Genomic DNA, 72,089 nt, shown 5'->3' with positions numbered 1-72,089 from the left:
TGCTCACCACCAACAGGGTGCCTTGACAAAGGTTTTGACAGAGCTCAGCATACATTTTGAATAATTGCTACTAGCACAGGAGTTCACCTGGTGCCCAAGTCATGCAGTGGTCTTGGTTTGGGAGACTGCTGAGTCCTTTAGAAAATTCCCCTAACCCTGTCTGATAAAAGCCCAATTTTATTATGTTTTTTTGATCCACCCATCTTCCCTAAAATGGATGTAGAGGAAATGGCTCACAATCATGTGTTATTGCAGCAAGGCACACTGGCTAAAACTGACAGTCTTCATCCCAAAACAAATCTGTTGTCAATGTTTTTAAGTAGAAAGCATTGTTTTGGTTTTGGGAAGGAAGAAAAAGGACCCATCATCTCATAAGTTCTTGGGGAGATGTTCTGCTTTACACAAGGCAGTGCCCTCTAGCTGTGTGAGCAGGAGCTCAGCTCACATTCCATTTTCTGACATCCTTGTCACTCACAACTTCAAAACCCCAAACATCAATGGACATGGTATTAATATCTGATATACAGTTTATATCATGGTATATAAATTGTATTGGGGCACAGTGTAGCTCGACTCCATTCTTTTTTTTAAATTGAAGTATAGTTGATTTACAATATTGTGTTAGCTTCAGGTGTACAGCAAAGTGATTCAGTATATATATATATATATATATATATATATATTATATGTGTGTGTGTGTATATTTCAGATTATTTTCCATTATAGGTTATTACAAGATAATGAATATAGTTTCCTGTGCTGTACAGTAAATCCTTGTTTCTTATCTATTTTATATATAGTAGTGTGTATCTGTTAATCTGATACTCCTAATTTATCCCCTCACTTTCCCCTTTGGTAACCCTAAATTTGTTTTCTATGATGACTTCATTCTTACTGAAGGTGGTGACTTGTTTTCCTAAACTTTCAAGGGTAGAGACTCTGGGTTTTCTTTGTCTACTTAGAATGTTCCATTGCTTAGTATGGTGTGCTCGATAAATATTTGGTGAAGTAATGTTTGTTGAGGGAGAAGAACCTGGCTTTCACTTCTGCAACTGCCCTGAGTGACTTCTAAGGGTCCTTTTCTCTATTCCTCTCTTTGGTTCTCAGTTTATTCACATATAACTCAAGGGGTTTGGCTCCAGGTAGTTAAAGGTCCCTTCATGTATAAACAGTCTCAAAGTCCATATGACTTTTCAGGCCTAGAGTCCAACCCCAAATTAAGACCTGTATTGAATCTTTTGAAAACATCCTACATCAAAAATACTAAAAATACCTAGGAATAAAACTGCCTAAGGAGGTGAAAGACTTGTACTTGGAAAACTACTGAAGATGACACAGATGGAAAGTTATACTGTGTTCTTGGATTGGAAGAATTAATATTGTTAAAATGATCATACTACCCAATGCAGTCTACAGATTCAATACAATCCCTACCAAAATACCAATGGCAGCTTTCAAAGAACTAGAAACAATTTAAAAATTTATATGGAAATATGAAAGACCCCAAATTGCCAAAACAGTCTTGAGAAAGAAGAACAGAGGTGGAGGAATCACACTCCCTGACTTCAGACTATACTACAAAGCTACAGTAATCAAAACACTATGGTACTGGCTCAAAAATAGACACATAGATCAATGGAAGAGAATAGAGAGCCCAGAAATAAATCCACACACTTATGGTCAATTAATCTATGACAAAGGAGGTAAGAATATACAATGGAGGAAAGACAGTCTTCGATAAGTGATGCTGGGAAAACTGGACAGCTACATGTCAAAGAATGAAATTAGAATATTCTTTAACACCACATGCAAAAATAAAGTGGGTTAAAGACCTCAACGTAAGACCGGAAACCATAAAAGTCCCAGAGGAACACATGGGCAGAACACTTTGACATAAAACATAGCAATATTTTCTTGCATCTGCTCCTAAGGCAACAGAAATAAAAGCAAAAATAAACAAATGGGAACTAATTAAACTTAAAAGCTTTTGCACAGCAAAGGAAACCATTACAAAACAAAAAGACAACATAGTGAATGGGAGAAAATATTTGCAAATTATATGACCAATAAGGGGTTAATATCCAAAATATATAAACAACTCATACAACTCAACATCAGAAAAACAGCCATATTAAAAAATGGGCAGGGCTTCCCTGGTGGCGCAGTGGTTGAGAGTCCGCCTGCCGACGCAGGGGACAGGGGTTCGTGTCCCGGTTTGGGAAGATCCCACATGCCACGGAGCGGCTGGGCCCGTGAGCCACGGCCGCTGAGCCTGCGCGTCCAGAGCCTGTGCTCTGCAACGGGAGAGGCCACAACTGTGAGAGGCCTGCGTACCGCAAAAAAAAAAAAAAGAAAAGAAAATGGGCAGAAGACCTGAATAGACATTTTTCCAAAGAGTACATGCAGTTGCCCAATAGGCACATGAAAAAATGTTCAACATTGCTTATTATCAGGGAAATGCAAGTCAAAACCACAATGAGGTATCACCTCACACCTGTCAGAATGGCTATTGTCAAAAAGAGCAACAATAACAAAAAATGTTGGTGAGGATGTGGAGAAAAGAGAACCCTCATACACTGTTGGTGGGAATGTAAATTGGTGCAGCCTCTGTGGAAAACAGTATGGAGGTTTCTAAAAAACTAAAAATAGAACTACCATGTGACCCAGCAATTCCACCCCTTAGTATAAATCTGAAAAAAAAAACAAAAACAATGATTCAAAAAGATAACATGCACCACCATATTCATAGCAACATTATTTACAGTTGCCAAGATATGGAAGCAACCTAAGTGTCCATCAGCAGATGAATGGATAAAGAAGATACGGTGTGTGTGCATATATATATATATATATATATATATACACACACACACACACACACAATGGAATACTACTCAGACATAAAAAGTAATAAAATTTTGCCATTTGCAACAACATGGATGGACTTGGAGGGTATTATCCTAAGTGAAATAGGTCAGACAGAGAAAGACAAATACTGTATGATATCACTTATATGTGGAATCTAAAAAATAAAACAGACTAGTCAATACAACCGAAAAGGAAACAGACTCACAAATATAGAGAACAAACTAGTAGTTACCAGTGGAGAAAGGGAAAGGGGGAGGGGCAATATAGGGGCAGGAGATTAAGAGGTATAAACTGTTAGGTATAAAATAAGCTACAAGTATATATTGTACAACACAGGGAATGTAGCCAATATTTTATAAGGACTCTAAATGGATTATAACCTTTAAAAATTGTGAATCAGTGCATTGTACACCTGTCACTTATATAATATTGTACATCAAATATACTTCAATAAAAAATAAAAGCAGCCTAGCAGAGAACAAATACTATTCCAGCTCACTAAGATCTCCTGGTAATCTATTTAGTAAGTGGATCAAATCCAGCAAAAAGACTGACAGACTGGAGAAGCTTGACTTTTAAAGATACTTCCCAACATTCTTATGTAAAGGTGTGGCTAAGAGATAAGGAATAGAATTCCATCTTTATCCGTAAAGAGAAAAGAGAAGGAATCAGCGACAGACCACCAGAGGAGCTGGAAAACTACCTCCTAACTCACTGGTAAGTAAATCCTCTGGAAACTTATGCTGAAGAGAAAACTGGAACTTTGCTGCTTGAACCTTCTCGGTATTATATGGGGTCTTAGGACAATGATGACTGAGCCAATAGAAATTGGGGTAACTCATATAAAATAGATTTGGGTTTCTTGGGAGATAGGTTCTCATTTAAATGGAATCATGGACTTACACATCGGAATTGTTGAAGCTTTTCCTGGGCAACATCATTGAGGGGAGCAGAGGGGAAAAAGAAACCTCAGCAGAATGGAGTGGTACCTTTGGAGGAAGACATACTTATTGAGGCTCTCTTGAAAGCTGTGTGGGGAATTCCCTGGCGGTCTAGTGGTTAGCACTCCGAGCTTCCACTGCAGGGGACATGGAGTCGATCCCTTGTCAGGGAACTAAGATCCTGCATGCCACGTGGCAGGGCCAAAAAAAAAAAAAGAAAGAAAGAAAGCTGTGTGACTTAGAGTCAATGCATCCATTTGCGGAGCCTCTCATCTGTTAGATGGGTGTTATACAATATCATGGAAATGGGAGTATGTGTGTCTGGAGCACAGCTATATTAGCAGTTTTGTTCATCAACGTCTGTGATTTGTACATTTAAAATATGTGTAAAGTGTGAAGGAGGAGCCTAGTATTGGCTTCTGACTTTTGCAGATTTGGTAGTATTCTTGTATGTGTTAGAAACTTGACCTTGCAAAGATTAGCAAGTACAAAAGTTTGACTTGGTTGGAGTTTTGTGAGGCTTGCCATAGAAGGGTGTGGCCAGTTTGGGAAGGTGGGCAGCTTTTAGAGTTTGGAATTTGGCCTTGGCGAACCATTAAATGCTTGAAGGTGGGGAAGATAATTGATTGGATTATTTAGGTACTGGAGAAGGTTTAAAAAATAGCTGTCCTCAGATGTGGGTTTTCCCCCATAGCCGGCAGCTGCAGGTAGCTGGAGAGCATGGGCTGCTTGGGCTGGTCTTGCTTTCAAGACCCCTACATCCAGTGGCAGCTCAGTGCTTCCACATGGTCATGCTTGAGTCCCTAGTCCGATGTTCTATCCCTGGTCATGTCAAAGCAGCATTCCCTAATTGGACTATGAATTCTGTCCCTCTATTGCTCCACACATTTTACCTCTCCCAAATCAATACTTCTTCTTCCCCTGAGTCATCTCCAGATAATACAAACATGCTGTTATTTTTATCATCTTAAGAAAACTTTCTCTTGACCCTACTTCCAAACTTCCCCTTCCTTATTATTATTATTTTTTGGATGCAAAACGCCTTGAAAGAGTTCCCTGTCTTCAATCTTTAATTCTCTTTTGACTTTCACATTCCATTAAACCTTTTTCCTGAGATGTAACATACATAGGGAAAGTGAACAATCATTCAGCTACTCTTCACCGAAACTGCTTTGATCAAGGTCATTAATGATTTCCCTGTTGCTCTGTCCTATAGGCACATCTCATCCCTTTTGCCTTTGCAGCGTTTGATTCGTGATCGTTGCATCTTTGTTAATGCACTTGCTTTATTTGGCTGCACAAGGATCCCATTTACTTTTTACTTTTCCTCCTGCTTCCTTGGTTTGCTTCTGTGTGTGTGTTGGTGCCTCTTCCACCTCCACCTTTTGCAGAAGGCCCCAGGACCTAGTCCCTAAGCCGAGGGCATTCCCTGAGCATCAACTCTGGTTCACGGCTTTAAAATCCCATTTCTATGCCGATGACTCTCAGATATGTACCTTGAGCCCAGACCCCTCTCCTGGACTCTTAACAGTCTCCACTTGGGTGTCTGAGAAATCTCAAACTCAACATGTCCAAAATCCACAGTGTTTCCTTCCAAACTGTGTTACACACAGCTTCCCCTGTCTCAGCTGGTGGCACCTCCAATCTTTCCAGTTGCTCAGGCCAAAATCACTTGCAGTCATCTTTAGGCTGCTACTCCACACCCTGCAGGAAATCCTGCTGTTTTGAAACATCCAGAGCCTGAGCTGCTCTCCCCTCCTCTCTCCTGAAATACTACAATAGCCTCCTGACAGGTCCTCATGCTTCTCACCCTAGCAGCCCCAGCATTCCTTCTCAGAGGTGAGCCTGACCCCATCACCCCACTGTACCTGCATTGGGGCTCGTTTTCCTGTGCAGTAAGCAGAAATTCATGTTTGCTGCCTGAGCCTGTGCCTCAACTGGGACGTATCCTTCTAAGGGTCACAAAATTACTCTAAAGAGTAGCAATTGATGGAGGTTGAGTAGCTCAAATTAAAAAACAAAAAAATCCATTGTGCTGTTTGGGAGCCTTTAGGACATAGTGGGGGCTCTCGTGGGAGATGGGCTTGTCAGAAAATCCAATCCTATGGAATTGTACAGTTAATTCACATCTCAGAGTCTTGGTTCTGTGTCCCTATCTTGGCGCTCGCTCATCATTTCCTCCACTTAAAACACCCTCTGCCCCTTCCCCATTCTCCAGCTGTGAAGCTCACATGTCACTTTTTAAAGAGATTTCCTCCCATTCCTCCCTCTCACCCCCTCAGTCAGTGAACGGTCTCTCCCCGTGCCTTTGCGCTTCCATAATTTATTCAGTCGATACCTATTGGGTCCCTAAAAAGTTTTCAGGGATAGAGCAGAGAATGAAAGGGGGAGGCCTGCCTTGAAGGGGTTTATGGTCTGGTGTTGAGTGCTGTCCAACACAGTAGCCATGTTTGGCTATTTAAACTTAAAGGTAAATCAAGTTAAATGGAAAAAAAATTAATTCCTTAGTTGTACTGGCCACATTACAAGTGCTTGCACGACACCCATATAGAATAACTCCAGCATCACAGACAGTTCTATTGGATGTCACTGTACAAGAGGGAAGAGAGATGGAACTCATGCGCACACCTACACACACACACACACACACACACACACATACATACATACACACATGTACACAATATATATCACAGGAAACAAGGTAATAAGTGTAGAGAACTGAAACCGTCACTGGTTGGCTACTTTAGATAGAGGGACCTGGGGAATGTCTGAGAAAGTGACACTTAAGCAGGGATCAGAATGAAGGGAAGAAATCCGAAAATGATGGGGTGAAGGAATGGGGATCTAGGCAGAAGCACTGGTCCTAAAGTAAGGATACATTTGAAGGAAACCCATGTGGCTGGAGCCCTGTGGGCAGGGAGAGAGCGGTCGAAGAAATCTGAGATGTTGGCAAGGGCCAGATCACTGGGGCTTTGTAAATCTGGGTAAGGAGTTAGATTTTTTTTTTCCTGAAAGAAACATAGGAGGGTTGTAAGTTGAGGAGTGACAGAGTCTGATTATATATTTATCGTTTACATCATTCTGCTCAGTTTTATTAGTTGCTTACTTACCTGTGTCTCTGCCTGATTGCACAATTCTGGATTTTTTTCATCCTTGGTGTGTTGAATCATGCCCTGTTAGCCTCAGTATATTAATAATAAGTGTGGTAGAATTGAATTAAATTAGAAAATTTTTATCACTGATCTACTGGGCTTTAGCCAAGTCTGAGAGTGTAACAAAAGTAGCCATAAAATGTTTTGTCTCCCAAATAAATAAGGCATGACCTATTTTTGCATGAGGCATTTCAGAATTTTTCCCCCGGACCTTCGGTGGTGATTGAAGTGGGGTCAGTAGTGTCCCCTCCAAGTGTATAAAGGCAGAGAACAAGATGAAAGCAGGTATCCAGAAATATGCTTATTCCTTGGGAGAATGCCTCTTGTTACCTAGTTGAATTCAAGTGCATGGCATCGTAAAGCTAGGAGGCCTATTAAAGACATATGGTCATACCTCTTGGTTTTATGAAAGAGGTGATTTTCAGCAAATAGTTCAGGGGGCAGCCTGTGTGAAGGCCCAGCAACAGGAGGGGGCTTGTATTCAAGTAGGTGGAGGAAGGTCTAAGGCAGGGGCCTCCTCCAACCAAGGCCTTCTTCAGAGACTGAAGCACCCCCAGGCAGGGCTGGTGCAGGGGCAAGCTGGAGAGGGCATGCGCTAAGGTGAAAGTGTGGTACAGGCCGCGTGTTGCCATCTTTTTTTTTTTTTTTTTTGCGGTACGCGGGCCTCTCACTGTTGTGGCCTCTCCCGTTGCGCAGCACAGGCTCCGGACGCGCAGGCTCAGCAGCCATGGCTCACGGGCCCAGCCGCTCCGCGGCATATGGGATCTTCCCGGACCGGGGCACGAACCCGTGTCCCCTGCATCGGCAGGCGGACTCTCAACCACTGAGCCACCAGGGAAGCCCTGACATCTCATTTTATTTCACAAAACACAAAAAGCTGAGTTCTCACGTGAGCTCTCTGGATTTTTAATTTTGGCTATTAATTAAGAAATAAAATTTTAAACACTGTGTACAAAGTACTTCTGCAGGCCAGATATTGTCTTTGGGCCTCCAGTTTACAGCATCAGGCTTTAGGCCTCTTCCGAGTTCAGAGGCTGCTAGACAGCAGGGTTCACATTTCTGGGCAGTACAGGACCCATGACCACAGGATGCCAAGGCCATCGTCAGCTTCTCCAGGAAGCCTGTCATGAGCTGCGAGAAGCCTAGAAATGGAGCACCAGTGCCTCCCTGAGAGGAAATTAGTGAATCTTCAGACCAGAAGGAGAGTTTGAAACACTAGCCAGGCTTATACTTGTTTGTATGGTTTAATGATTAAGAGCAAAAGTCAGAAGCCCTCATCTGGAATCTAGGCTCATTTAACCTCTGGAAGCCTCAGCTTCCTCTTCCATGAATGGGGTTAATAACAGCACCTGCCTAAGGGGTTCTGTGAAGATTAAATTCATGTGGGCGCTTGACACAGAGGCTGCTACACAGTATATTCTCCAAAAACCTTAGCTAGTATCAGCGCATATTTAAGTTTAGTTTAAGTTCTCCCACAGCCCTTTTGCTCATAAAGAACAGTCTCTGAGGGAGATAGAGCAAGTATTTTTAGTGCTATTTTCCAAAGGAAGAAATCAAGGCTTGGAGGAACTCCATAACTCACAGGGATACCCAGCTTTGTAAGTGGCAGAGCTGGGATCTGAACCCAAGTCTAGTCCAGACTCTGCTTCCTGAAACATTCTCCTGATATCACTCAGTAAGATGTGGTCTGCGACATTGCATCCTGTACCATGAATGGTGAGGTATAATGATTTGCATTTTTGCTTAATTCTTGTGTCATCTAAAGAATGTCGCTCCCCACCTGGCTCTACAAGAATTGAGTCAGTAGCCACTACAGTCGCTGACCTTCAACACACCCTGAAAGGAGTTTGGAGCAGAGATCAGGAATGAGGCACTCTATGCTTTGTGGAGACTGGCAGAACAGGCCTTCAGATAGATATCTTTAAGAGAAAATTTTATGAATCCAAAATTTTTTTCATCTTTCCGACCTTAGAAAAGCACTAAAATCATTAACTGAAATAGCTGTCCCTTGTGACTAGCAACCTTCTACCGAGACGTCTGCTTGACTGCATGGCTCCAAAATCACAAACATGCCGACCTCCCCTCCCCACAAGGCCACCTCCTTTGGAGCAGTTCCTCAGAGCTCTCTGAGAGGCTTGTCTCCTGGTCCTCATTAAGTCCCCAAATAAAACAGAAACTCACGGGTACATTGTACATTTTTGTTTCAGTTGACAGTTTTGAGGACCATGAAGGGATGCAGAGCAGACTTCTGTCCTTTGCCTGAGCTTAGGACCCAGAGCCCTTGGTACCAGCAGGACCCATTGCCCTTCTGTCTGTCTGCCTCCTCAACGTCTCCAGATGAATTTGAGTAGGTCTTTCTGTTTCTCAGATCTCCTGATAATCGGTGGATGATCCTGAGTTTTATTTGGTGGTGTATAATAAGTACCTGCCCCTAATTGTCCCCACCCCCACCCAGTTGAAAGATATTGGAGGACTTTGGCTGAAAGAGACTGGAGCAGTCTGGACTGGGTGATTAGGTGGGAAGCTGGCCTAAGGTCTTTCCTAAAATAGGGGCTTCAGAATGTCAGCCTACATCTTTAAAGAATTCTGACTCTAAGGGAACAAGTCCTTCTAGGAGAACCTTGCATTTCTCTCCCTGTGCCTTGAGATGTAAATGTTCTAGCAGCGCTCTCAGGATCCATTATCTTATCTAGACCATCTTCAATTCCTGGAACTGAGAAAAAAGGGGGAAAGGCTTTTTAAAATACCAGCAAGTAAACAACTTATTCCAACTGTTATTTAAAAACTAGTGAGTTTTATATTGTAATAACTGATTTGTGACTAAGTTTTTAAGATGAAGCTACATGTCTGTGTGTGCCTTATAGATATGATAGGTCTCTACCTCTGGAGAGTATTACCAAAACTAATTTGTAAATGAGCTCTATTTAATTGACTTAAAGGAAATTAAGTGCTTATATAAATTCTCAGAAATATATAATAAACTAGCCCAGATGAATTTTAGGTTCATGTGAACTGGGAAATATTCAGTATTAAATTAATATTTGGTATAAAAGTTAGAGCTTGTTGGTTTAATTAATATAGACATGTCTTTAGAGCCATCAACATAAATATAATACTTTCATTGTACCTAGATTTACTAGAATAAGTTCTTATATCTGTCAGCAAGAAAAATAACTTGGTATGATGAAATTTTTTATGTCTATTAAATGTGAGATAAGAACTTTTAGGTAAACTCTTTAGAAATAATTATGTTTTAGGAATGTCTACTTGAAAATAGTCTCTCTAGATATTTGGTAACTTGAAACTTTAGAATTTTGCTAAAATAAGTTAAATGATGGAAATTTATTAAATATTGATGTCCTTCCCAAATAAAATAAGGTAACTGGAACATTAATTACTGAACATAGGCATCATTTTGCAGAGAAATTAAAGATATTTAGGACTATTAATAAACATATTTGGTGGCACATACATTTGGAGACATTTTCTTTAAGAAATCACGTTTCTTAGAAATTATAAGTAGTATTTAAAGTTTGCCAATCTATAGAATGCTAATGTAAAAGACAGTTCATAATTGCTTACTTCTTAGTTTTCACTACAAATTAAGGTTTTTAAAAGTTGAGAATTCTAATTAATATATGTAATTAGACTACTAAGTTAATATGGAAAACATCTTTGTATGCAAGAAAAAAGAAGGTGTAAGAAATAGAAATGTATTTTGTTAAGGAAAAAGAAAACAATTTTGTCCTAATGCTAGTTATTTCTAAATGGGAAAGAAGAGACAAATTAATATGGGTATAGAAAATTTTAGAAGGTTTGAGAGAAAAAATAAGAAACTTTAGAGGGGAATTTTTTTATATGGTCAGAACTAAGATTAGAATAAATTTAGCTGAGCAAATGAATTTCAGTATTAAAGGTAAAATGGTACAAAACCTGATTTTGTTTTTTTCTGTATTGAGGGGAGTGTTTTCTTAGAATATTGATCTGCTTTTTATAACAGATTGTAAATTTTCTTTATGTTTTAAGTAATTTGTAATAACTTTCTGTATTTGCCTTTGAAATCTTTTATTGTCTCTTGATTAAGTGAATGAGTATTGTTTCACAGTGACCTATGATGCCAAGTGTTTTAAGGTCTTTTGATATTTTTGACAAACTTCCCAAAGATCACATTCTAATTGAAGTTTATATTTGACCTCTAGCTAACTTTGAGGTTTTCCAAAAGGCCCTGGAATACCTCAAGGGAATTGTTTTCTCTCCTTAACAGAGAAATATTAAACTAATTAGGCTTATTTGGTATGTTAAATTACATGGGAAGCATTTCAAATGAATTGTGATAAACATTCTTAGGCTATATTTTAGGGGGAAATGTTATTAATATAGATATTCTAGAAATTATTGGAATTCCTAAAAACCTGGTATGTCTTAGTAAAATGCTATCAGTCATAATTGATTATTATCTTAAAATGTTATGAAACAAATTTCTTTGCCAATTGCATCACAATCAGATCTTTTTTTTTAACTTTTTATTTTATATCGGAGTATAGCCAATTAACAATGTTGTGGTAGTTTCAGATGCACAGCAAAGCAACTCAGCCATACATATACATGTATCCGTTCTCCCCCAAACTCCCCTCCAGGCTGCCACATAACATTGAGCAGAGTTCCTTGTGCTATACAGTAGGTCCTTGTTGGTTATCCTTTTTAAATACAGCAGTGTGTACATGTCAATCCCTAACTCCCTAACTATCCCTTCCCTCCACCCTTCTCCCAGGTAACCATAAGTTTGTTCTCTATGTCTGAGTTTGTTTCTGTTTTGTAAATACTTTCATTTGTATCATTTCTTTTTAGAGTTGCATATAAGCGATATCATATGATATTTCTCTTTCTCTGTCTGACTTACCTCACTCAGTATGGCAATCTCTAGGTCCATCCATGTTGCTGCAAATGGCACTATTTCGTTCTTTTTAATGGCTGAGTAATATTCCATTGTATGTATGTACCACATCTTCTTTATCCATTCCTCTGTCAATGGACGTTTAGGTTGCTTCCATGTCTTTACTATTGTAAACAGTGCTGCAATGAACATTGGGGGTGCATGTATCCTTTCGGACCATGTTTTTCTCCGGATATATGCCCAAGAGTGGGATTGTAGGGTCATATGGTAGCCGTATTTTTAGTTTTTTAAGGAACCTCCATACTGGTCTGCATGGTGGCTATACCAATTTACATTCCCACCAACAGTGTAGGAGGGTTCCCGTCTCTCCACAGCCTCTCCAGCATTTATTGTTTGTGGATTTTTTGATTATAGCCATTTTGACTGGTGTGAGGTGATATCTCATCGTAGTTTTTGCAATCAGATCTTTAACCATGCCTTTTAAAATCTTTGTCATTCATAGACAGTTATTGTTTGATTCTGATGTCTTTGCAAAAATGTTTCATCTTAAAGAAAATTCATAGAAAGGACTTTTGACAAGCACAGGCTTATAAAACTCTTCATAAAACTGTTAACAAAAGATCGAAAATTACATAGGACTCAGTGAACTGATCAATATGGTTATAATTTTTTTTCTGAAATATTACTGCCTTTTTTTTTCTGAAATATTACTGCCTTTTAATCTGTTTTCCAGATATAAGGAAACCTTTCCCTTTAAGCTAATTATGACTTACAGTAATTTGGTAAATGATACCTTCGTAAGCAGAACTGAAACATTTATCTTTTTTTTCTACCTGATTCCTCCAAAACTGTAAACTCTTATGTTACTAGCAGCCTTATCAAGTGAATAAGGGAGGCCACCTCCTGATAGATGCAGGAATCTGAAGATATTTGGGGACCTTGAGAAGAGAGGAATTCACCCAAATCTGTAGATATTGTAGGTGGGATCTGATGGCAAGCCCATGGGATGGCTTTTCTGGCTTTGAGAAGCCTTTAAAAAATTCAATCTGAGATTCTTTATAAAAAGTTCCAGCAAAGCCAATTTTAAAAAAGAGCCCGTATGATCAGTTACACTTATGTAAATAATCAGGCCAAGTTTATTGAAACCAGACTTATTTTTGCAAACAAATTACTCTTAATTTGGCTATATTTGATAGAAATCAGGGTAATTTTATAGAGAAAAATTATATTTCAGTGGATATTAAATTCTAGTGTTGTTAATTGAGGTCTGTATTTACTGCCTAAGACTCACTTACCAGATAGCCCCCTGTTGTTAACGTTACATTATTGTAAAGTTTAACTGAATTATTAAAAGGACACTCTAAGTTTGTTTCTGAAGCTTATCACAGTAATCTATCTTTGGATGAAGATCAGATGCCCCATGAACTATAACCAGAAGATTATGCATATTGGAAAAGGCATCATTTAAAGGATTTTCTCCAACCTAGATGGAAGGACCCTTATCAGGTACTCTTAACTAGCTCATGCACAGAAAGACTGAAGGAAATTGACTTTTGGATTCATATTTTCCACTTAGAAAGGGCCCCTGCACTGGACTGGCCTATAGAGAGAACTGCTGACCTCAAACTCACCTTAAAACAATGCTCAAACAGGAGAAGCTGCACTCACACCAAGACAAGAAGAAGACAACATCAGAAGTAGATGGCTCTTCCTAGATGCCAGACATGACCCATATGATTATTTATCATGTTTTCAATATAATAATTACATTAGATAATAATATCATACAATTAAAATTATAGAAATATGAATATAATTATATAATATAATTCTTTATAATAATTTCTTGGACTTTTGCATAAATCCATGTTTTTCTATCATGGGCCTAAATCCTACACAGAGTTTAGAAATTAATCCAATTGTTGGGTTTCTGGTCAATTACCTACATCCAATATTTCTGGGTTACCTTGGTGAATTTCTCCTCTCCAAGGTTCTAATTGGATGACCCTTAGGAAATTTATTTTAGAAGAAAGAAGTTATAGTTCTGTTTGAGCTATATTGACATTTACTAGATGGGACCCTCTCACTTGGCCAATCAACGGTACTTGCTCTGACCATGGCTATACACATGAATTTTCTTTTAAAGTTACTCGAGCTCAATAAGAACAAGCTAAATTTTAGTCAAAGAATACAACTTCCCATTTATTAGGAGGGACCCTCCTTCAGTTATGGGGTGGATTTATATGACTATCACCAGACTATTTAAGTCATTTAAGTTTAAAAGCTCCCTTATATTGGGAACAGTTAAACTAAGGATAGTCAGCCTAATAACACTAGGAAATTAGGCCGGGTGCCTTGTGAACAACACCAATATTTCATTACTTTTAAGATAGCGATTGGTACAGGAGAGACTGAGTCAGATGAGCTGGGAATATACTGGACCGCACCTAATGGAAGCTGTTGGCTTAAATATTTACTTATGACCCTATTAATGCTACTAGCTATATTATTTGTATTCTGCGTATTTTACAAGGTTGTTGTTTCTTGCATTACCAAACGTGTGACTGAGCCTCTGATAAAAATGATGACTAGGCAACTTGAAATGATTGACACACACATATATATTTCTTTATGAACTCAAGATTGTAATAGTGTAACTCTCGATATGGGAAGAAGCAACAAGAGGGAATCTTTGCCTGGACCATAGCAGACTAGTAAGACAGGTGGTCCAGAGACTTTTAGCCACTATTAGCCGTGCCTAGTCCAATAATAGCAAACTGAGGATCAACAGAATCCTGGCCTGACTGAGGAAAGAGTATTCTTAGCACTGTGGGATAAAATGGTCCTGAATTGCCTCCCAAATAATGATTGAATTTATAACCATGAGGGGGCACTCCAGCTAAACAGTGTCACTCTCCATCTGATTCTGTAAGAGTTAAGTCACTAGCCACTGTAGTCCCTGATGTTCAATACACCCTGAAAGGAGTTCAGGGCAGTGATCAGGAATGGCACTCTGTGCTCTGGGAAAACTGGTTGAACAGGCCTTCAGATAGTTAGATGTTTTCAGGAGAAAATTTTATGAATCCAAATTTCTTTCATCTTCCCGTACTTAGAAAAGCACTAGTCATTAACTGAGATATCTGTTCCTTGTGACCAGCGGCAACCTTCTACCGAGATGTGTGCCTGATTGTACTTCTCCAAAATCATATATATGCTTATCTCTCCACCTCTGTCTCTTGGGAGAGGTTCCTCAGAACTCTCTGAAAGGCAGTCTCCTGGGCCAAAGACAGTCCTCAGTAAGTCCCCAAAGAAAACTGAAACTCACAACTCTCGTGTTGTGCGTTTTTATATCAGTGGGCACTTGACAATTTGACTGAGGCTGGAGACTAGCCATTGTGGCCACAGAGCAGGAAGGAAGTCCCCTGCCCTCTCCAGAAGGCCAGCTGACTCTCATCTTCGAGGCAAAGGGTAAGTGCACCTTTGCCACGGGAAGTCTGGTCTTTGCTCTGGTGTCCTTGGCTAAGCCGGCCTCTGGTTTCCTTCCTGTTTGCTCCCTTATCTCCTCTGTCAGCACCTGGAGTCAGTTTGGACTCCAAGTATAGGAAAGGAGCTGGGGAAGAGGGGACTGCTTCAGAGGACACCTTTGCCTTTCTGTTGGAAGGGGCAGAGCCCTCAGTCACCTGGAGCCAGCAGACCTGAAGCCTTTGCATGGTCTTGTTTCCAGCAGGTAGTCTTATGTGATTCCCCCCATCAGGGTGAAAGGAGAAGTTGCAATCTGAGAATTAAGACTCGTTCTGATACCATCTGGTTTGGGGGCACACCAACCAGCGTGCTCTGTCTTTCCTTCAGGCCGATACCATCATGCATCCGTGGGTAGCCATCCTGGGCCTCATACTCCTTCTGACAGGTAAGTGAATAGGTGGGCTGTTCTTTGGAAGTGCTGAGGAAGGGGGAGTATGGGGGGGGTGTGGGTGTGGTGGGTGAGGGTAGGTGTTCTTGGGGTTTGTTGGAAGGTAATGAGGTCAACTAGTGACCAAAGAACCAGGGTGACACCTTAAACCAAAGAAATTGCATAAGTGCTAAGAATTACAAAATCTATGGGTAGGTGAACAAGGCATGATGCAGTACAGGATGACATGTGCTGCCATTTGTGTTGAAACCAAAAAAAGGAGTAGGTAGATGGTTGTGTATGCATGAACTACTCAAGTGTATGTAGCAAAGAGTAACAGTTGTTGTCACAGTGTGGAAGGGGACGGGAAGAAGAAAAGGGGATAGGGTGGGAAGGAGACGAGTGCTTTATTGTACCATTTTGTGCCGTTTGATTTTTTTTAACCATGTGCAACTATTTCTTTTAAAAAGAAAATATTTTAACTTTCCTGGCAGTCCAGTGATTAAGATTCCGTGACTGCAAAGCAGGGGGCGAGGGTTTGATCCCTGGTTGGGGAACTAAGATCCCACATGCCTCCCGGTGTGGCCAAAAAAAAAATTTAAAAAGAAAAATATGTTAATTCAAAACATTCTGTGAGATAGGGAAAAATTTTAGAAATAGACATATCTTAAGTTTTAAAAACAATCTCTAGAGGTGGGAATGTGAGGAAAGTACATTTTTAAATTATACTTCTAAAACTTAAATTTTTATAATTAGCATGTATTACCTTTGTAGTCCAAAAATGACATTAAGCAAAATTAAATATTATCAGAATTCCAGTGAAAAATACAGACTCTTAATTTATGTAACAATGAGTGTTTTATTCGCAGAGCATTTCCCAAACTCACAGCTCAGTCCTAACTATGATTAACTGTTGAATCTCAGATTTCTTTCAAGGACCACCCAGACTGCATTTGGCAATTCAGGGTTTTTTAAGCCACTGCCACAGGAGAGAGTTTTCCTGTCTCTTTGTTTTTAAGAGGCAAAATTTAGTATTTGATCGAATATTCTCCGATTTTTTGGTTTCACCTGGGTAAGTGGACCTTACCACCTGCATTGCAGGGCTGTCATCAACTCACGAGAAAGGATCCCTGCTTAAATTTTTTGGATTGATCGTAAAGCATGATAAGCCTCAGTTCCTCCTGAAACTATTATAAACCCTTTTTTCTAAGAACTGATTTCTAAAGAGTTTACTAGGCTTCTGCCTTCTAGTCAATGCTGCTTTAAGTAAAACATTAGCTCTGATTTTTTTTTTTTTAAGTAAGAGAGGGGTTGTGAGGTGACTTTATTTGCAATAGCAATTTTAAAAATTGCAATAAAAATTGAAAATCAAAACTTTAAATGCAATAGACTTTTTAAAACAAATTTCAACTGAGACAGTGATTGAATCTAGGGGAGAGGAAAAGCCGCATGTATGTATTACCTATTAAATAAGCAGATACCTGTCAAACACAGGATGAAGTACACACACACTCATGCATTACTGGAGTATCATTTGTTTCAAACCTTTTGGAAAGAAATTTGGTCATATTCACCAAGAGACTGAATATATTTCTGCCTTTTATCCCGATACTTTCTTTCTTGGAAATCTTTTCCTATTAGGAAATAATCCTGAATACAGAAAAACGTTTATAAGATGTTTTATCTACAAATATATCTAGTAAATAGTAACGCTGCTAAAGAATATGTTAACATAGAAAAATGCTTATACTAAATTTTAAAACTCAAGATATAGTCAGATGATTACAAACCAAAGAAGCTATATAAAGAAAAAAAATGAGAATGAAATTAAAGTTAAAATATTGAGACCTCATGCTCAGGTTTCTCTTTATTTACAGATGGTGTAACGTCTTACCCACGAGTGACTGGAGTGGAGGGTCAGTCTGTCAGGCTACCCTGCACCTATGGTGGAGAAGTCACGAGCATGTGCTGGGGCCAAGGGGCATGTCCTTTAACTCGCTGCGGAAGTGACATTATCTGGACTAACGGATACAGTGTCACCTTTCAGAAGGACAAACGTTATAAGCTAAACGGAAACATTGGTGAAGGGGATGTGTCTTTGACCATAGAGAATGCAGCCCAGGCTGACAGTGGCTTGTATTGTTGCCGTGTTGAGAAGAGAGGGTGGTTCAATGATATAAAAATCACCCTAGACTTGAGTATAAAGCCAGGTGAGCTTGTCTTCCTCCTTCCTTTGATTACTTCCTGTGGGTTCCCAGAGATAAGAGTTTTCTGTTTGATGTTAACTGTCTTCCTTTATTAGGGAAAGAGGAGGTTCCTATAATCTTGTTTTCTAATAACTTTTGGAATAGAGTAACTTCTATTTGTGTAGAATGAAGTGTTAAGACCCAACACAGTCAAAAATAAATAAAATAAAAAATAAATTAATTTAAAAAAAAAAGACTAACCTTGATTCAAGACCATAGTCTAGAGATCTTCCCAGTCAGCAAACTACCTCCTAAAGCAGTGCTTCAAAAATGCTAGTTGGTTCATGAAAAAGCATTCACTGTTCCACAGTGAAATATAGTGAACATTTTTATGGAGGTAAATTTATTCCACTTGAAGAACTGCCCTTTTCTCTGAGGTTATGTCTTAGAAGAATTCTCAAGTGTCCTGTCTTAACATTTTAAGACTTATAGAGAATTCATACATATAAAATAGGTAATATAAGGTCCTGTCAAGTAGATGTATCATTTGGCTTTAACAATCATCGATTCAGTCTTGTTGCATGTACATTGTATAAGCCTATATAGTTTCACCCCCTCCCTCTGTCCTTTCTTGGATTTTTTGAAGCATATTTCACACCGTATCACTAAATTGACTGTTGAAAAAATAAAATGGCTTTATTGCAGTATGAAAACATTTGCATCTCAATAACGTTCACCTGTTGATTTTAAGAATTTCATAAAATCCAAAAATCTGGGAAGTTTACATTTTTCCATCTTGATGTAGACATCCTAATTTTTCTTGCCATTTGATGAAAGGAGCAGGTTCTTCAGGATTTCCTGGTTTCTGATGCTCTTTCCTAATGAATCTTCTCCCACTAAAGTCTTCTATTGACAACAGAATCCAATACCTGTGGCCTTCATAAGCTATGACTCTTTTTTGATTTAAATGAACTTGATATTGCAATCTCCCAACTTTTGTACTTGGCTTGTGTCCTTTATAAAGGCAGGTAAAATAAGGTCAATTCTGATGCAGCAAATAGCTGACTCTGGGGAACCTATATGTAGGAGGCAATTTAAGGACGCCAAAAGAGGCTGGCACTGTAGACATGTGACGAGGCAACGTGTGGAGAAGAGATTATTCTTGGAGTTGTGAAATAATCTGATTGGTCTGGCTGAATATTTTTGAAAAAGGATAGAGAAAGAAATTAGTAGGGGACTTTTTTGTTTCTTTTTGTTTTGTTTTAATTTATTTACTTTTGGCTGTGTCGGGTCTTCGTTGCTGCGCACGGGCTTTCTCTAGTTGCAGAGAGCGGGGCTGCTCTTCATCGCAGTGCGTGGGCTTCTCATTGTGGTGGCTTCTCTTGTTGCGGAGCACGGGCTCTAGGCACGCAGGCTTCAGTAGTTGTGGCTTGCGGGCTCAGTAGTTGTGGCTTGCAGGCTCTAGAGCGCAGACTCAGTAGTTGTAGCGCACCGGCTTAGTTGCTCGGCGGCATGTGGGATCTTCCCAGACCAGGGCTCGAACCCTTGTCCCCTGCATTGGCAGGTGGATTCTTAACCACTGAGCCACCAGGGAGGTCCCAGTAGGGGACTTTTAGAGGGCTTAGAAATTCTTTAATAGATGAATATTTACAAAGCCACTGCTCTGTCCAGTGGGAAACGGGTCCGTAACTGAGCCAAAGTGACTCTCTGCCTCCAATCCAATTTTTTGCTTAAGTTTTCTTGCACTTTTCACAGAATCAGCTTACTTTTCAACCTTCTGTTAGGGCTCTTCCTCAGCAGCTCCTCTACCCTTAGTTTCCTAGATTCTTCCTCAGAAAATACTTACCACTGAGGAAGACACATTAGTTAAACAAGCCAATTAGGTTTCTTCCTTTTTATAGCCTTTGATCAGACTTTTTTGCTTGCTTCCTTTTTTCTCTAGATTTGATCTCAAACTGAAGGGAGGGGATTGGATTGCACTCTTCTTAAAAACCTCTAACTACACTGTTAGAGCAGGGTCAGCAAACTGTAGCTCTAGGACCAGATCAGATTATAAAACAGGCTCACCAACAGTTTTATAAATAAAGTTTTATTGGAACACAGCCACACCCATTAGTTTGTATACTGTCTATGGCTGTTTTCACACTGACAGAGTTGAGCAATTACCACTGAGATCACAGGACCCCCAAAGCCTAAAACATTTACTAATGCCTTGTACATAATAGACACTCCTAAATATTTGTTGAAAAAAACGTTTTTCTTCTTTAAGGCAAAAATTAGTTAGTTTCCAAATTAAATTGACTTCAATCCCTCAAAAGAGTTTTCACACCAATTGTCTCCTATTCAAGAGATTTGAGCTTCTAATTTATAGTTAGTAGAGTTGAAATTTAAGAATACTTCTTGTGGGCAAAAAAGATGCCTGGTGAGAAAAAAGTACACATTCTTGATTCAATCCTGCAATTTCTGCTTTTGTGCCAGGCACTGTGTTTTGGGTTAATCCTAGTTGTAGTTCTTTCTCTGGGTAGCTCTGAGGACTTCAGTAAGTGGTTTGGAGTCCTATACCATTTCTGACTCTGGAAAGAGACAGAGTCATTACCTTTTGTTATTATCCCTTAGGAAGGAAGGAACCTTAAAAGGTCTAGTCCACCTTCAAACCAAATGCACAAGGCATCTGTGTTATCTAGCGTTTGTTAATGGTGTGAATTAATCCACATTTAGGATGCAGGTCTGTTGGGAGGGTACCCTTAGGACTGACTGAACGGAATGCTATTTGTTTGGTAAATATTCTGGTTCTTGGGAACTACTATTTAGGTCCTAGTCACACGCCACTGAGGACAAACATGGCTTCGGGCTCTAGACTTTTTTCCCTACCTCACGGACGTTTATGAAGATACATAAATCTGATATGCGGGACTAGTCTTTTCAAAGGGCTTCGATACAAATCCCAGGTGTCATTTTTTTATCTCCAAACCTCCCCATATATACTCCTTTCAATGCAGCTGTTTCCTTGTTGTGAACATGTCTTCACTCCCTCCTCAGTCACATATTCTAGTTGACCAATGAGGAGAACTCCGAGTTCATGAGAGATAAGTGCTCACTTCTGACTGGGGACAGTCCCAGTGGTTGTGTTGGTGCACAGGCCCAGCACACGACTCTTGTTTCCTGCTGCTTGATGAATCCTTGCTTTCATGTTGATTTCTAGCTCCACCTACGACAACAGTAATGACCACTATTACTCCACCAATGACCACCACTACTACTCCACCACCAACTACCACCACTACTACTCCACCACCAATGACGACCACTACTGCTCCACCACCAACTACCACCACTAATACTACTCCATCAACAACGATCACCATTACTACTCCACCAACTACCACTACTACTACTCCACCACCAGTGACGACCACTACTGCTCTACCAACAACGATGGTCACCACTGCTCCAACAACAACGAGGGCCTCTACCTCTGCTCTTCCAGTGCCAGCACCCACAGAGAACCTCCAGCCAGGTAAACAGATGTGCTTCTGAGCCCAGAAGGCTTTAAAAGGGAGGATATAGACCATCCAGGGTGTTGTGTTAAGGCAGAAGTGCAATCTGGGGTAAGGATTTGAACAGGCTTCCAAACCTGGCTTCACAGAATCTGTGAACCTCCGTCCCATGTTATATTCACCTTTTGTATGTATAAACATCTTCATAGTGAGGGGACCCTATAGCTTTTTATCAGATTCTCAAAGGAATTCATTAATAGCAAAAAAAAAAAAAAAAAAGAAATAAAAAAGGCAGACCACTGATCTTGGACATCTAAGGAGGATGGTGGGGATTTGGCCCAGTTGAACACAGACTTATGAGGAAAAATAGGGAATGCCAGAACAGGGTCAGGTGAACGAGATTCTGTCCTTACAAGGAGCTCTGAATAGAGATCATTTAATCCATTCTGAAGTCTCACCCAACACTTGAGGATAAGATTTCAGTGAAGTTAATGTTTACTCTAGAACCACGCTAACTGCTTTACAAGTATTAAGCCACTTCATTCTTATGACAATCCTACGCCTTGTAGGTGTGATTCAATCCTAGGTTATATTTGTGAGGACCGAGGCACAGAGTCTAAGTTCAGTGCTGACAGTCATACGAATAGAAAATGGCTGAGTCAAGATTGTCCCCTTTAATCTGAATGTTGGGCCTTTGCTGCCTTCTATTATGAACATAGAGCTTATGTTTGGATGAATTTGTCCTGATCTGGCATTCTCACTGGAAAAGCCTTCATACAATTACCCTGTCTTTTCAGGGTGTCAGTGACTTACACAGTTTTGCTTCTGGCATCCTTTAATTTATTTATGTAGCAGAGCAATGCTATTTATACTGATGACAAAGTAAACATCAGATTTAAGGACTTATGGGATTTAGAGTGCACACGTTTGTTTTTTCAATTCTGGCTACATAGTTCATAGTTCAACTTTATATTAGATTAAAGTTTAGGTTAATACAAGTGGAGAATAATTTGACTTAAAGCTGGGGAAATAGCTTGCCACTCTGAGGACATGTTTAGGTTCAAACTTTCTATTTTTCGGATTAAAAATGTAAATTTTTAGTGGAGGTTCTCAAAGCCTCCACAACCCTTTGGCACTTTAAAGTGGCTCCGGATCCTGAGGAATAACACAAATGTCACAACCTTTTAGCCGAAAAAGTCTGATGGAACATATCGATTTCCCTTCATTCCCGTTGAACCATGTCTATATTCAACCAGGAGGGATCTGAAGGATTGGACTTTGAACTGAGTTTTAAAGAGACGTCTTTAGGTTAAAACTGGGATTTTAGAGCCATAAAACTTTGTAAGAAAAATAGTTTTGTTCCAGGCAGCGAACACACTAGAGCATCTGTTGACTTTCTCAATATTGATTTAGCTTCTTAATAGTTTGTGCCTGCAGAGGTGGGTGGCTTAGTGCTCCTTGTTTGGTGAACATGTGTAAGTTACGGCCTTTGTTTAAAGCAGAGTTTCAGAAGGAAAGTGTTGGTTTATGTGACCTCCTGGGGGATAGTATTAGTTGAGTCTCATAGGCATCCTGATAGTTTCCTAAAGAGTTTGAGTTTAGAGTTGAACTTTACAGTATAGAAAGGAGGTGAACACTGGAGCAGATCCAGGGCAGGGGAATTTATCTTTACATCCATTCCCTCTCTGTGCTCTGTGCCCCGTCCATGCTAGTTGCCTAAAATACTCATGCACTGGTTGGATATAAAGTTGTAGGAGCAGAGGAGAAAAGAAAGATGACCACAAAGACCCAAACTAGCGGATGAAGTTAAGCTCAAGAGGTCTTTTGCATGGATTTAAGTTGACTGAAGACACTGATCATCTGACTTTCTGATTCATCCTGTTCTTAATTCCTATAGTTCCTAAAGAGAGCCACATCCTGTTACAGATTTGAGCATTAGAGAAAAGCAAAAACAAACAAACAAACCCCACCAAAAACAAAAGACAGTTCAAAACAAGAGAAGAGATGATGTTGAAATGTGAAGACCATGGTGGGGGAGTGGAAATAGAAAGACCAGTGAGAGGCAATGAGGAAAGCCCAGGTTTGGGAACTCTTGTCCAGCCAGCACCACTAACTTGCTCTGATTTTCTGTGGTGCTCTAAGAGGAAGGGATGTAAAGATCTTATTAAGAGGCAAGTGGTCAACTCTCAGGTAAAGTGAAATGTCTGATAGAAAATAAAGAAGAGATTTCAAGAAAGGAAAAGGAAACATAACCCTGAGAACTCTTGGTGAAGCTTTTTGGTGAGAAATGGAAGATGAATCAGATAACACAGGAAATCAGTCTTATAAAAAGAGTGACCAAAACACAACTGCAGAAGGAGCCAAGGTACCAGGAACATTGCTTTGAGGCTCATTACCAAAACTCAGACATTGGACAGTACTGTCACCTTAAAGGGACCTCAAGGAATTAAATATTCTCAGTATGTTTTCCATGCTGGTCAGTGTGTGCATCTCCCTGGAAAGATGTGCAGATGGATAATTAGGAACTTGAGTAAGGTGAGGAAAACCAGATTGGGGTTCTTGTGAAGCGGGGAGAGTGGATTAGTGCCTCAAGGCCCTGGTCCACAAAAGTGCAACGTCATTGGTATGAATAAAAGTTTAATTGGGTGTCCTACATAAGATGCACTGTTGTAGGCCAGAGGGATCCTAGGAGTATAAAAAATGAAATAATTCTGTCTATTGATAAGCTCTCCAGATCATTCTCTAGATCAGATTTATTCATGATAATGAAATACCTATGTGGCAGTATACTGCCTGAAGGCCATCCTTGAATATTTTCTAAGAAAGAGTCAAAGGGTAACTCCTGATTTTAGTTTTGTTTTTTATTTTTCTTCGGGGTAGAAATTTTCCTCCACAAATTGAACACCATTCTTCCATTCTTGTCATTCCAGTAGCTTCTTTATCTTCTACTACGCAGAGAGCGGAAACCCAGCCTACCACACAGCAAGAAACAAATATAACCGGCTCCCCATCACACTCTTGCTCAACAGGTAACTTCCGTTTCTTTCCTGAACACCTGGGAGCTTTCAAATTTTGATGAACATCGGCACATTGTTAAGAAAACATATTCTGGAATGAGACAGATCTGCCCTGAGTGCCAACACTGGCTACTCCAGTCAGCTATGCGACTTGAACAAACGTCTTACCCTCTTTGAATCAGTTTTTATCCTTTGTAAAATGGATGGAATGTTACTGATTTTGTAGAATTCTTGCAAGGATTAAATGAGATAAAGATCTTGGGACACAGTTAAAAGGTAAGTGATAGATTTAGTGGCAATTATGACTATTACTTAGAATGTCCAGAAATACATACAACTGAGCGGCATAGACAGCTTATATGATTTGGGAACATCCACATATATATCAGTATTTTTCTAAACTAAATGAACCAGCTTTGACTTCAAACTTAGTATTGGGCTTACTCCCTTGGGCCAGAGCCTTAAAACACTTAAATCCAAACTACGCTGGTCCGGACCAAACTGGTCACCTGTGTTTATGCTTCCTCTAAGACCCAGAGGCTATGTAGAGCCAGGAGGCTCCCCTTCTGCCTTGTCAAGTTTTCATTTCACATGGACACTTTGAGATCGGTTGAGGACACATGACACTGGCACCAAATAGGCATGCCCCACTGAGATTCTGCTATTCCACCCCACTGCAGAAGGAGCCAAGGTACCAGGAACATTGCTTTGAGGCTCGTTACCAAGACTCAGACATTGGACAGTACTGTCACCTTAAAGGGACCTCAAGGAATTAAATATTAATTTAATTACTAATTAACAAAAGTCTTCCCCACTCTCCCCAATTTGGGTAGGTACATATTCTTTTGAGATGTAAGATTGACCTGTCTTTCCTGTGATGGAGAAAGGTGATGCTGAGTCCTGTCATCTTTACCAGCTACCTCTGTTACCTATGGTGGTAAATTTGGGGAGTGCCACATGCAGAACCCCTTTGTAATGCAGAGCTAGCTTATGTGTCCTTGTGCCTGTGATACATCCAAACAAGGTGAAGCTTTGCAAGACTCCTCGTGCACATGACTCATCGTGCTCAGGAGTTGCCAATCTGTAGTGGACCCCCAGTATGGCCTACCTTTTGCCAGTCATTCCTGCAAGCTGGTTAGTTTAAAATGGAGCCAAAGTGAAACTCAGAGAGGGACCAATTCACTTGGGATTAGCTAATGGTGACATTTGGTTTTGAAAGTGGACTCCTTAGTGTGAACTGTTTCCAGGCACAGAAACAAAGTGAAAGTAGGTTAAAATACAAAGTAACAGCAGTAGGAGCAGCTGCAACCCACACTTTTATGCGATGAGGAAGAAGAAAGTAGGAGTGGAGAATCGTTCTCTAAAATATGTCACTAAAACCTGATCAAGGTAGAGCTTTCCAGAATGGAAGAGACATTGGAGCAGCTGTGTCCCCATGACTTCTGTGACTGCTGCCATCTTGTCAGTGTCTGTGAGGCTCTCCAGACAAATCCTTACAGTGCCCCAGTCAGAATTCCATGGGTTAAAGCCTCACAAAGCAAAGAATGTTAATCTGGAAGGAAGTTTGGGCATCATATGGCCTGCTACCCACCCTTTGACAGATGGATGTGCCAGCAAACTGTCATATATTACCTCATTTAATTCTTTTAGGGCAGACCTTCCTTATTGCCATTGCCAGACTGGGGAGGCTCTTTAGTTCTGCTTTGGGGATTGATAGCTTCCACTTCAACTGCCAGTTACTAGCTGCGTGCCCATGGGCAGTTGTTGCATTCCTCATTTTGCGTGTTTGTGAAGAAGGAAGGACGTGATGTTTGGAAAGTCCATTGCACTGTGTTCCTCCCCCTATTGCTCCTTTCATTATAACATAATAGTAATAGCTGATATTTGTCTAATATGGTGTTTAGTGCATCTTCTAATGTGACAACTTTATGAGACAGACAAGTGCTATCAACAGCTTGTAGTTCAAGGTTACCCCAGCTAGAAATATAAATATATACATATACATATATACATACATAAATGTATATGCAAAGGACCTGATCAAGGTCACATTGCCAAGGGACATTGTCAGCACTGAAGTCAAGTTTTATCTGACTCAAGTCCATGTTGTTTTTATTTATTTATTTTTTATGCTGTTTTTGCAACATCACCCATTCTGTACCTGAAGTGCTTACTTAAGGTTATAACACAAGTCATACACAGAGCCTAGACTGTAGATATTGTCTTTGGCTCTCTAAGAAGTAGTGTCGGAATGAATAAAATGTAGATACAGTAATGTAAAGTGTAAAAATTTGGGGGGATATAGTTAGTCTAGTTTCATTGCCACTGGACAGTGACTTTTTTTTTTTTTTTTTTTTTGCGGTACGTGGGCCTCTCACTGTTGTGGCCTCTCCCGTTGCGGAGCACAGGCTCCGGACGCGCAGGCTCAGCGGCCATGGCTCACGGGTCCAGCCGCTCCGCGGCATGTGGGATCCTCCCGGACCGGGGCACGAACCCGTGTCCCCTGCATCGGCAGGCGGACTCTCAACCACTGCGCCACCAGGGAAGCCCAGACAGTGACATTTTTATAGCTTTGTCAGTAGTTAGGGAATTCGTAAGACCTGCAGTATTTTCACCGAATGGGAATGCAATGTGTGTGGTGGTTATGAGCCGAGGCTATTGTCTTTTACTAGAGTTGGAAACTTTAACCATTTCAGATCTGTTTCCTCATCTATAAAATGGGGTTTAAAAAATTGGTATAAGGATGTAAAGTGGTCAGTAAAAAGAGAAACCTGTATTTGACCTATAGTTGCTTAGGAGGGCCAACAGTATATGTTCTGTATGACAAACGAGATATTTTAAACACTATTAAAATTTGGATATTCAAAACTTTAAGGCATGATATCCTTTTATATTGGGGTTTTAGGTAGTATAAGATACTTTGGCCTTGGGGCTGATATAACGTATTTTCTAAAGCACTTCTGCAACAATGTCTAGGCACTGTGGCATATAATGTAGGAGTTGGATGCCACCTATTTCAGATATCTTAGTACATTTCACACACATTTTGAATATAAAACCAATGTAACAACTATTTTGGACGGGGTGGTTCTGCTCTTTGGATGTGCAATGGCCTCTGAGCGTCCTCACTGGCAGCTTCTTAGCTGTCATGAAAATATTAATTACATAAATTTAAGTGGCAATTTTTAACCTAGTTCTGATAATGGGCCACTATGACTCCTCTAAAATTGTAGGTAAACTTTCTGTGTACGTGCATTTTTTTCCACAGAGAGAAAAAAAAAGGGTTCATTTTGGAAGGGTCCATGACAAAACTGTTCAAGAAGCACAACCTTACCGGTTAAATGAATAAATGTTAGTAACTTGGTATAACTCTTGCAAGCCTACAGCATTTAGCTATATGATTATTCAACTTTTCATTCATTACCAGAAGGCAATGTGAATATATTTGGTGTTTGCAGTGAAAATTCTATACTTTTTGTCTTTCTAATTCATTTTCCTTCTTGTTGAGCAGATGGGTATGGCACTGTGACCCAGTCTCCAGATGCCCTTTGGCATTACAATCAAACTGTAAGCATATTCCTTCCTACTTTATTAGCCAGATTCACTTGTATGTCTCCCTGGAAGCAAGTTACATTTAGAGATTGTTATTGTAAGACTAGTCCACACATTTCAAATAAAGGAAGAAAAGAATTTGACTCTTAAATAGGGATGCTTTAATTAACTTAAAAAGTTTATATAGATGCACTAGTTGTCAGAAATACCTGAAAAATGATATTTTACTCTCTCTCTCCACACACACACATGCACACACACACACACACTACAGACTTTCTCCTGCCCAGAAAATTAGAAAAAACGAATGAATTAATTCAAGGATCGTGCGTTAACGTTACATACCAAGGACGGCTTCAGTGATCGTTAGAGAAGTAACGCGCTTTGAATTGATGTGGTGGAATGGGGGCCATCCCAACTAAAAGTATTATATAAATGAAAGTGTGCTTGCTTAAACATAGGCCCCCTAATATCCTTTTCCAACCCAATTGTCCTCCTATATAGAAATTTTGAGGCCACTTCTGAGTCTTTCTATGCATAAACCTCCCCATATGATGACTTATTAAGGTCCTAACATCTTGAAAAAATTTGTGATTCTGTAGGATGTTGTCATACTTTTTCCACAGTTAGATTGAGAAAAACCTTAGGGACTTTATTCTTATAATGTTCATCAAAACCTCATCTTTCTAAGTTAGAAGAATTTATCAATAGGTCCTTTACTTTTGGCTCCCTTGGGTGAACCAACTTTCCTTTTACCATGTGCAAATAATTCTTCGAAGCAACAAACCTAAAGAGCTTCAGGTATGAGCGTCATCCTGATCACAATTGGTGAGAAGTTGCAGCATGGCCATTGTAAGTGAAATTCAAGCTCAGGCAAAGTGGGGTTATTTAGTGTGAGGTCAAATGGCCTTATGTTACATACCTTAGTGACAACGAGAGCACCACTACATAGGAATGATATTGAAGATTTTAACAACTCTTATGGTATGGGCACTGATTGCTCTGATGGATATGTGCTGAATTTGTATATGCCTGTTAAATAGCAGAACTGCCACAATGTAAATGACTGTTATATTGTTATAGCTGGATTAGGAAAAAAAGAAACAAACATTCTGAACGATGAGATTGTTCTTTACCTCAGTTACCGGCAGGACAGGTATGTTTAGCAGCAAGTAGAAGCAGGTTCACAACAGGCAAAATCGTGGGCTTTTTGTGTCTTGACTCTGAAGATGTCAAGGTGTCTCCCAGGTATCCTGAAACCAAGCAGCATATATTTCGACCCAGTAAATCAACTTCCTGAACTCCATATTAGGGAGAGAATTGAACAAATACGTGATGTATAAGAAAAGATGTTCATTGCTGTTATTTATACTCATGAAAATGTTATAAACAACCTAAATGTTCAATAATAAGGGATTAATTACTTAGTCAGTTAAGCATGCCCGCTTATTGCCATTAAGCATGTTGTCACTGCAGTGCATTTACTGACATGAGAAGACAGTGTTGATTGTTAAATGAAAAAACTAACTTTTAAAATAGTGTAGGGACTTCCCTGGCGGTCCAGTGGTTAATAAGACTCTGCGCTTCCAATGAAGCAGGTGCTGGTTCGATCCCTGGTTGGGGAGCTAAGATCCCAAATGCCGTGCAGCATGACCAAAAAATGTGTGTATGTGTGTGTGTGTGTGTGTGTGTGTGTGTGTGTGTGTGTAGTGTATATACTGTAGTATATATTGAATATAGTAACTGCTTCTGTTAAGAAAAACACTAGGATAAAATTCTAGAAGAGTATGTAATGAAAAATGGTAATAGTGGCTGTTTCTGGATGTTGGGATTATGGTTGATTTTTGTTTTCCTTTCTTTATGCTTAGCTGCACATTCTAAAATGAAACTGCAGTTTTCATGTAACATAATATTTTTAAAAAGGAAGCAAAGCCTGCTTCCTGTAACTCCATGTTCCATGTAACCACTTTATCCCCCACAAGTAAGGTAATTACACAGCTTTTCCCTCCCAAGACACTGGCTGTTCCCCCTTTAAGCAAGGACAGCTCATGTTGTAAATCACCATCCTTTGTGTTCCTCATAGTGTTGATCAGGAAGTACCTAAATTACCTTTCCCAAGAACGCTATTTAATCTGCATTTGACAGACAGAGAAACAGAGGTTCAGAGAGGATAAATAACATGTCTAGGGTCACACAGCAACTAAGTAAAAGAGCTGGAATTTTGACTCCAGAGATTAAACTCTTATGCAGGAAGAGATTTGAGACTTAATCTTGTTCTCTGATCTTCACTTCCTTTCTGTTAAAATACCTACCCCATGGGGCCTCTTTAGGATTAGAGTTAAGTTATGTAAAGGGGCTGAACAAGATGCATGGTGTATTTCGGTTTTATTCTGGGAGGTGATGATCCCTTATGAACCATACTAGGAGATTTAAATAAAGTTGTATTTCTTTCCAGTTGTGCAACATTTTAATTGTTAAGCAGGGCCATGTATATGAGCATCTACTTTCAAGTCCATTTATAAATGCGTAGATGGAATCTTGAATTCTAGTTAAAAAAAAAGTTTTGTAATCAAGGGCCAATTTTAATAATTGAACACATTCACATAGCTTGAGATAACACCACCACGTCAACTTATATAGGAACAAAAATTGTTGTTTTCTTTTTTAATATCATAAGAGGATTATTTATGAAAATAGCTTATTAATTTTTTAAAATAGGTATAATTTACATATAATAAAGCACACTGATTTGAAGTGTACAATTTGAGTTTTGACAAGTGTATACACCTCTGTAAATACCACCGCAAGCAAGAGATAAAACACTTCTACCACCCCAAATACATTTTGAGTTCTACATTGTCTTAGAATTTCACCACATGGTTATAACTTTAAATTATTTGGTCTTCCCCTCATGATCCGGAACTAGCCAAAGGCCAATAAAGATAAGTGTGTCTGTGTACATTATTTTCAGAAATGTTTTCTACCCATAATTCTAAGAAGATTTTTTTTTTTTTTGATCTGCTGATGTTTCCTTAGCTTGTGACGCTGGCACAAGATCCATGGATGAGCACCAATGAGGGAGTCTACATTGGAGTCTGTGTTACTGCCTTGGTATCATTGCTCACATTTTTGGTTTTCATGGTTAGCAAAAGTAAGTCACCTCAGGACTGTGCCTGCGGGAGTTTTCTTGAGCCAAACTGCCTGTAGCCCTACACACCACATGATTTGAATTTCACATAGCTTTCTTGGTTTTTACCTTGTTCTTTTTTTATTTTTTCTTTATCTTAAAATTATTGTCCCATACAGAGAAACATGATATTTAAATTCTCCATAGGAGAAATTAAATGTGGAGAAGTAAGTGTTGATTGGGTAGAGTTGGGGTTTGGAAGGCAGCAAACCATTGTAATATATAAGATGTGTTCACTCCTCCTTTCCCCCTTCCCTCAAGAACCAAGTTTTGGCCCTATAGGGGGTGAAATTGTTGAGGGTGTTACAACACCCACTTAACAGAAGAAGCAAATGGGACATTGAGAGGGATACATGATTTCAGGGCGAAGAGTAGAACAAAGGGGTTCACAAGGCACCCATCCAGGGCCTCCTGGTCTCCTTCCACCAGTTGTGCATGTGTGTAAAACCTGTCACCTATGGAAGAAACACAATCCCCCATTTTTTTTACAGTGAAATATAATTGCATTAAAGTAAGTTGGGATGTGTGGGTGAATACACTAAACTATTAGTAAACATGAGATACTTTATACTAAGGGGCTTATTTGGCTCCTACAGATTCAAAAAAAGTTACCTGGAGTTATCAGGCGAGGGTCCAGATTGGTTTTTTTCCCCTTCTTTTTAAAAATATTTTCTTATAAATTAATTTTTTCAGCTTCTGAGGTCTGTACAGATTTTGTTCATATCAAAGTAATAACAGTAATAATATACTTGTTTGGAAAAAAAATCTCATGAACTCTGTGTCTTACATGTTTAATTTTCTCTCACTTCTTCCCCAATTTAGGATATTTTTGCCTGAGTAGCAAGGTGGAGCTACTACGGTAAGGTTGAAAGTTTGTGTCAATGCTTTTTGATATTCTTACTCTAGTAAAAATAAGGATAATTTCTCTCTCCCTCTCTTTTCCTTCTGAACTCTCCATTTTATACTCTGGATCCTGAAAAATCTAGTATATAGGACACCTCCATTGCCGTCCAACCTTCCAGTGATATTTTTAGCATCTCTGTATTTCCCTGGAATTGCGCCAGAACTGCTCCAGAAACAGTACCTCAAACCTGACCGCTAGAGCAAGAGAACTAAATTGCAGATTTTGTTTGATGGGACATTTGAATGGGTTGTTTGGTTTGTTATTTGATTTCATTCAGGGCTTTGTTTATTGAGTGTTTATTGAATGCCTACTAAATTCCAAAGAGATGGACAAAACAGACAGAAACGTATAAATGAATAAGCAGAGTATTTTTAGAACTTGCAGAGAAATGCCATGGGGAATACAGAGCAAGGCAATAGGCTATGTGAGTGAGCCCCAACGGAGCAGAAGGCAGTTCTGCAAAGATCTGGAGGAAGATGACTCCAGGCTGAAGACATACAAAGGCACAGGCTGAGGCACGTGCTTCCAGCTCCCCACCCTTCCCACCATCCCCATTGTTACATGCCCAGCCTGCTCTGTTCCTTTACATTAGTTGTTGGGCCTCATAGCATTTGAATTTTTTGCAAATCTACCCCACTGCCCAGGGAAAGTGAAATCCTCTTTATATGCATTCATGTAGTCATTTCCCCAAACACCTGTCTGTAATGGTAGGAAACCTCTGCCTACTTCCAAATCCAAATAGCCTGCTTCATTTGGTCCAGCTTGGACTTTTTTTTTTTTTTTTTTGAGATATAGTTGTTTTACAATGTTGTGTTAGTTTCTACTGTACAGCAAAGTGGAGTTCCCTGTGCTATACAACAGGTTTTTATTAGTTATCTATTTTATACATATTGGTGAATATATGTTAATCCCAATCTCCCAATTCATCCCTCCCCGCCCCCACTTTCCCCCCTTGGTGTCCATATGTTTGTTCTCTACATCTGTGTCTGTATTTCTGCCTTGCAAACTGGTTCATCTATACCATTTTTCTAGATTCCACATATATGCATTAATATACGATATTTGTTTTTCTCTTTCTGACTTACTTCACTCTGTATGACAGTCTCTAAGTCCATCCACGTCTCTAAAAATGACCCAGTTTCATTCCTTTTTATGGCTGAGTAATATTCCATTCTCTATATGTACCACATCTTCTTTATCCATTCATCTGTCGATGGGCATTTAGGTTGCTTCCATGACCTGGCTATTGTAAATAGCACTGCAATGAATATTGGGGTGCACGTGTCTTTTTGAATGATGATTTTCTCTGGGTATATGCCCAGTAGTGGAATTGCTGGGTCATATGGTAATGTAGATTTTCTGATGATGGCCGTTCTAACTGGTGTGAGGTAATACCTCATTGTAGTTTTGATTTGCATTTCTCTAATAATTAGTGATGTTGAGCAGCTTTTCAAGTGCTTCTTGGCCATCTGTATGTCTTCTTTGGAGAAATGTCTATCTAAGTCTTCTGCCCACTTTTGGATTGGGTTGTTTGTTTTTTAGATATTGAGGTACATGAGCCGTTTATATATTTTGGAGATTAATTCTTTGTCCATTGATTTGTCTGCAAATATTTATCTCATTCTGAGGGTTGTCTTTTTGTCATGTTTATACTTTCTTTTGCTGTGCAAAAGCTTTTAAGTTTCATTAGGTGCCATTTGTTTATTTTTGTTTTTAATTTCCATTACTCTAGAAGGTGGGTGAGAAAAGATCTTGCTGTGATTTATGTCAAAGAATGTTCTTCCTATGTTTCCCTCTAAGAGTTTTATAGCGTCCGGTCTTACATTTAGGTCTTTAATCCATTTTGAGTTTATTTTTGTGTATGGTGTTAGGGAGTGTTCTAATTTCATTCTTTTACATGTAGCTGTCCAGTTTTCCAAGCACCACTCATTGAAGAGACAGTCTTTTCTTCATTGTATATCCTTGTCTCCTTTGTCATAGATTAGTTGACCATAGGTGCATGAGTTTATTATCTCTGGGCTTTCTATCCTGTTCCATTGATCTAAATTTCTGTTTTTGTGCCAGGACCATATTGTCTTGATTACTACAGCTTTGTAGTATAGTCTGAAGTCAGGGAGTCTGATTCCAGATCTGTTTTTTGTTTTTTTTTTCTCAAGATTGCTTTGGCTATTTGGAGTCTTTTGTGTCTCCATACAAATTTCAAGATTTTTTGTTCTAGTTCTGTAAAAAATGACATTGGTAACTTGATAAGTATTACATTGAATCTGTAGATTGCTTTGGGTAGTATAGTCATTTTCACAATATTGATTCTTCCAATCCAAGAACATGGTATATCTCTCCATCTGTTTGTGTCATCTTTGATTTCTTTCATCAATGTCTTACAGTTTTCTGAGTACAGGTCTTTTACCTTCTTATGCAGGTTTATTCCTAGGTATTTTATTCTTTTTGTTGCAATGGTGAATGGGATTGTTTCCTTAATTTCTCTTTCTGATCTTTTGTGGTTAGTGTATAGGAATGCAAGAGATTTCTTTGCATTAATTTTTTTTCCTGCAACTTTACCAAATTCGTTGGTTAGCTCTAGTAGTTTTCTTGTTCTTTAAAAATTGCCATTGGTAATTTGATAAGGATTACTTTGCATCTTTAGGATTTTCTATGTATAGCATCATGTCATCTGCCAACAGTGACAGTTTTACTTCTTCTTTTCCAATTCGTATTCCTCTTATTTCTTTTTCTTCTCTGATTGCTGTGGCTAAGACTTCCAAAACTATGTTGAATAATAGTGGCGAGACTGGACATCCTTGTCTTATTCCTGATCTTAGAGGAAATGCTTTCAGTTTTTCACCATTGAGAATGATGTTGCTGTGGGTTTGTGGTATATGGCCTTTATTATGTTGAGGTACCTTCTCTCTATACCCACTTTCTAGAGGGTTTTTATCATACACAGGTGTTGAATTTTGTCAGAAGCTCTTTGTGCATCTATTGAGATGATCACATGGTTCTTATTCTGCAGTTTGTTAATGTGGTGTATCACATTGATTGATTTGCATATATTGAAGAATCCTTGCATTCCTGGGATAAATCCCATGTGATCATGGTGTATGATCCTTTTAATGTGCTGTTGCATTCTGTTTGCTAGTATTTTTTTGAGGATTTTTGCATCTATATTCATCAGTGATATTGGTCTGTAATTTTCTTTTTTTGTAGTGTCTTTGTCTGGTTTGGGTATCAGGGTGATGGTGGCCTCGTAGAATGAGTTTGTGAGTGTTCCTTCCTCTGCAATTTTTTTGGAGGAGTTTGAGAAGGATGGGTGTTAGCTCTTCTCTAAATGTTTGATGGAATTCACCTGTGAAGCCATGTGGTCCTGGACTTCTGTTTGTTGGAAGGTTTTTAATCACAGTTTCAATTTCATTACTTGTGATTGGTCTGTTCATATTTTCTATTTCTTCCAGGTTAAGTCTTGGAAGGTTATACCTTTCTAAGGATTTGGTCATTTCTTCCAGGTTATCCATTTTATTGGCATAGAGTTTGTTGTAGTAGTTTCTTATGATGCTTTGTATTTCTGTGGTGTCTGTTGTAACTTCTCCTTTTTCTTTTCTGATTTTATTGATTTCAGTCCTTTCCCTCTTTTTCTTGATGAGCTTGCCTAAAGGTTTATTTATCTTCTTAGAGAACCAACTTTTAGTTTTATTGATCTTTGCTATTTTTTCCTTTGTTTCTATTTCATTTTTTTCTGCTCTAATGTTTATGATTTCTTTCCTTCTACTAACTTTGGGTTTTGTTTGTTCTTCTTTTTCAAGTTCCTTTAGATGTAAGTTTAAATTGTTTATTTGAGATTTTTCTTGTTTCTTGAGGTAGGGTTGTATTGCTATAAACTTTCCTCTTAGAACTGCTTTTGCTGCATCCCATAGATTTTGGATCATCGTGTTTTTGTTGTCATTTGTCTCTAGGTATTTTTTGATTTCCGCTTTGATTTCTTCAGTGATCTCTTGGTTATTTAGTAGCATATTGTTTAGCTTCCATGTGTTTGTGTTTTTTACATTTTTTTCCTGTAATTTATTTCTAATATCATAGTGTTGTGGTTGGAAAAGATGCTTGATACAATTTCAATTTCTTTAAATTTACCGAGGCTTGATTTGTGACCCAAGATATGATCTATCCTGGAGAATGTTCCATGTGCACTTGAGGAGAAAGTGTAATATGGTGTTTTTGGATGGAATGTCCTATAAACATCAATTAAATCTATCTGGTCTATTGTGTCATTTAAAGCTTGTGTTTCCTTATTAATTTTCTGTCTGGATGTTCGGTGTAAGTGAGGTGTTAAAGTCACCCACTATTATTGTGTTACTGTCAATTTCCTCTTTTATAGCTGTCAGCATTTGCCTTACATATTGAGGTGCTCCTATGTTGGGTGCCTATATATTTATAATTGCTGTATCTTCTTCTTGGATTGATCCCTTGATCATTAGGTAGTGTCCTTCCTTGTGTCTTGTAACATTCTTTATTTTAAAGTCTATTTTATCTGATGTGAGTATTGCTACTCCAGCTTTCTTTTGATTTCCATTTGTATGGAATATCTTTTTCCATCCCCTCACTTGCAGTCTGTATGTGTCCCTAGGTCTGAAGTAGATCTCTTGTAGACAACATATATATGGGTCTTGTTTTTGTATTCATTCAGCGAGCCTGTGTCTTTTGGTTGGAGCATTTAACCCATTCACATTTAAGATGATTATCAACATGTATGTTCCTATGACCATTTTCTTAATTGTTTTGAGTTTGTTTTTGTAGGTCCTTTCATTCTCTTGTGTTCCGCAATTAGAGAAGTACCTTTAGCATTTGTTGTAGAGCTGGTTTGGTGTTGCTGAATTCTTTTAGCTTTTGCTTGTCTGTAAAGCTTTTGATTTCTCCATCAAATCTAAATGAGATCCTTGCCGGGTAGAGTATTCTTGGTTGTAGGTCTTCCGTTTCATCACTTTAAATATATCATGCCACTCCCTTCTGGCTTGCAGTGTTTCTGTTGAGAAATCAGCTGTTAACCTTATGGGAGTTCCCTTGTATGTTATTTGTCATTTTTCCCTTGTGGCTTTCAATAATTTTTCTTTGTCTTTAATTTTTGCCAATTTCATTACTATGTATCTTGGTGTGTTTCTCCTTGGGTTTGTCCTGTATGGGGCTTGCTGCACTTCCTGGAATTGGGTGGCTATTTCCTTTCCCATGTTACGGAAGTTTTCGATTATAATCTCTTCAAATATTTTCTCTTGTCCTTTCTCTCTCTCTTCTCCTTCTGGGACCCCTATAATCCGAATGCTGTTGCATTTAATGTTGTCCCAGAGAATCTCTTAGGCTGTCTTCATTTCTTTTCATTCTTTTTTCTTTATTCTGTTCTGCAGCAGTGATTTCTACCATTCTGTCTTCCAGGTCACTTATCCGTTCTTCTGCATCAGTTATTCTGCTATTGATTCCTTCTAGTGTATTTTTCATTACAATTATTGTATTATTCATCTCTGTTTGTTTGTTCTTTAATTCTTCTAGGCCTTTGGTAAACATTTGTTGCATCTTCTTTACCTTTGCCTCCATTCTTTTTCTGAGGTCGTGGATCACCTTCACTATCATTATTCTGAATTCTTTTTCTGGAAGGTTGCCTATCTCCACTTCATTTAGTTGTTTTTCCAGGGTTTTATTTTGTTCCTTCATCTGGGACATGGTCCTGTGCCTTTTCATTTTGTCTGTCTTTCTGTGATTGTCCAGCTTGGGCTTTAAACAGGTTTTTCTTCGATTCCAAATCCATCCCTCTTAAGCTGCCAGATGTTATTCCTAGTTCTCTTTCATTGGATGTTATTACATAGTGTTTCCTATGTCTGAGTTAATCATATGAGCCAATCCACAGAACATGCCTTGAACTATGCCAAACATATTGCAAGTGTTCCATAAACATTGGCTTTTATTATTGCAGTCATGCCCTTCACAGCAGTGAACCTGTACACCCTTCATAGGCACTATTATTATTCTTAGTCTACAGATTGGAAAACAGGTTTAGAGATGTTAGTAACATCCAAGGTCGCACCGCACAGCAGGTAAACGACTCAATCTTATGTCTCTTAGAGTCCAAAACCCATACTTATAGAAATTTTTGACTATCTGCTTCCAGGAATGGAAGAAAAAAAATACTCCCTACAGGCAGAAAAGCATGAAAGATAGCATCCTTTTAGTTTATTTTTGTCCTTTTGCTGTTAACGTTTTTTTAAAGTTTCACTTTTTGTCACCTAATTAGAAAAGAAAATATTTATTGTAGGAAATACTGTATAATACAGCAAAGCAAAGCAAAACAAAACCAAAAATGAGCATTTCCCCATGAATTTATTTTTGGTGCACCTATATCACATTGACTCATTTTGAGCTGCTGACACCTAAATGGTTTCCACACATGTGTGACTAATCCATTTAAAGATCAGAGCTGAATGAAGATGCAGTACATTTCATATCATTTCTGGGCAGGCTTAACTAATAAAAAGTAGTAACTATAAACACGACAAATTATAAAAGAGTAGCAATATCAAAACTCCACAAATGACCTATTCATATTGATGTGTGAGCATATGTGTTATAAAAGTCATTTAACCCATGGCTTTCTAATTTTGACCATTAAGGCATGGTAAGATTTTTGACTCCATGATCTAGTATACACTTTGATGAAACAATACTATTTAACTATACCAGTATGCTCTGATATTTTGTATACTTATATATATTTATCTTAAAAACAGGATATAGAGCACTAAATAGATTTAATAACCCTCTCTAAAGGGTCACAGTCCACAGTTGGAAAAACACTAGCCAAACCATTTCCTAGCCATCTTTGAGAATATGTATACTGGTTTAGTACTTCAATTTGATGTCTGATGTTTGTCTTCTTAGATTTTCTTTCTTTGTTTTTTTTAAAGATATTTATTTATTTACTTGGCTGCATCGGGTCTTAGTTGTGACACATGGGATCTTCTTTGAGGCATGTGGCATCTTTTGTTGCAGTGCATGGGCTTCTCTCTAGTTGTGGTGTACGGGTTTTCTCTCTCTAGTTGTGGCACGTGGGCTCCAGAGTGTGTGGGCTTTGTAGTTTGCATCATGAGGTCTCTCTCACTGAGGCCTGCAAGCTCAGTAGTTCTGGCACACGGGCTTAGTTGCCCCATGGCATGTGCAATCCTAGTTCCGTGACCAGGGATCGAACCTGCATCCCCTGCATTGGAAGGCAGATTCTTTACCACTGGACCATCAGGGAAGTCCCTAGATTTTCAATTTTTGTATTCTATTACATGAGACTCTAGAAGGAGACCAGTCTGAGGTTTTAGAAACTACTGCTGAGGTTTTCTACCTGCTTATTAAACACTTTCCTGAAATTTCATATTCACAACTCTGAAAGCTTGTATTTATTTCATAGGCTGTGTGAATGGGGTTCTGGGAAATGCAAATACCCAATCTTGCTTGAACATAAACAAGTGCACTGCTCATACTTGAGAAGTGGTCTGCTTTTCTCTTACTCATGTTATTCTTTCTGTAGTGTGATTCCGTTGAGGGACTCTCACATTGGAGCTTTGAAAAATGCAGCTCTGAAGCCTGTCCGAGCAGAAGACAATATCTACATTATTGATGACCTTCATTAAGTCATGGATCCAGTGGCCTTCTAAGGCATTATGCCCTTGACTGTGGAAGACAGTGACCAGATATCACTGTGCCAGAGTCCTTTCATGAAGCAGGACAATTTTTCCATCAGTTTCCCATGGCATTCCAACCAGTCGGTGATATTGGGTAGAGTGAGTCTAGCTCATCTGTGTACCGTCAACCTCTGTAACATTGTCCTAATTTTTTATACTAAAACTGGCTCAATCTTTCTGGTCATTGCAGAGCTCTCTCCAAAACATGAAATTTATTCCTTAGAATTGTACATTCTCTTTAGACCCTATGAATCCTGTTTTCTATCAAGAATTCTCCTTGGGGAGACAGAATAAACACTACTACCTCAGTTACCAAAGCTGTCAAGAAGAGCTGAATACCACTTAGAATCAACAAATCCAATTTGGGACTTAAAGGACTTAACTTGGAAGCATTTCATGATTGTCATTTTTTTTAATCAAGCAACTTCAAATGTTATATTCATTAGGGCCCCCAAAGATTTCAAATCATGGGAGTGTACAGGTTTTTATTTACACAATGGGAAAATAGAAGTGAATGTGATTTTGCCATTATAGGTATATCTGGTTTCTCAGGGCTCTGGAAATAGAAGTGCTTTCCCTGGGACCAGGATGGGTATTTTAGCAGTTAGAAGAAGCTGGCGTAGTGAGTGGACCATGGAGACACCAGGGGAAGAAAATCAATTGCCATATGATTTATGCTGTTTCGGCTACATTGGTGCCACAGTTCTAGGCACTTATGTAGACAACTGGCAGACTCTCTGATGTAATTTTTAGAATGAGGCAGCGTGGAAATAAAAGGAAAAAAGAGGGGGAGGGAGTAGTAAAAGAGGCTTTCTGACTTAGAAAAGCTAGTTTGCAAATATAATAGTGTTGTTTGAGAGTGTTACCAGTTTCAACCGAAATGCTAAGTTGTCCTCAAACCACTTTGATTTTTAAAATTGTTTTGGAAGGATAAAGGGTCTTTTTCATATTGAATCAATTCCTGTGTTATATCTTTTTCACAGCTCAATTAAATTTTTGGTTTTTCCAGAAGAATTAGAGAAAGGCTAACGGTAAGGATATTTTTAGTCACTAGGAGCATTTTTACATGAACAGTTAACAAGACTGGAAATTAATTTCAATTTGAGTAAACCCTGAAACAACTCATGCTTGAGTTATTTGGGAGGTGTTCAGAGCTACTCACACCAAAGTGGTCCATGAGGGCTGGATGCTTGTTTTTGAAGGTGATGTTTTTGACACTTCTGCGGAGTTCTGGGAAATTAACAGGACCTCTGAATAAAGGTTATGGGGCAAAGAAGATTGCTAAACATTGTATACTAGTTTTCACAAGTGGGACCAGACTTATCTAGTTTAAAAAATTATGTTCCAACTACAGGGATTTTTTTTTTTAATTCAAGACAATATGCATAACCATAGTGATTTCAAATTAATGTCAAGATGTATAACTTCTCTTGAAAGAGCTAACAACATCAGATTGCATCCCTATGCAGCCAGGGCCCCACTAGATGGCACCACATCCCTCAGCCCCCGCCCCCCCCCCCCCCCCCCAGCCCTTGCCTTGCCTGCAGGTTCACGTTTGTTACCTGCTTTGTGGCTTGTGGGGCTTTGAATTTTTTGATGTGTGCTCTATTCTCCATATCCTTCCTGGAGTTTTGTGATGACACATTACAGGTTGTGGGAATTTGATCAACTTTATTCAATCCAGCATTTCCAAAATTTGTTTAAAATCCCTGAGCACCATGACTACTGGCATACCCAGTAGCATTCTGTGAAACAAGCTGGGGAGCCTGGGAGAAAGCAGATGGTACACAGAATTAGAGATAGGACCCGAGTTCTAATCCTAACTCTTACCAGTAACATTGGATGACATTAGGATAAATCATTCTTTATGCCTAAGTTTTTAATATATTTTTTAATGAAGTAGAGATGATTTACAATGTTGTGCTAATTTTTTTTTACACCTCAGAATTATTTCCAAACACATTGATGTATAGTGGTAATTCCAATGACATATTCTTTGTGAGAAAAATAAAAGTGAAAAACACTACAGAAATGCAAAGTTTTCTTTTGTGTGTGTGTGGAGTTGGTAGTGATAGATCTAGCATCAGTGCTCAGTAAATAATTTCAACGGTGTTGCATTCATAAGTCTCTTGCTATATGGTACCTTTTATTATTTTTCTGAATAATGTTTCTGTTTTTGAAAAGTTGATATTGGGTAATTTGGCTATCATTTTAAACTGTACAAAACTTTGTCAATAACTGAGAGGGAGCATGGGTTAGAGGGAAGGAAGGGGAGGTACTTAGTTAATATTAAATTCTTTTCTGTAAAAGTGCCAATTTTATATAATGAATTTACTTTTGTTTTTGATCTTTTGAGACCATCGAGATTTCATTTTCTATAGTCGATCTTGGGGCTTTAGGACACTGGTATAATTAAAGCTATATATTTGAACTTAGGAAATTCTGCACATCTTTAGAAGTAGAGGAACCAATCTTTCATTGATGGCTGTGAAGATAATTTTGTGAGTACATGCAAGTGTGAGGGGCCCCTCATCATGAGCTTGATTTGTACGTACACTCATCAATAAAACACATTTTTGTTTTCATTTTGGAAATTGACTTGTTTTCTTATTCTCATCATTTAGTCAAGGCCAGCCATCTTCAACTTGCTGTGGACTCTCAGGACAAGGGCAAATAGGGCAAGATTTGAGAATCAGGTGTGCCTGACATTCCTCTAGGTGCTGTGGGTGGAACAGAGAACAGCGCTGAACTCCAGTTCCCAAGGAGCTCCAATTCAGTAGGAAAGAAAACCCCACACCATCATTTCTGGTGCTGGTTATGACAAGGAAAAAAAGATATACACCGGTAGAGCTGAACTTCTCAAACATGGCATTTGGGGCCAGATAACCGTTTGTGGTAGGGGGCTGTACTGTGCATTATATGATTGTTTATCAGCATCCCCGGCCTCTACTCACTAGAGAACACTTGTGCCCCCCAGGTAGTGACAACTGCAAATGTCTGTAGACATTACCAACGTCTCCTGAGAGGCAATAATACCCTTGGTTGAAAACTGCTGTGATAGAGGATGCCTGGAGGGGAGCGCTTGTGGGGAATTGGTGTAACTTTTGCTGAGTTGGTCAGGAGCTGCCTCTGGGAAAGCAGTGACGTTTGAGTTGAAACCGAAAGAATGTGTAGGTGGCAGTGACGTGAAGAAATCCAGCAAATGCAGAGGCCCTGAGGTAGGAATAAGCTTGTATGTTAAGAGGGAGAAAGTATGGTGTGTTCCAAGGACTAAAAAAGCCAGTGTGGCTGAGGTAGGAATAAGCTTGTATGTTAAGAGGGAGAAAGTATGGTGTGTTCCAAGGACTAAAAAAGCCGGTGTGGCTGAGGCAGAGTGAGTGAGGAAGATTGAAAAGAAATGAAGCTGGAGAAACGGGTGCCGTTTTTAGGTGTTGATGCAAAGGGCTGTATGAACATATCCGTTTGAGAAGAATCCCATTCTTGGAAAACAAAGCACTTTTGCTACTAGGGGTTGAACCTGCAAATTTTATTTTAACATTTATTAACGTGCTGTAGTGATACCTTCCGAAGTTCAGATATAAAAAGCCAGTTTGGTTGGAGCGACAGGAGAGGGTACCTGGGGGAAGGACAGGGGTGCGTCCTGGCAGTGAGGGGCTTTCCACAGGGCTGTGTGAGGGCACCCATGCCTAGGAAGAGGGGTCCTGGAAGAAGAGACTCCAAAGTTTGAATCACATGGGGCTGGACGCAGCTGAACCCACTCTTTCTAAACTTACAGCTTTGAATTAGTGGGGTGGAGCAGGGGCTGCCTTCAGCTAGTCCACAATGGATTTTTTAAATAGTTAGGTGTTTTAATGTACATTTGTAGAACACGATGCATCAAAACCGTGATTTAATGGATATTATTTAGGATGAATACAATTTTAAAGTTGACCTAAAACAACTTGAGTGAACAATAGCAAAAGGGCACTGTGAATATGGCAAAGGTTATGTAGATGCCTGAAGTCAGGGAGGCAATGAGTTAGATCAACTGGGAGCTTCTTAGAATACAGATCCCTGGGCTCTGCTCCTAGAGATTCTGATTCAGTAAGAGAGGTGGGCCCTAGGAGTTTATTTTTTGTTGGTTTAAATTACAGAAGATAAGTTACTAAAAATTATTTTACATTTCAACAAAAACATTCAGAACTCATGAAAGAATACGTAGAAAGAAGAGCATGCAATAATCCTCCATTTCTACTTATGTGAGCAGTAAATTTCATGAAATGAACATGACAACTTTATATTTAGACTGTGTGGGTATCTGATGGGCTTTTGAGGGTAAAAGAAATTGCTCACTCTTGAGTCCCGAAAGCACCCTAAGAAATGTAGGGTAGCATATTTTCTCTCTGGTTTTGCAGAAGTGTTTCTTCAAGATTCATAGCGCTCTCTAGGAGGAATGGAATACTCGTCAAAATTTATCATTTGCTCTCCCTCTGGTCAAGGTCTTCTGTCAGTTGGTTGTGGACAGCTTTGATGGGGGAAGTCTCAGGATACAAATCCTCTCAAGACTGTTTCTTCTTTGACTCTTGATCACATCAGATCATCTGAAGAAGTATAGACAAAGCCACTGCTGCACCCACTGCAAAGGTACTAATAGCCAACAAAAACCCAGATGGAGCTTTTAGTAGCCTTGGTGTAGAGTGTGAGCAGGGTGTATGGAGGCTGAGGGAGGAAGAGTCGAATCCTGAGAATTCCTGGGGATCTAACTTTAAATTTCCCTTGGGAATTCTCAAGGCTCCTAAGGGCCTTTGCAACTCTGAGTTGGAGTCTTTGGTTACGTTCTTTTCTACGTGGCTACCAGTGTAATCGAAGAAACCAAGGTCTGATTGTGCTACATGTGAGATGAAAATCCTCCCACTGCTCCCCAGTGGGTACAAGTCCCTACTCCATCATAAGCCCTTCACAACTTCTCCCTTGTCTGCTTGCTTCATGCAGCCCCTCCATGCGGTGCTCCAGCAGATATAAATGCCTCAGATACCCACTCTCCACTCCGTAGTTCAACCCATCTTGGGGGGATGCTTGTCTCCTGTCTCCCCACCAGGCATGCCGTTCCTCAAGGTTCAGCTCAACTGTTACCTCTTCATACTTTCTCAACCTCATCCCTGTAGACAGAATTAATCCCTCTTATGAACGCTTCTGTGCAGCCCATTGTAGTCACTCAATGAATAATACAGAGTACCTCCCATGCACCAGGCATGGTGCTAGTGCCTGACTCAGGTCCTTCTGCATGAGGCCAGCACCCCAGCTAGCATGTGTGGTACCTTGGGTGAATTACAAAGAGGCCTCCTCCTCCTTCTGGCTGACAGAGCCCTGAGCCAGGGCAGAGACTTGTCAAATTGAATCTCTACAAACTGTCACCTTAGATAGTGACCCTAGAACTTAATCCTTTGTATAAGAGGTCTTTAGGTTGATGATGTTTTTATACTGAGCTCTTTGAGGGAAGTGTATGTAGTTTCCCAGCATCTAGCTTACACATAGTATGTGCTCAATACATATCCATGACAATTAGTGAATACATCGACTGAAAGAATGTTTCCTAGAGCCTTCTTGTGTGTGCTGGGGATGGGATGGGGCATGGAAGAATGTCTCTGAAACCAGAAACAACCCCCTTCCTATGACTGGGTGGAGTGTAGGAGTCTGTGTAAACCCCACGGACCCGCTGAGACTAGTAATTTACAACCTTGACTGCAAATTAGAATCACGTGGGAACCCATTTCCACACCAATCAAATTAGGATCTCAGCAGGTGGGGCCCAGGTAGTGTTAGCCTTTTCAGCCTCCCCAGATGATTTCAATGTGTAGCCTAGGTTGAGAACCACTGACCTAGAGAGAGTTGGAGAGGGAATGTGACAGCATGTTTTCTTGTTGTGTGTGACAAGCGCTCTGGAAAAGCTTAAAAGATACAACCAAAACAGGAACACATCAACAGTGGGCTGGGGCAGGTGAACGACCAAGTAGGGAAAGGGCACGACGCCGGGTGCCAGCTGATCTGTCCTCCATCTGGCTTCCTTGGCAATGGCATGATGTTGATGGCAGCCCTGGGAACAGGAAGTCTGGATGCTGCCATGCTTTTGTAAGGTTTCTCGGAAAGCTGGCCCACAGCTGCCTCGTTTGACTGTCCCTGGGCCTCCGAGGAACTAAATGTTTTCTTCCACCAGTTGTAAAAATAAGCAAAGAAGAAAGTCCCCTTTGGCCTCTGAGGAAGTGCTCTAAGGTAACCTTCTCTGTTTTGTGCTCTCAACTGCTGACATGGGGTATGCTCTGTCTGGCGGTTCCTGCACCTGCTGGAGCCTAAACAAGATACTTGGATGATGAATGTTTCACATATTTCTCAATAGACTTTATTTTTTAGAGCAGTGTCAGGGTCACAGCAAAATTGAGCGGAAAGTACAGAGAGTTCCCACATGGCCGCCTTCCTCTCCCCACAATACACAGCCTCCCCCACCATCCACATCTCTCGCAAGCGTGGTACATTTGGTACAATTGATGAACCAGCACTGCCACATCATTATCAACTGGAGTCCATAGTTTAAATTGCAGTTCACACTTTGTGAGTTGCATGCTACAGGTTTTGACAAATGTATCATTACACGTGTCCACCATTACAGTATCATGCAGAATAGTTTTATTGCCCTATTTACTGCTCTATGTTCCACCTATTCATTCCTTCCTCCCCCCAAACCTGCGACAACCACTGACCTTTGACTCCATAGTTTTACCTTTTCCGAGACTTCATGTGGCTGGAATTATACAACACGTAGGCTTTTCAGGTCGACTTCTCTCACTTACCAATATGCATTCAAGGTTCCTCTGTTTCTTTTTGTGGCTTCGTAGCTCATTTGTTTTTATTGTGGAATAATATTTTATAGTTTAAATGTACCTCAGTTTGTTTGTTCATTGACCTATTGAAAGATATTTTGGTGGCTTCCAAGTTTTGGCAACTGTGAATAAAACTGCTGTAAACATTCATGAGCATGATTGATGGATTGTATGGTAAGAGTTTGTTTAGTTTTGTAAGAAATTACTAAACTGTCTTCCAAAATAGCTATACCATTTTTTATTCCCGTCAGCAATGAATGAGAGTTCCTGTTGTTTCACATCCTTACCAGCAATTGGTGTTGGATTATAACCATTCTAATAGGTATGTTGTGGTGTCTCATTTTAATTAGCATTCCCCAGTAACATATGATGTTGAGCATGTTTTCATATGTTTATTTACCATCTGTATATCTTCTTTGGTGAGGTGTCTATTTAGGTCTTTTGACCATTTTTTAAATCAGGTTGTTCATTTTCTTATTGCTGAGTATTAAGTTCTTGGTATATTTTACGTAACAGTCCTGTATCAGATATGTTTTTTTGCAAGTATTTTCTCCCAATCTGTGGCTTGTCTTCTCATCCTCTTGACAGTGTCTTTCACAGAGTAGGAGTTTTTAATTTTAATGAAGCGCAACTTCTCATTTTTTTCTTTCATGGGTCATGTCTTTGGTGTTGTACCTAAAAAGCCATTGCCCTATCCAAGGTCATCTAGATTTTCTCCTATGTTATAATCTAGGAGTTTTATAGTTTGGTGTTTTACATTTGGGAGTATGACCCATTTTGAGTTAATTTTTGTGGAGGTTATAAGGTCTGCATGTAGATTCATTTTTTTGAGGTAGATATCCAGTTAGTCCAACACCATTTATCGAAAAAACAATCATTTCTCCATTGAATTATCTTTGCTCCTTTGTCAAATATAATTTTACTTTATTTGTGTGGTTCTCATTCTTGGCTCTCTATTCTGTCCCATTGATTTATTTTTCTATTCTCTGGCCAGTAGCATACTGTCTTGATTGCTGTAGCTTTATAATAAATCTTGAAGTTGGGTAGTATCAATCTTCTGACTTTGTTCTTCAATAGTGTGTTGACTTATTCTGAGTCTTTTGCATTTCCATATATACTTTGGAATCAGTTTGTTATTATTCATAAAATAACTTTCTGGGATTTTTATTGAAATTGCATTGAGTCTACAGATGAAGTTGGGAGGAACTGACATCTTAATAATATTGAGCTTCCTGATCCATGAACATGGACTAGCTCTCCATTTATTTAATTTTGATTTGTTTTTTTTGTTTTTTTTTTTGCGGCACGCGGGCCTCTCACTGCCATGGCGTCTCCCATTGCGGAGCACAGGCTCCGGACGCGCAGGTTCAGCGGCCATGGCCCATGGTCCCAGCCGCTCCACGGCATGCGGGATCCTCTCGGACCGGGGCACGAACCCATGTCCCCTGCATCGGCAGGCGGACTCCCAACCACTGCGCCACCAGGGAAGCCCAATTTTGATTTCTTTCATCAGAATATTGTAGACTTCCTCATATTGATCTTAACATATTTTGTTAGGTTTAAGCCTAAGTATTTTTTCACGTGTGCTAATATAAATGGTATTATGTTTTTAATTTCAAGTTCTAATTTTTCATTGCTGTTATTTGGGAAAACAATAGACTTTGGATATTAACCTTGTATCCTGCAATCTTGATTTAATCGCTTATTAGTTTCATGATTTTTTTTGGTCACTTCTGTGGAATTTTCTATATGGGCTATCATGTCATGTGAACAAAGGGTTTTGCTTTTCTTCTGAATCTGTATACCTTTTATTTCCTTTTCTTGTCCTTTTGCATTAGCTTGAATGTCCAGTATGATGTTGAAAAGAAGAGGGGTATCCTTACATTGTTTCTGATCTTAGTGGAAAAGCACCTAGTTCAGGCTTTGAACAAAAGCCATGACTATGAGAATTTTATAAGGTATCTTGATATATGTGCATTCCAGTCTCATCTATATCTCCAGCCTTCTGCTTTCTATTGGAATCGTCCCCTCTGCCTGTGAGCACAACAAACAATGCCCCCTAATAACTTTCCCTTGACCCTTTAATGCCTTCACAATCTCTAGCTACTCCCCTTCCTCTTTCCTTTATATCTGAGCCAAACTTTTCTGTCCCACATGTCCACTTCCCTGCCTCCCATTTACTCCTTAAATTAATGCAACTGGCTTCTGGCTCTACTCCTCCATTGAAGCCATCAAGCAAAAGTTCAATGTTAGTGCAGTGGCTATTTCTCAATTCTTATCATATTTGACTTCTTTGTAGCATTTGACCCCACTGACCAAGCCATGCTTCTTACAACTCTCTCTTCCCTTTTGCTCTCAGGAAGTGGTACCATTTATCCTGATTTTCTTCCTATCCTTCTGCATTTGTTCTTACTACCTGTGGCTGGATCCTCTTTCTCTATCTCCCTAAGTGTTAATGTTCCCAGGACTCAATCCACTGCTTGCCTTTTTCTTGTTATCCTCTCCCTATTTACTGGTGACCCCCAGATCTCTAGTACAGTCATATGTCTTTCCTGAGCTTTAGGCCCAGTTGTGAACTGTTGACTGGGCTTTTCCACCAGGATATCTTATAGGCAGCTGGAGCTTTCTATGTCCAGATCTGGGCATATCATCTTTTAGCCCCACTCTCCCAAATAACTTCTAGTCCAACAACCAAGTTCATCCTGGATTCTTCCCTCTTGCTTCACTCCTGCCTAAAGCTCTTAATCCATCCCCTATAAACAATTAGTCCAGCCTGTGGATTATATCCCCTCATTGTCTCTGTAATCCATCACCTCCTTTCCATTCCCACAGCTGCATCCCCAGGATTAATTTTTCTATAAGGTGTGACGTTAGGGCGAAGTTCATTTTTTTGCCTATGGATATCCAATTGCTCCAGCACCATTTGTTGAAAAGCCTATCTTTCCTCCACTGAATTGCACTTGCACCATTGTTAAAAACTCCACTGAGCATATTTGTGTGGGTCTATTTCTAGGTCCTCTATTTGTTTTTATTGAGGTATACTTGACATATAACATTATATTAATTTCAGGAGTGCAACATAATGACTCAATATTTGTATATATTGCAAAATGATCAGCACAATAAGTCCAGTTAACATCCATCAGCGTATACAGTTAGAAAATAATTTTCTTCTTGTGATGAGGACTTTTAGGATCTACTCTGTTAGGAATTTGCAAATAAACTGTACAGTGTTATTAACTATAGTCACCATGCTGTACATTACATCCCCATGACTTAATTATTTTATAACTGGAAGTTTGTAGCTTTTGTACTTTCACCCATTTCTCCTGTCCCCCATCCTCCACATCTGGCAACCACCAATCTGTTCTCTGTATCTGCGAGCTTGGCTTGTTGTTTTTGTTGTTGTTTAATTCCACATAGAAGTGAGATCATACGTTGTCATTCTCTGACATATTTCACTTAGCATAATGCCTTCCAAGTCCATCCGTATTGTTGCAAATGGCAAGATTTCATTCTTTTTTGTGGCTGAATAGTATTCCAGTGTGTTTGTGTGTGTGTGTGTGTGCATGTGTGTGTGTGTGTGTGGTATATATCACAGTTATATGTAGATATATATCACATTTTCTTATACATTCCTCCATCGATGGACTCGGGTTTTTCCATATTTGGCCATTGAAAATAGTGCTGCAGTGAACATGGGGGTGCATATATCTTTTCAAATTGGTGTTTTCATTTTTCTTCAAATAAATTTCCAGAGTAGAATTGCTAGATCATATGTTAGTTTTATTATTTTTAATTTTTTTGAGGAACCTCCATACATTTTTCCATAGTGGCCATACCAATTTATATTCCCACCAACAGTGCTCGAGGTTTTCCTTTTCTCCACCTCCTCTCCAACACTTGTTATTTCTTATCTTTTTGGTAACAGCCATTCTCACAGGTGTGAGGTGATATCACATTGTGGTTTTGATTTGCATTATCCTGATGATTAGTGATGTTAATCTTCTTTTGCTGTAGTTGTTGGCCATTTGGATGTCTTTGAAAAAATGTCTATTCAGATCCTCTGCCCATTTAAAAATTTGGTTTTTTTGCTTTTGAGTTATTATATGTTCTTTATATTTTTTTGGATATTAACCCCTAATCAGATATCTGAGTTCTCTATTTGGTCCCGATGGTCTGTGTTTGTATCCCTCTGTCCATACTGCACAATCTTGCTATGTAATTAAGCTTGTAGGTATGTAATTAATCTTGAGATTGGATAGACTAATTCCTCCCACTTTATTCTACTTTTCCAAAATCTTTGCAACTATTCTAGTTCCTTTCCGTGTAAATTTGAGAATAATCTTCATTTTTACAAACATATTACTGAGATTTTGATAAGAATTGTATTAAACCTATATATCAATTTGGGGAGGGAGAATCGACATCTTTACTATGTTGTCCAACTCATTAACACAGTGTATCTCTCAATATATTAAAATCTTCTTTGATCACTTTCCTCTGCATTTTGTAGTTTTTCAGCATACAAGTCATATATATATATACACATACATATACACACATATATATTAGTTAGATTTGCACCTATTTCTCTTTTTTGAGCAATTTTAACTGGTATATTTTAAATTTTGGTGTCTCTGTGTTCCTTGCTAGTAAATAGAAATAAAATAGTGTATAGAAATAAAAACAATTTTTGTATATTTATCTTGTATTTTGCATCTTTGCTGAACTCACTTATGAGTTCTAGGAGTTCTAGGAGGTTTTTTTTTTTAAGATTCCTTGGGATTTTCTACATAGATAATCAATCATGTTATCTACAAATAGGGACAGGTTTTTTTTGTTTGTTTTTTTAACATCTTTATTGGAGTATAATTGTTTTACACTGTTGTGTTAGTTTCTACAGTATAACAAAATGAATCAGCTATATGTATACATATATCCCCATGTCCCCTCACTCTTGCATCTAACTCCCACCCTCCCTACCCCACCCCTCTAAATGGTCACAAAGCACCAAGCTGATTTCCCTGTGCTATGTGGCTGCTTCCCACTAGCTATCTGTTTTACATTTGGTAGTGTATATATGTCCATGCCACTCTCTCACTTCGTCCCAGCTTACCCTTCCCCCTCCCCGTGTCCTCAAGTCCATTCTCTACATCTGTGTCTTTATTCCCGTCCTGAGCCTAGGTTCTTCATGACCCTTTTTTTTTTTTTTAGATTCCATATATATGTGTTAGCATACAGTATTTGTTTTTCTCTTTCTGACTTAACTTCACTCTGTATGACAGACTCTAGGTCCATCCACCTCACTGCATACATATAACTCAATTTCATTTCTTTTTATTGCTGAGTAATATTCCATTGTATATATGTGCCACATCTCCTTTAACCATTCATTTGTCGGTGGACACTTAGGTTGCTTCCATGTCCTGGCTATTGTAAATAGAGCTGCAATGAACATTGTGGTACCTGACTCTTTTTGAATTATGATTTTCTCAGGGTATATGCCCAGTAGTGGGATTGCTGGGTTGTATGGTAGTTCTATTTTTAGTTTTTTAAGGAACCTCCATACTGTTCTCCATAGTGGCTGTATCAATTTACATTCCTACCAACAGTGCAAGAGGGTTCTCAGGGACAGTTTTAATTCTTCCTTTCTGATCTGTATATCATTTGTTTCCTTGTCTTGCCTTATTGACCTGGATAGAACTTTAGGTCTATGTAGCATAAGTATGGAGAGAGTAGGCATTCTTCCCTCCTTCCCAATCTTAGTGGGGAAAATTCAGCCTTTTCCCTTTAGTATGATTCTATTTGTAGGGATTTTTTTTTCTTTTCTACATGCTTTTTATTAGTTGAGAAATTTCTCCTCTCTTCCTACACGTCTGAGAGCTTTATTCACACATGGGTGTTGAATTTTATCCAGTGCTTTTTCTGGATCAATTGATGTGATTTTATGAGTTTTTTTCTTTAGCCTATTGATATGGTAGATTACATTCATTGATTTTTTTAATGTTGAATCAGACTTGCACCCTTGAAATTAACCCCATTTGGTAATAATGTGTAATTCCTTTTATATGTTGCTGAATTGTATTTTCTAATATTTTATGAAGGATTTGTGTATCTGTACTCTTGAGTGTGGTTTCCTTTTTGTAGTCATTACCTGGTTTTGGTATCAGGGTAATACCAATTTCATGAAATGAATTGGGAATGTTCCCTCCTCTTTCATTTTTTGGAAGAGATCGTGTAGAATTGATGTTAATTCTCTTCTAAGTGTTTGGTAGAATTCTCCAATGAAATCATCTGTGCCTGGAAATCTTTTGTAGGTATTTGTTTTTAATGGAATGCATTTCTTTTATTTATTTATTTATTTTATTTTACTTTTGGCTGTGTTGGGTCTTCGTTTCTGTGTGAGGGCTTTCTCCAGTTGTGGCAAGCAGGGGCCACTCTTCATTGCAGTGCGGGGGCCTCTCACTATCGCGGCATCTCTTGTTGTGGAGCACAGGCTCCAGACACGCAGGCTCAGTAGTTGTGGCTCATGGGCCTAGCTGCTCCATGGCATGTGGGATCTTCCCACACCAGGGCTCGAACCCATGTCCCCTGCATTAGCAGGCAGATTCTCAACCACTGTGCCACCAGGGAAGCCCGCATTTTTTTTAATAAATAAATAAATATTTAATTAATTAATTATTTATTTTTGGCTGCGTTGGGTCTTCGTTGCTGCACACAGGCTTTCTCTAGTTGTGGCATGCAGGGGCTGCTCTTCGTAGTGATATGCAGGCTTCTCATTGTGGTGGCTTCTCTTGTTGCGGAGCATGGGCTGTAGGGGCATGAGCTTCAGTAATCGTTGAACGTGGGCTCAGTAGTTGTGGCGCTCGGGCTTAGTTGCTCTGCAGCATGTGGGATCTTCCCAGACCAGGGATCGAACCCATGTCCTCTGCATTGGCAGGCAGATTCTTAACCACTGAGCCACCAGGGAAGTCCCTTGGAGGCATTTTTAAATTATGAATTCAATTTCCATAATAGTTGTAGAGTTATTCAAATTATCTATTCCAAATTGTGTGAGTTGTGATAGTTTGTGTTTTTTGAGGAATTTGTCCATTTCATCTAATGTCAAGTTTATCTGTTTATCTCTGTAAAGTTATTCTTAGTTTGTTCTTATTATCATTTTCGTGGCTACAGGGCCTATAGTGATAGCCCTTGTTTCATTTAGGTTATTGGCAATTTGTTTCTTTTCTGTTATTTTTTTGGTTGGTCTTGCTAGAGGTTTTTCAATTTTGTTGACCTTTCAAAAAACCAGCTCTTTGTTTCCTTGATCTCCTCTATTGTTTTTCTGTTTTAAATTTCATTGATTTCAATTCCTATCTTTATTATTGTCTTCCTTCTTTTCGCTTGGGTTTCTTTTGCTTCCTTTGGGTTTCCTTTTCTCATCTTTTTCTACGTTCTTGAGTTTAGAGCTTAGATTACTAATTTGAGTTTTTTCCTGTTTTCTAACGTATGCATAAAATTTCTATAAATTTCCCTCTTCATGTTGCTTTAGCTGTGTCCCACAAATTCTGACATAATTTTTATTCAGCTCAATATATTTTTAAATTTCTTTGATACTTCTTCTTTGATCCATGGTTTATTTAGAAGTCTGTTATTTATTTTTGAAGTGGTTGAAAATTTTCCCGTTATCTTTTTATTATTGATTTCTGGTTTGATTCCACTGTGAGTAGAGAACATACTCTATATGATTTCCATTATTTTAAATGTGTTGAAGTTTGTTTTATGGCTTAGGATATAGTCTGTCTTGAAATGTGTTTTGTGGTAACTTGATGAGAATGTGTATTCTGCTATTTATGGGTTTTGTAAATGTTGATTATATCCTGTTGGCTGATAGTGTTGTTGAATTCTTCTGTATCCTTGATGAGTTTATGTCTAGTTATTCTTTCAGTTATTGAGAGGTGGTGTTGAAGTCTCCAACTATAATTGTGAAATATTCTACTTCTTTATGTTCAGTCAGTTTTTGCTTCACATATTTTGCAGCTCTGCTGTTTGATGCATATGCATTTAGGATTACTATGTCTTTCTGGGCTGGGCCTTTTATCTTTATATAATGTCCTTTTTTGTGTCTGGTAATATTCTTTGGTCTGAAGTCTACTTTATGTGATGGTATTAAAACAACTCATGCTTTCTTTGATTAACGTTTAGATTGGTATTTGCTTGGTATCTATATTCGTTGGCTAGGGCTGCTAAAACAAAATATAGACTGGGGGGCTAAAAAAATAGAACTTTATTTTCTAACAATCCTGGAGGCTCGAAGTCTGGGACCCAGTAGTAGCATGTTTGTTTATTTCTGAGGCCTCTCTCTTTTGATTATAGATGGCTGCAGAGTCTCACTGTGTCTTCACTTGGTCATCCATCTGTGTATTTTTGTGTTCTAATTCACTCTTCTTTAGGGACACCAGCCATATTGGATTAGGGCCAATCCGAATGATCCTCTTAACTTAGGTTTCTTTTGAAAGGCCCTACCTCCAAGTACTGTTATATTATGAGATACTGCAGATTAGAACATCAGCATTAACTTGGGGCAATATAATTCAGCCCATAACAGTGTATTTTTCTATCCTTTTATTTTCAAACTGCTTATATTTGTATATTTGAAGTGTAGACAATGTATAAATTGGTCATGTTTTTTAATCCACTCTTCCCATCTTTCTTCTTAAAAATATGTATTTAGACCGTTTTCACTTAATGTAATTATTGATACGTTAAAGCCTGTCTCCCTTTGCTTTCAAATTTTATTTTATTTATTTTTTATACAGCAGGTTCTTATTAGTTATCTATTTTATACATATTAGTGTATACATGTCAATCCCAATCTCCCAACTCATCCCACCACCAACCCCCCTACCACCTACCCCCTACCCCATTGGTGTCCATACGTTTGTTCTCTACATCTGTGTCTCTATTTCTGCCCTGCAAACTGGCTCGTCTCTAACATTTCTCTAGGTTCCACATATATGCATTAATATACGATATTTGTTTTTCTCTTTCTGACTTACTTCACTCTGTATGACAGTATCTAGATCCATCCACCTCTCAACAAATGACCCAATTTCGTTGCTTTTTATGGCTGAGTAATATTCCATTCTATATATGTACCACAACTTCTTTATCCATTCATCTGTCGATGGGCATTTAGGTTGCTTCCATGACCTGGATATTGTAAATAGTGCTGCAATGAACATTGGGGTGCATGTGTCTTTTTGAATGATGGTTTTCTCTGGGTATATGCCCAGTATTGGGATTGCTGGGTCGTATGGTAATTCTATTTTTAGTTTTTTAAGGAACCTCCATACTGTTCTCCATAGTGGCTGTATCAATTTACATTCCCACCTACAGTGCAAGAAGGTTCCCCTTTCTCCACACCCTCTCCAGCATTTGTTGTTTGTACATTTTCTGATGATGCCCATTCTAACTGGTGTGAGGCGATACCTCATTGTAGTTTTGATTTGCATTTCTCTATTAATTAGTGATATTGAGCAGCTTTTCATGTGCTTCTTGGCCACCTGTATGTCTTCTTTGGAGAAATGTCTATTTAGGTCTTCTGCCCATTTTTGGATTGGGTTGTTTGTTTTTTTAATATTGAGCTGCATGAGCTGTTTATATATTTTGGAGATTAATCCTTTGTCCATTGATTCGTTTGCAAATATTTTCTACCATTTTGAGGGTTGTCTTTTTGTCTTGATTGTAGTTTCCTTTGCTTTGCAAAAGTTTTAAGTTTCATTAGGTCCCATTTGTTTATTTTTGTTTTTATTTCCATTACTCTAGGAGGTGGATCAAAAAAGATCTTGCTGTGATTTATGTCAAAGAGTGTTCTTCCTATGTTTTCCTCTAAGAGTCTTATAGTGTCCAGTCTTATATTTAGGTCTCGAATCCATTTTGAGTTTATTTTTGTGTATGGTGTTAGGGAGTGTTCTAATTTCATTCTTTTACATGCAGCTGTCCAGTTTTCCCAGCACCACTTATTGAAGAGACTGTCTTTTCTCCATTGTATATCCTTGTCTCCTTTGTCATAGATTAGTTGACCATAGGTGCATGGGCTTATCTCTGGGCTTTCTATCCTGTTCCATTGATCTATATTTCTGTTTTTGTGCTAGTACCATATTGTTTTGATTACTGTAGCTTTGTAGTATCGTCTTAAGTCAGGAAGTCTGATTCCTCCAGCTCCATTTTTTTCCCTCAAGACTGCTTTGGCTATTCAGGGTCTCTTGTGTCTCCATACAAATTTTAAGACTTTTTGTTCTAGTTCTGTACAAAATGCCACTGGTAATTTGATAGGGATTGCATTGAATCTGTAGATTGCTTTGGGTAGTATAGTCATTTTCACAATATTGATTCTTCCAGTCCAAGAACATGGTATATCTCTCCATCTGTTTGTGTCATCTTTGATTTCTTTCATATGTCTTATAATTTTCTGAGTACAGGTCTTTTACCTCCTTAGGTAGGTTTATTCCTAGGTATTTTATTCTTTTTGTTGCACTGGTGAATGAGATTGTTTCCTTAATTTCTCTTTCTGATCTTTTATTGTTAGTGTATAGGAATACAAGAGATTTCTGTGCATTAATTTTGTATCCTGCAACTTTACCAAATACAATGATTAGCTCTAGTAGTTTTCTGGTGGCATTTTTAGGATTCTCTATGTATAGTATAATGTGATCTGCAAACATTGACAGTTTTACTTCTTTTCCAATTTGTATTCCTTTTATTTCTTTTTCTCCTCTGATTGTCCTGGCTATGACTTCCAAAATTATGTTGAATAATTGTGGCGAGAGTGGACATCCTTGTCTTGTTCCTTATCCTAGAGGAAAGGTTCCCTCTATGCCCACTTTCTGGAGAATTTTTATCTTAAATTGGTGTTGAATTTTGTCAAAAGCTTTTTCTCCATCTATTGAGACGATCTTATGGTTTTTATTCTTCAGTTTGTTAATATGGTGTGTCACATTGATTGATTTGCATATATTGTAGAATCCTTGCATCCTTGGGGTAAACCATACACTTGATCATGGTGTATGATCCTTTTAACGTGTTGTTGGATTCTGTTTGCTAGTATTTTTTTGAGGATTTTTGCATCTATATTCATCAGTGATATTGGCCTGTAGTTTTCTTTTTTTGTAGTGTCTTTGTCTGGTTTTGGTATCAGGATGATGGTGGCCTCATAGAGTGAGTTTGGGAGTGTCCCTTCCTCTGCAATTTTTTTGGAAGAGTTTGATAAGGATGGGTGTTAGCTCCTCTCTAAATGTTTCATAGAATTCACCTGTGAAGCCATGTGGTCCTGGACTTTGCTTTGTTGGAAGATTTTTAATCACAGTTTCAATTTCAGTGCTTTTGATTGGTCTGTTCATATTTTCTATTTCTTCCTGGTTCAGTCTTGGAAGGTTATACCTTTCTAAGTGTTTGTCCATTTCTTCCAGGTTGTCCATTTTATTGGCATAGAGTTGCTTGTAGTAGACTCATGATGCTTTGTATTTCTGCCGTGTCTGTTGTAACTTCTCAGTTTTCATTGCTGATTTTATTGATTTGAGTCCTCTCCCTCTTTTTCTTGATGAGTCTGGCTAAAGGTTTATCAATTTTGCTTATCTTCTCAAAGAGCCAGCTTTTAGTTTTATTGATCTTTGTTATTGTTTTCTTTGTTTCTATTTCATTTATTTCTGCTCTGATTTTTATGATTTCTTTCCTTCTACTAACTTTGTGTTTTGTTTGTTCTCCTTTCTCTAGTTCCTTTAGGTGTAAGGTTAGATTGTTTATTTGGGATTTTTGTTTCTTGAGGTAGGATTGTATTGCTATAAATTTCCCTCATAGAACTCTTTTTTGCTGCATCCCATAGGTTTTGGATCATCGTGTTTTCATTGTCATTTGTCTCTAGGTATTTTTTGATTTCCTCTTTGATTTCTTCAGTGATCTCTTAGTTTTTTAGTAACGTGTTGTTTGGCCTCCATGTGTTTGTGTTTTTTACGTTTTTTTCCCTGCAATTGATTTCTGATCTCATAGTGTTGTTGTCGGAAAAGATGCTTGATATGATTTCAATTTTCTTAAATTTACCAAGGCTTGATTTCTGACCCAAGATGTGATCTATCCTGGAGAATGTTCCGTGTGCACTTGAGAAGAAAGTGTAATCTGCTGTTTTTGGATGGAATGTCTTATAAATATCAATTAAATCTATCTGGTCTATTGTGTCATTTAAAGCTTGTGTTCCGTTATTAATTTTCTGTCTGGATGATCTGTCCATTGGTGTAATTTATGTGTTAAAGTCCCCCACTATTACTGTGTTACTGTTGATTTTCTCTTTTAGGGCTGTTAGGAGTTGCCTTATGTATTGAGGTGCTCCTATGTTGGGTGCATATAGATTTGTAATTGTTATATCTTCTTCTTGGATTGATCCCTTAATCATTATGTAGTGTCCTTCCTTGTCTCTTGAAACATTCTTTATTTTAAATTCTATTTTATCTGATATGAGTATTGCTACTCCAGCCTTCTTTTGATTTCCATTTGCATGGAAGATCTTTTTCCATTCCCTCACTTTCAATTTGTATGTGTCCCTAGGTCTGAAGTGGGTCTCTTGTACACAGCATATATATGGGTCTTGTTTTTGTATCCATTAAGCAAGCCTGTGTCTTTTGGTTGAAGCATTTAATCCATTCATATTTGAGGTAATTATCTATATGTATGTTCCTATGACGATTTTCTTAATTTTTATGGGTTTGCTTTGTAGATCTTTTTCTTCTCTTGTGTTTCCCACTTAGAGAAGTTCCTTTAGCATTTATTGTAGAGCTGGTTTGGTGGTGCTGAATTCTCTTAGCTTTTGCTTGTCTATAAAGCTTTTGTTTTCTCTGGTGAAACTGAATGAGGTCTATGCCAGGTAGAGTAATCTTGGTTGTAGGTTCTTCCCTTTCATCACTTTAAATATGTCATGCTACTCCCTTCTTGCTTGCAGAGTTTATGTTGAGAAATCAGCTGTTAATCTTATGGGAGTTCTCTTGTATGTTATTTGCCATTTTTCCCTTGTGGCTTTTATAATTTTTCTTTGTCTTTATTTTTGTCAGTTTGATTACTATGTATCTCAGTATGGTTCTCCTTGTGTTTATCCTGCCTGGGACTCTCTGTGCTTCTTGGACTTGGGTGGCTATTTCCTTTCCCATGTTAGGGATATTTTCAACTATAATCTCTTGAAATATTTTCTCTGGTCTTTCTCTCTCTCTTCTCCTTCTGGGACCCCTATAATGTGAATGTTCTTGCATTTAATGTTTTCCCAGAGGTCTCTTAGGCTATCTTCATTTCCTTTCATTCTTTTTTCTTTATTCTGTTACACAGCAGTGAATTCCGCCATCCTGTCTTCCACGTCACTTATCCGTTCTTCTGCCTCAGTTATTCTGCTATTGATTCATTCTAGTATAGTTTTCATTTCAGTAATTGTATTGTTCATCTCTGTTTGTTTGTTCTTTAATCCTTCTAGGTCTTTGTTAAACATTTCTTGCATCTTTGTGATCTTTGCCTCCACTCGTTTTCTGAGGTCCTGGATCATCTTCACTATCATTATTCTGAATTCTTTTTCTGGAAGGTTGCCTATCTCCACTTCATTTAGTTGTTTTTCTGGGGTTTTATCTTGTTCCTTCATCTGGTACAAAGTCCTCTGCCTTTTCATTTTGTCCATCTGTCTGTGAATGTGTTTTTCCTTCCACAGGCTACAAAATTGTGTAAGTCTCCCATTTTACATTTGTTTTCCAATTCTTTGTTTTTGTTTTTTTATTTTAATAAATTTATTTATTTTATTTTTGGCTGTGTTGGGTCTTGGTTGCTGGCTGTGGGCTTTCTCTAGTTGCAGCGAGTGTGGGATACTCTCTGTTGCAGTGCACAGGGTTCTCATTGTGGTGGCTTCTCTTGTTGTGGAGCACGGGGTCTAGGCATGCGGGCTTCAGTAGTTGTGGCTTGTCAGCTCTAGAAAACAGGCTTAGTAGATGTGGCACACGGGCTTAGTTGCTCCGCAGCATGTGGGATCTTCCTGGACCAGGGCTCGAACCCGTGTCCCCTGCATTGGCAGGTGGATTCTTAACCACTGTGCCACCAAGAGAGCCCTCTTTCTATTTTCTTTTTCTTGCCTTCTGTGGCTTACTTGAACATTTTTTAGAATTGATTTATCTATAGTGTTTTTTTCTTTCTTTCTTTTTTTAACATCTTTATTGGAGTATAATTGCTTTACAATGTTGTGTTAGTTTCTACAGTATAACAAAGTGAATCAGCTATATGTGACTATATATCCCCATATGCCTTCCCCCTTGTGTCTCCCTCCTACCCTCCCTATCCCACCCTTCTAGGTGGTCACAAAGCACTGACCTGATTTCCCTGGGCTATGTGGCTGCTTCCCATTAGCTATCTATTTTACATTTGGTAGTGTATACATGTCCAAGCCACTCTCATTTCATCTCAGCTTGCCCTTCCCCCTCCCCGTGTCCTCACATCCATTCTCTACATCTGCATCTTTAGTCCTGTCCTGCCCTTAGGTTCATGAGAGCCATTTTTTTGTTTTTTAGATTCCATATATATGTGTTAGCATACGGTATTTGTTTTTCTCTTTCTGACTTACTTCACTCTGTATGACAGACTCTAGGTCCATCCACCTCACTACAAATAACTCAATTTTGTCTCTTTGTATGGCTGACTAATATTCCATTGTATATATGTGCCACATCTTCTTTATCCATGTCGATGAACATTGTGGTACATGACTCTTTCTGAATTATGGTTTTCTCACGGAATATGCCTAGTAGTGGGATTCCTGAGTCATATGGTAATTCTATTTTTAGTTTTTGCAGGAACCTCCATACTGTTCTCCATAGTGACTCTATTAATTTACATTCCCACCAAAAGTGCAAGGGTGTTCCCTTTTCTCCACACCTTCTCCAGCATTTATTGTTTGTAGATTTTTTGATGATGGCCATTCTGACTGCTGTGAGGTGATATCTCATTGTAGTTTTGATTTGCATTTCTCTAATGATTAGTGATGTTGAGCATCCTTTCATGTGTTTGTTGGCAATCTGTATATCTTCTTTGGAGAAATGCCTGCTTATGTCTTTTGCCCGTTCTTGGATTGGGTTTCTTGTTTTTTTGATATTGAGCTGCATGAGCTGCTTTTATATTTTGGAGATTAATCCTTTGTGAGTTGCTTCATTCACAAATATTTTCTCCCATTCTGAGGGCTCTCTTTTTGCTTTGTTTATGGTTTCGTTTGCTCTGCAAAAGCTTTGAAGTTTCATTAGGTCCCATTTGTTTATTTTTGTTTTTATTTCCATTTCTCTAGGAGGTGGGTCAAAACGTATATTGTTGGGATTTATGTCATAGAATGTTCTGCCTATGTTTTCCTCTAAGAGTTTTATAGTGTCTGGCCTTATATTTAGGTCTTTAATCCATTTTGAGTTTATTTTTGTGTATGGTGTTAGGAAGTTTTCTAATTTTAATGTTTTATGTGAACCTGTCCAGTTTTCCCAGCACCACTTATTGAAGAGGCTGTCTTTTCTCCATTGTATATTCTTGCCTCCTTTATCAAAGATAAGGTGACCATATGTGCGTTGGTGTTTCTCTGGACATTCTATCCTGTTCCATTGACCTATATTTTTGTTTTTGTGCCAGTACCATACTGTCTTGATTACTGTAGCTTTGTAGTATAGTCTGAAGTCCAGGAGACTGATTCCTCCAACTTCGTTTTTCTTTCTCAAGATTGCTTTTGCTATTCGGCGTCATTTGTGTTTCCATACAAAGTGAAATTTTTGTTCTAGTTTCGTACAAATTGCCATTTGTAATTTGATAGGGATTGCATTGAATCTGTAGATTGCTTTGGGTAGTATAGTCATTTTCACACTATTGATTCTTCCAATCCAAGAAAATGGTATATCTCTCCATCTGTTGGTATCATCTTTAATTTCTTTCATCAGTGTCTTATAGTTTTCTGCATACAGGTCTTTTGTCTCCCTCAGTAGGTTTATTCCTAGGTATTTTATTGTTTTTGTTGAAGTGGTAAATGGGAGTGTTTCCTTAATTTCTCTTTCTGATCTTTCATCATTAGTATATAGGAATGCAAGAGATTTCTGTTCATTAATTTTGTATCCTGCTACTTTACCAAATTCATTGATTAGCTCTAGTAGTCTTCTGGTAGCATCTTTAGGATTCTCTATCTATAGTATCATGTCATCTGCAAAGAGCGACAGTTTTACTTCTTCTTTTCTGATTTGGATTCCTTTTATGTCTTTTCTTCTCTGATTGCTGTGGCTACAACTTCCAAAACTATGTTGAATAATAGTGTTGAAAGTGGGCAACCTTGTTGCCTTGTTGCCCACTTGTTGAAAGTGGACAACCTTGTCTTGTTCCTGATCTTAGAGGAAATGCTTTCAGTTTTTCACAGTTGAGTATGATGTTTGCTGTGGGTTTGTCATATATGGTCTTTATTATGTTGAGGTAAATTCCCTCTATGCCTACTTTCTGGAGAGTTTTTATTGTAAATGGGTGTTGAATTTTTCAAAAGCTTTTTCTGCATCTACTGAGATTATCATATGGTTTTTATCCTTCAATTTGCTTATATGGTGTATCACATTGATTGATTTGCATATATTGAAGAATCATTGCATTCCTGGGATTAAACCCCACTTGATTATGGTGTATGATCCTTTTAATGTGCTGTTGAATTCCGTTTGCTAGTATTTTGTTGAGGATTTTTGTACCTGTGTTCATCAGTGATATTGGCCTGTAGTTTTTTTCTTTTGTGACATCATTTTGTGGTTTTGGTATCAGGGTAATGGTGGCCTTGTAGAATGAGTTTGGGAGTGTTCCTACCTCTGCTGTGTTTTGGTAGATTTTGAGAAGTATGGGTGTTTGCTCTTCTCTAAATGTTTGATGGAATTCACCTGTGAAGCCATCTGGTCCTGGGCTTTTGTTTTGGAAGATTTTTAATCACAGATTCAATTTCAGTGCTTGTGATTGTTCTGTTTATATTTTTTGTTTCTTCCTGGCTCAGTCTCGGAAGGTTGTGCTCTTCTAAGAATGTGTCCAATTCTTCCAGGTTATCCATTTTATTTGCACAGTTACTTGTAGTAATCTCTCATGATCCTTTGTATTTCTGCAGTGTCAGTTGTTAGTTCTTTTTCGTTTCTAATTCTGTTGATTTGAGTCTTCTCCCTTTTTTTCTTGATGAGTCTGGCTAATGGTTTATTAATTTTTTTATCTTCTCAAAGAACCAGCTTTTAGTTTTATTTATCTTTGCTGTTGTTTCCCACGTTTCTTTTGTCACTTATTTCTGATCTGATCTTTTTGATTTCTTTCCTTCTGCTAACTTTGGTGTTTTTTTGTTCTTCTTTCTCTAATTACCTTAGGTGTAAGGTTAGGTTGTTTGAGATTTTCTTGTTTCCTGAGGTAGGAATGTATTGCTATAAACTTCCTTCTTAGAACTGCTTTTGCTGCATCCCATAGGTTTTTGGTCATCGTGTTTTCATTGTCATTTGTTTCTAGGTATTTTTTGATTTCCTCTTTGATTTTTGCAGGGATCTCTTGGTTATTTATTAGTGTATTGTTTAGCCTCCATGTTTTTGTGTTTTTTACATTTTTTCCTGTAATTGATATCTAGTCTCATAGTGTTTGTTCTGAAAAGATACTTGATATGATTTTAATTTTCTTAAATTTGCCAAGGCTCGATTTGTGACCCAAGATATGATCTATCCTAGAGAATGTTCCATGAGCACTTGAGAAGAAAGTGTATTCTGTTGTTTTGGATGGAATATCCTATAAATATCAGTTAAGTCTTTCTTGTCTAGTGTGTCATTTAAAGCTTGTGTTTCCTTATTTATTTTCATTTTGGATGATCTGTCCATTGGTGAAAGTGGGGCATTAAAGTCCCCTACTATTATGTTGGTACTGTTGATTTCCCCTTATATGGCTGTTAGGTTTTGCCTTATGTACTTTGTTGCTCCTATGTTGGGTCCATAAATATATACAATTGTTATATCTTCTTCTTGGATTGATCCCTTGATTATTATGTAGTGTCCATCTTTATCTCTTGTAATTGTGTTTATTTTCAAGTCTATTTTGTCTGATATGAGAATTGCTACTCCAGGTTTCTTTTGATTTCCATTTGCATGGAATATCTTTTTTCAACCCCTCACTTTCAGTCTGTATGTGTCCCTAGGTCTGAAGTAGGTCTCTTGTAGACAGCATATATACTGGTCTTGCTTTGGGATCCATTCAGCCAGTCTATGTCTTTTGGTTGTAAAATTTAATCCATTTATATTTAAGGTAATTATTGAAATGTATGTTCCTATTACCACTTTCCTAAATGTTTTTTTGTGTGTGTTATTGTAGGTCTTTTCCTTCTCTTATGTTTCCTGCCTAGAGAAGTTCCTTTAGCATTTGTTTGAAAGCTGGTTTGGTGCTGCTGCATTCTCTTAGCTTTTGCTTGTGTGTAAAGGTTTTAATTTCTCCATTGAATCTGAATGAGATCCTTGTTGGGTACAGTAATCTTGGTTGTAGGTTTTCCCTTTCATCACTATAAATATGTCCTGCCACTCCCTTCTGGCTTGCAGAGTTTCTGCTGAAAGATCAGCTGTTAACATTATGGGGAGTCCCTTGCATGTTATTTTTCCCTTGCTGCTTTTAATATTTTTTCTTTGTATTTAATTTTTGATAGTTTGACTGATATGTGTCTTGTCATGTTGCTCCTTGGGTTTATCCTGCCTGGGACTCTCTGTGCTTCCTGGACTTGCCTGACTATTTCTTTCCCATGTTAGGGAAATTTCAACTGTAATCTGTTCAGATACTTTCTCAGACACTTTCTTTTTCTTTTCTTCTTCTGGGCCCCATATAATTCAAACGTTGATGTGTATAATGTTGTCCCAGAAGTCTCTGAGACTGTCCTCAATTCTTTTCATTCTTTTTTCTTTATTCTGCTGTGCGGTAGTTATTTCCACTCTTTTATCTTCCAGGTCATTTATCTGTTCTTCTGCTTCAGTTATTCTGCTATTGATTCCTTCTAGAGAATTTTTAATTTCATTTATTGTGTTGTTCATCATTGTTTGTTTGCTCTTTAGTTCTTCTACGTTGCTGTTAAACCTTTCTTGTATATCTCCATTCCATTTCCAAGATTTTGTTTCATCTTTACTATCATTACTCTGAATTCTGTTTCAGGTAGACTGCCTATTTCCTCTTCATTTGCTTGGTCTGGGGGGTTTTTACCTTTCCCCTTCATCTGCTGCATAATTCTCTGTCTTCTCATTCCATTTAACTTGATGTGTTTGGTGTCTCCTTTAAGCAGGCTGCAGGTTCCTAGTTCCCATTGTTTTTGGTGTCTGCCCCCAGTTGTTGAGGTTGGTTCAGTGGCTTGTGTAGGCTTCCTGGGCGAGGGGACTGGTGCCTGTGTTCTGGTGGGTGGGGCTGAATCTTGTCTTTCTGGTGGGCAGGGCTACATCCGGTGGTGTCTTTTGGGGTGTCTGTGAACTTAGTATGATTTTAGGCAGCCTCTCTGCTAGTTAGTGGGGTTGTGTTCCTGTCTCGCTAATTGTTTAGCATGGGGCATCCAGCTCTGGAGCTTGCTGGCGGTTGGGTGGAGCTCGTCTTAGCATTTAGATGGAGATCTCTGAGAGAGCTCTCACTGATTGATATTACATGGAGCCAGAAGGTGTCTGGTGATCCAGTGTTCTGAACTCAGCTCTCCCACCTTGGAGGCTCAGGCTGGAGCACCAAGACCCTGTCAGCCACACAGCTCAGAAGGAAAGGGAGAAAAAAGAAGGAAAAAAATGAGTTAGAAAAAAATTTTTTTTATTTATTAAAAAAAAATTAAAAAGAGAGCAACCACACCAATAAACAAATCCACCAACGGTAACACATGCTAAAAACCAAACTATGAGAAACATAAAAATCAGAAAGAAATCAGTCACAGAGAGCAAACCCAAGTCTACTGTTGCTCCCAAAGTCCACTGAGTCGATATTGGGATGATTCGTTTTCTATTCAGGTATTCCTCAGATGCAGGGTACATCAAGTTGATTGTGGAGATTTAATCTGCTGGTCCTGAGGCTGCTGGGAGAGATTTCCCTTTCTCGTCTTTGTTCACACAGCTCCCGGGGCTCAGCTTTGGTTTTGGCCCCGCCTCTGCATGTAGGTCTCCCACAGACGTGTGTTCCCCACCTAGACAAGAAGGGGTTAAAGCAGCGGCTGATTCGGGCACTCTTGCTCACTCAGGCCATGGGGAGGGAGGGGTACAGTAGTGATAATTCTCTATAGTGTTTCTGAGTGTGTCTCTTTGTATAGCGTTTTAGTGGTTTCTCTATGTATTGCATTATGCGTGCATAACTTACCACAGTCTACTTGTGTCATTATTTTACCAGTTTGAGTGAAGTGTACAAACTTGAACTTCCTTAACCTTCTTCTATTTCTAATATAATTGTCTGAAATATTTCCTCTATTTAAGTTAAGAACAACAGCAGATAGTGTTATAAATTTTGTTCAACCTTAAACATGATTTGTAAAACAACAGAAGAAGTGAAGCCTGTTGTATTCACCAATATTTTTGCTTATCATCTTTCCTTTCTCTGATATTCTAATATACCTTCATTTATTACTTTCTTTTTGTTTAGACAACTTTGTAAGTTATCCTTTTAGGGTAGGTCTCCTAGCAACAGATTCTCTTTCATCTGAGACTGTCTTTATTTTCCCCCTTGGTCCTGGAAGTATTTTTGGCAGACACAGAATTCATGTTTGACAGCTGTTTTCTTTTATCACTTCAAAATATTGTACCACTTTTTTGGGCCTCCATGCTGTCAGATGATAAATTCTGTCACTAAAGTTGGTGTTTCTCCATAAATAAACATCATATCTCTCTAGCTGCTTTCAAGATTTTTTCTTTGTAATTTCAGAAATTTGACCATGATTTTTCTTGGTGTGGAATTATTTTTTAATTTCCCTTGTTTGAGGCTTTCTCAGATTCTTAGAGAATTATTTTTCAATCTATTTTCTCTCTGTTACTCAGATTGGGTAAATTAATCTGTCATCAAGTTCTCTCCTTCTCTCCTCTATTATCTCCACTCTAATATTGAGCCCATCCATCTAGGTTTTATTTCAGTTATTTTGTCATATTTTTCAATCCCCTGATTGATATTTGACTCATTTTTGTAATTTCCATTTCTTTGCTCTTAGTTCTAGACATTTTTAGGGACAAGGATACTTTTTTAAATGATGACCATTTACTTATTAAGTATTTCAGTGTACATCTCTAAAATATAAAATAAACTTTGTGTGTAATTACCATTATTGCACCTAAGATATTAGTGGTAACTCTTTAAAATCAGTGCATATTTCTTTAATGATCTCTCTCAAGTACCTGTTTATAATTGAGTGATTCAAATCAATATATATTCAAGTAAGACCCTTAGGTTACATTTTGTTGTTTTGTCTTTTAAGTTTCTTGTCATCTAGAACAGTGACTTCTCCCTTTTTCACGCCTCTGACCTGTTGAAAAACTAGATGGCTTGTTCTGTGAGATGTCTCACATTGTGGGCTTTTCAGATTGTTTCATTCCCTATAAACTGGAAGTTAGAGCCAAATGCTTGATTAGATCCAATTTCAATATTTTTGTTAAAAAATAGGAAGGCAAATTGTGTTATTTTGAGGGGCATTTGAAGAAAATGGTAACTTTAACATTGCCATGGAAGACTATGTATGTAAATAGTACAAATAATTATTCTATTTATTAAAGTAAAAAATATACTTCATAAATCATGTTCTTAAAGTGCTATTTCTCATAGCTAAAAATTTGGAGGGATTACCTAACTATCCAGTAAAGGAGACTTATTTAAATGAATTATGACATATCCTTACAATGTACAGCCAATCCTGAAGACATTAAAAAATATGCATAAAAGAGGGCTTAAATTAAAATTTGAGACTATGAAACACGTTCACGGTGCGGTAAATGATAAAAGCTGGTCACCAGGGCATATATATGCTCTGGGTGATTATGATTGGCAGGATCTACAGCACAACACTATCAGTTAGTGGTGGGATCATAAGCTACTTGTCCTGTTCTCCTTTGTAGGAAATAAAGGAAAGAGAGATACCTAATGATCACGCATTGCTTTGTAATAATGCTAATATTAAATTAATGCAAATTATCTTCAAAAAGCATCCCAGAAATAGAATGGTGTAAAGAGGGTGTAAACCTCTGTGGCTTCCTCAGCTCCTTCATACCACCTTCTTCAAAGATGGAACGCCTGGCTGGGTTCAGTGTGTTTTTATATTAGAAGCCCAGAAACCTGGGAAAGGAGGCAAAAGGCAAATTAGATACAACATGTAAAACAACGTGTATCTGCTTCTTTTCAACCCAGAGATTCAGGGAGCCCTCAGCACATGAATGCCCACCCCGTGACTGAGACACACTGGACGGTCACCCTAGGCACAGTCCAGACTGTGTCATGAGGGTACCCTTCCCCCATGCCATGGTAAGGGGCATCAGAGGCCAGCCAGGCCACAGCTGTGAAAGAGGATGTGACTTCCAGCACCTTGCTATTTCCCCTTTGGGCTTCTTGTCCTTATGTAGCCACCCCACCTTTCCCACTTCTTATTTCCAAAGGACTTCCTCCTCCCAGACCTCTCACCATTCCCGCGTTGGCTCTTACTGTATTTTTATTGGGAGCGTTTGTTTGAGGTGAGGTGGTGACCCGGTGTCCAGGCTCTAACCCGCCAGTAAAGTCTAGCTCTACCACCTGTTGGCATGTGTCTTTAGGCAAGGAATGAACAATTCTCAGACTTAGTTTCTCCAAAGTATCATTAGAAACGCAAAGTGTGGACTTGAAGGTTTTCCAAATATTTAATATAGCTGTTTTGCTAGGTTTCCAATGGCAGGATTTGGGGCTGAAGCTGAGGAAGTTTTTTCCTACTCTCCTTTCTTCCCTCTACTTTCCAACTATGTATTTAGCAGAGAACAGTATTAAAGTAATTTATAGGATATATGTTTTCCCTTGAACTGTTATGTAAAGTTTAACACAGCTAAAAGAAATCAAAGGAACAGATAGCAATTCTTTTTTCTCTTTGCTTATACACACTCCGCCGTTTATCAAAGGGAAATTTTCATCAGCTGAATGCATTCCAACGTTGTTTCTTTGTACTTTGTTTAGTTTTAATAGAAATGCCGTTAAGAAAAATTCCTTTATTTCTATAGAGGTTTACATTTCATAATAGATTTTCACATACTTTATTGGATAGTGTTTTTTCTTAAGTTCTGCTGTGTGCTTTATTGAGGTGTAATTTACATACAATAAGATTCACTCATCTTAAGCATATATCATATTGGCAACTGCATACAATTACGTAAACACCACCACATTCAAGATGCAGACACTTCCATCACACCAGTGAGTTCCCCTGTACCTCTGTGCAGGCAATACCTGTCCCCTCCCCATACTTCCAGCCTCAACTGATCAATTACTGATCTACTGATCTGCTGTCTCTGCTGTCTGTCACATGGTTTTTCTTTTTTTTCAGTCTAGATTTTTCACCGGGCATAATATTTTTGAGATTCATGTTGCACGCATTGGTAGTTTATTCTTTTTTATTTTATTGATGATTAGTATTTTAGAATTTTAGAATATATGAATATTTCAGTTTTTGGCTACTGAGAATAATGCTGTGGGCATTTATGCATAAGTCTTTGTGTGGACGTGTTTTCATTTCTCTTGGGTAAATACCTAAGGGTGGAATTGCTGAGCCTCACAGCAAACGTATGTTTAACTTATTACTAATTGTTTGTGGGAGGATGTTTTGATATCACAAAAACTCTGTGCCAGAGGAAGACAGCTCTTCCTACTTTACAGGTAAGGAAACTGAGGCATGAACAAAGTTTGGTGATTTACTCTGACTTTTCTATTAGGCTTGTGACATGCTGAGACTGGGCCATGTGTCTCCAGTACTCACTTGTCTTTGGTTTGTTTTCTGTTTTCTTTCTTTTTGAATCTTTTGCTTTAATACAAGAATATAAGCTAATTGTTACACAAAATTTTAAAATATAGATTATGAAGGGAAAAGGAACCAAAAATTGCCTGTTCCCTCTGCTCAGAGGAGGACATTGTTAACATCTTTTATATCACTTTAGGCTTGTGTCTGTGTATGTGTGTGTTTCTTCTTAGAAAATGGGTTAAGACTGTGCATAACCATTTGTATCTCCATCGTCACACTCAATCATGAGTCATTTTCCTCACTTCTATCATGGAGATCATTTTACATCAATAAGGATACACCTGTAACATTCCTGTAAATGGTTGCTGAATCTTTATATGGATGATTCAGTCTAACTCTTCATTTCAATGGCATGTTCCACTCAGATTATTTTCAGTTTTGTGTTATTACTAGCAATAGTCTTGCATTTGTTTTTAATAATTTATTTGTATCTCCACCTATTTCTAAACCATATTTTTGCATTTTGAGATGGTCATTTGATTTAAGATTTACTGTCCTTCAAAAGCATAACTTTGGTTTTTTTCCAAGTTACACTGGAGATGTTGGTAAGGGAATTGGACCTGCTGTATCGGTGGAGGCATGGAGCTCATCTAAGTGAAAAAATATACCTGTTATTCAAGATACTCCAGTGATGGGTTTTGTACTTTGTCACAAATATTTTTTTATTTGAATATGAAGAAAAAAAAGTCTTACCTCACAAAAGAGGAACTTTGAGTAAAATTTTGGCAGGAAAGTGTCTGAAAGAACAAGCTTTCTTCAACAATGCAACTCCAGAGGTTTCACTTCTCCATCTTCCTCTTCTCTTCCCAAGCTAGAAAACTCTTAAAATACATAGACCCTGTTGAAAAGCGCTTCAGTATTAGAGTGGGGGTAGAGCTGATGAAATGGAAGGAGCCAGTTCAGTAACCAGCCTCAATGACAGCAATAAAAATAATCCAGTTCTCTCCCCAAGCATCCATTTTCAAATTGTCTCTGTGCAGTCACATGTACTAAACTTATTCCTCTTGAGTTTCCCATAAAGAATAACTCTTCTCAAAGGGAACCCTCTTGCACTGTTGGTGGGAATGTAAATTGATACAGCCACTATGGAGAACAGTATGGAGGTTCCTTAAAAAACTAAAAATAGAATTGCCATATGATCCAGCAATCCCACTACTGGGCATATACCCAGAGAAAACCATAATTCAAAAAGACACATGTTGGGACTTCCCTGGTGGCCCAGGGGTTAAGGATCCACCTGCCAATGCAGGGGACATGGTTTCAAGCCCTAGTCTGGGAAGATCCCACATGCCGCAGAGCAACTAAGCCTGTGTGCCACAACTACTGAGCCTGCGTGCCACAACTACTGAAGCCCATGCACCTAGAGCCCGTGCTCCGCAACAAGAGAAACCACTGCAACGAGAAGCCCATGCACCACAACGAA

General features: G+C 38.6%; 1 protein-coding gene across 1 annotated transcript; it reads left to right on the top strand.

The window, feature by feature from the left end:
- Positions 1 to 15,625: 15,625 nt before the first annotated feature.
- Positions 15,626 to 41,173, top strand: HAVCR1 (hepatitis A virus cellular receptor 1). The gene is made up of 8 exons (XM_022590236.3): positions 15,626 to 15,765; positions 17,625 to 17,957; positions 21,136 to 21,450; positions 24,361 to 24,459; positions 27,959 to 28,014; positions 31,036 to 31,150; positions 32,009 to 32,045; positions 39,640 to 41,173. The coding sequence occupies exons 1-8, from the start codon at positions 15,720 to 15,722 to the stop codon at positions 39,740 to 39,742; spliced, it is 1,104 nt and encodes a 367-aa protein (XP_022445944.2). The 5' UTR covers positions 15,626 to 15,719; the 3' UTR covers positions 39,743 to 41,173.
- The last annotated feature ends 30,916 nt before the right edge of the window (positions 41,174 to 72,089 follow it).

The sequence above is a fragment of the Delphinapterus leucas genome, chromosome 3 (assembly GCF_059928025.1).
Source record: "Delphinapterus leucas isolate spDelLeu-1000000601 "Yukka" chromosome 3, BTC_Dleu_Yukka2, whole genome shotgun sequence".
NCBI lineage: Eukaryota > Metazoa > Chordata > Mammalia > Artiodactyla > Monodontidae > Delphinapterus > Delphinapterus leucas.
This window is presented reverse-complemented; position numbering and strand designations above follow the sequence as displayed.

Coding starts and splice junctions, on each gene's coding strand:
- HAVCR1 (XM_022590236.3), top strand. CDS start 15,720: ATGCATCCGTGGGTAGCCATCCTGGGCCTCATACTCCTTCTGACAG. Junction 21,451..24,360: donor CACAGAGAACCTCCAGCCAG/GTAAACAGATGT, acceptor TTGTCATTCCAG/TAGCTTCTTTATCTTCTACT. Junction 31,151..32,008: donor GGTTTTCATGGTTAGCAAAA/GTAAGTCACCTC, acceptor TCCCCAATTTAG/GATATTTTTGCCTGAGTAGC.